General features: G+C 37.9%; 2 protein-coding genes and 1 long non-coding RNA gene across 3 annotated transcripts; 1 reads left to right on the forward strand and 2 right to left on the reverse strand.

The window, feature by feature from the left end:
• Window positions 1-16,025: 16,025 nt before the first annotated feature.
• TICAM2 (TIR domain containing adaptor molecule 2) lies at window positions 16,026-39,570 on the reverse strand. The gene is given in 2 exon segments (NM_001195501.2): window positions 16,026-18,695; window positions 39,177-39,570. A coding segment is annotated over 1 exon segment (708 nt). The 5' UTR covers window positions 18,637-18,695; window positions 39,177-39,570; the 3' UTR covers window positions 16,026-17,928.
• A 265-nt stretch (window positions 39,571-39,835) lies between these two features.
• On the forward strand, window positions 39,836-55,566 carry LOC106998900 (uncharacterized). The gene is made up of 4 exons (XR_001445480.3): window positions 39,836-40,007; window positions 40,123-40,228; window positions 46,469-46,547; window positions 55,209-55,566. It is a non-coding gene; the product is annotated as an uncharacterized LOC106998900 (long non-coding RNA).
• On the reverse strand, window positions 49,096-60,022 carry TMED7 (transmembrane p24 trafficking protein 7). The gene is given in 3 exon segments (NM_001204339.2): window positions 49,096-51,965; window positions 55,574-55,819; window positions 59,449-60,022. Coding segments are annotated over 3 exon segments (675 nt in total). The 5' UTR covers window positions 59,641-60,022; the 3' UTR covers window positions 49,096-51,728.
• Between the last annotated feature and the right edge of the window lie 926 nt (window positions 60,023-60,948).

The raw sequence follows: 60,948 nt of genomic DNA on the forward strand, positions 1-60,948 counted from the left end.
CCTTCATGAACAGTCATATTGCAAAAAAATGACTTTTTAAAAAAGTAAATATAACTAGGATTTGATTGCCAAAAGTTAATTGTAGAATGACTAAAACATAGGTAGAAATTATCTTTTATTTGTACCACGATGAAGAATATAACCAGTGTAAGACTATACCTTTTGAGGAAACATGTTTCTGCTCTTTTGTGGTATTCTCAGTCTAACTTCCTTGAATCATCCAAAGAGAACTATAGAACTTCCCCATTGAGGACCATTAATAGGAACAAAAAAATTTTATTTCCTTTATATTAAAGTACCATCACCTTATTGACTTTAAATCTGAATTTCGAACTAAGGCAATACATATAGAAAAGAAGATGTGCATTTTATATTGTTGTACTTTTCAGTGAAAGGAAAACAAAAATGACAGTCCTTGACATTCAGAATCTCACCTTACACTAGGCCATATTATTCTCCTATTAGGCATAAACCATCACATAGAATACTAACTGCAGACAAGATTACTCTAAGACCCTGATAAAACAAGACAAAATAAGGACTCTTCATAATTTTGTCTATGCACAGAAAAAAATACAAAGTCAGCATGCAACCCACAAAATATAAAATGTCTCCTCTCTTGGCCAGAATAATTGACTACTACTTATTAGCCAATTGCAACTTTATGATCATTCTAACCTCCTCTCCCTATAAATAAGATTTATTGATATACCCAACATACTATTGACCCTGCTTTCTTACACTCTAATCTAGAACAAACCCTCACCACTTCAGACCATTCCCTAAATTACCCTGCCAAAGTCCAACCCTATAATGGGTTCCTTCTCATACTCTTTTACTGAGGTGCTCCATGGTTTCCCATGGTGTATGTTCTCCCTCTCTGCAACAGGTAATAAACCCACCTTGTTCAGTTACAGATGTGCTTTCAGTGGTGAATTGTAAGCTATTTGAATTTTTTTTAATGAAAGTTTATTTCATGTAGATGCCTATAATCCTTTAATATACGTTATAAAACTTGAATAACTTGAGTGGATCTTCAAAGCTAATTAATGATTGATCCAGCAGCTCATCTAGTAGTTCAATGTTCTGTGCTAACTCACCTAGCTATTACTTGGCATTATGTTTAATCTCTTGAGAAGTCAAACAGCATCAACTATTTGATTTATATATTACTTATATGCTTAGATTTGGTAAATTTAGAAATGGTGATTGGTATAGTTTGAGTATTTGTCCCTGTGAAATCTCATGTTGAACTGTAATCCCCAGTGTTGGAGGTGGGACCTAATGGGAGGTGTGTGAGTCACGGGGGCAAATCCCTCATGGCTTGGTGCTATCCTTGTAATAGTGAGTGAGTACTTGTAAGGTCTGCTTTTTTAAGTGTGTGGCACCTTCCCCCAGCCCCTAGCTATTGCTTTCATCATGTGATGTGTCTACTCCTGCTTCATCTTCTGCCATGAGTAAAAGCTCCCTGGCCAGGCACAGTAGCTCATGCCTGTAATCACAGCACTTTGCGAGGCCAAGGCAGGCGGATCATGAGGTCAGGAGTTTGAGACCAGCCTGACCAACATGGTGGAACCCTGTATCTGCTAAAAATACAAAAATTAGCCAGGCATGGTGGTGTGTGCCTGTAGTCCCAGCTACTTAGGAAGCTAAGGCAGGAGAATCACTTGAACCCAGGAGGCAGAGGTTGCAGTGAGCTGAGATCACACCACTGCACTCCAGCCTGGCGACAAAGTGAGACTCCATCTCAAAAAAAAAAAAAAAAAAAAAAAAAAAAAAAAAAAAAAAAGCTCCCTGATGCCCTGATGCCTCCTTAGAAGCCAAGCAGATGCTGGCACCATGCTTGTACAGCCTGCAGAACCATGAGCCAGTTAAATATCTTTTCTTTATAAATTACTCAGTCTCAGGTATTTCTTTATAGCAATGCAAGAACAGCATAACAAAGGAAGTTGGTACCAGAAGGGGGGCATTACTATAAAAATACCTGAAAATGTGGAAGCGACTTTGGAACTGGGTAACAGGCAGCGGTTGGAAGAGTTTGGAGGGCTTAGAAGAAGACAGGAAGATAAGGAAGTTTGGAACTTCTTAGAGACTGGTTAAATGGTTGTGACCAAAATGGTGATAGTGATATGGACAGTGAAATCCAGGCTAATGAGGTCTCAGATAGAAATGAGGAACTTATTGGGAACTGGAGCAAAGGTTACTCTTACATCTTAGCAAAGAACTTGGCTATATTGTGTCCATGTCCTAGGGATCTGTGGAAGTTTGAACTTGAGAGCAATAACCTAGGGTATCTGGCAGAAGAAATTTCTAAGAAGCAAAGTATTTAAGATGTTCATGGCTGCTTCTAACAACGTATGCTCACATGCAGAAGGAAAGAAATAACTTTAAGTTGAAAGTTATATTTAAAGGAAAAGCAGAGTATAAAAGTCTGGAAAATTTGCAGCCTAGCCATGTGGCAGAGAAAGAAAAAGCTTTTTCAGGAGAGGAATTCAAACACACTATGGAGCAACCACTTGTTAGGGAGATTTGCATGATTAAAAAGGAGCCAAATGCTAATAACTGAGATAATGGGGAAAAGGCCTTGAAGGCACTTCAGAGATTGCAGAGGCAGCTCCTCCCATCTCAGGCCCTGAGGTCTAGAAGGACTGAATAGTTTCCTGGACGAGGGCCAGGGCCAGGGCCAGGGCCCTGGTATACTGTACAGCCTTGGAACACTGCTTCCCATATCCTTGCCACTCTGGGTCCAGCCTTGGTTCAAAGGACTCCAGATATAGTTCATGCTGCTGCTTCAGAGGGTGCCCGATATAAGCCTTGGCAGCTTCCATGTGTTAAGCCTGTGTGTACACAGAATGCAAGAGTGAAGGCTTGGCAGCCTCTGCCTAGATTTCAGAGGATGTATGGAAAAGCCTGGGTGTCTAGGCAGAAGCCTGATGTGGGGCAAAGCCCTCATGGAGAACCTCTAATAGGACAGTGCGGAGGTGAAAGGTGGGGTTGGAGCCCCCATACAAAGTCCTCACTGGGGCACTGCCTAGTGGAGCCATGGGAAGGGAGCCACTATTCCCTAGATCCCAGAATGATAGAGACACTGGCAGCTTGCACCCTGCACCTAGAAAAGTAGGCACTCAACAACCTGGGAGACCAGCTGTGGGGTCTGAATCCTGAAAAGCCACAGGGGCAGGGCTGCCTAAGGCATTGGGAGCCCATTTCTTCCACCAGTGTGCCTTGTATGTGGGACATGATATCAAAGGAGATTATTTTGGAGCTTTAAGATTTAATGACTGCCTTGCTGGGCTTCAGACTTCATGGAAACTGAAGCCCCTTTCTTTTGGCCTATTTCTCCCTTTTGGAATGGGGATGTTTACTCAATGCCTGTACTCTCATTCTATCTTGGAAATAAATAACTTGGTTTTGATTTTACAGGCTTATAGGTAGAAGGAACTTGCCTTGTCTCAGATGAGATTTTGGCTTTGGACTTTTGAGTTAATGCTGGAATGAGTTAAGTCTTTGGGGGACGACTGGGAAGGCATGATTATATTTTGCAATGTGAGAAGGACATGTGATTTTGGGGGCCAGGGGTGGAATGATATAGTTTGAATATATGTTCCTGCCAAATCTCATGCTGAATTGTAATCCCTAATGTCGAAGGTGGAGCCAAATGGGAGGTATTTGGGTCATGGGGGCAGATCCCTTTTAGCTTGGTGCTATCCTTGCAATTATTAGTAAATATTCACGAGATCTAGGTAAGTAAGTGACACCTTCCTGACTGCTCCTGCTCCTGCTTTACCTTCTGCCATGAGTAAAAGCTCCCTGAGGCTTCCCCAGAAGCTGAGCAGATGCTGGAGCCATGCTTGTACAACCTACAAAACTATTAGCAAATTAAACCTCTTTTCTTTACAAATTACCCAGTCTCAGTACAAGAGTCTTGCAATACAAGAATGCCTTACTAGTAATGATCAAAAGCTACAAAATAAACACCATGCTTAGAAGACTTTGACGAAGAATATTACAATAGCCTCTATTATTAAGCAGTTACTATATGCCAGTATTATACTTAGTGCTTTACGTAATTTAGCTCATCTAAAACTCAGTACATTTTATTTACCTATGAGTAACAGAATGTTCAATTAAAAGTGGTTTAAATACTGAAGAAAATTTGCTGTATCACATAATTCCATGATATTACTGGCTCAGTGATGTCAAAAAGGATTCCTTTACTTACATTTTTCTGCAGCTTATCCTCAGTGTGTTTGTGACATCTCATTTTAGATTGCAAGTTGGCTAGAGTAGTATCAGGTTTCACATGACCATATGTAATGAAAGTAGATTTCTAGCATCTTTTTTTATTAGAGAGGAAATGTTTCTCCTGATGATTTCTCCCTTCAGACCCCATTGACCAGGACTATGAAATGTTGTATTCAGGCCCTAACTGCAAGAGCAACTGGGATCATGAGAATCTGGAATTTTCAGCCACAGTAATTGGAGGTGAGCTCCATTGGCAAGGAGAAAGGAGGGCAGGAGGGGTAACTCTTAAGTAGGAAGCCAACAGCATCATGCATAGGTGCTACCATTGTCCTCATTTTACAAAAGAGAAAACTGAAGCTTAGAGAGGTTATGTAATTTACCACAATTACTCAGCTAGAACATGTGGTATTAGAATCCAAATTTAGCTCTGTAGAATTCCAATGCCCAAACTCTTTAAGGACTTAGACTCCAAGTCAGATGGACCCAGGTTTATATCTCGACTATGCCTCTTTTCATTGATGACCCTGATTTTTTATTTGTAAAAATAAATTATTGTATTATCTGTTTCATTGGAATATGGTGATGATTAAATTCATAATGTATATGTAGATATAAAGTCCTGGCCCTGATATTACTGCTGTCATCATCATCAATCAGCAGGAGCAACATTATTACCCCACTCCACTGGATGAAATTTCTAGGTCATCGTTCAGAGTCCAGTTGTTTTTTCCCATCTTTCATAACACGCGGTATATGGAATTTACTTTGTTACTATGGCCATACTCTTACTTGGATTTTTTCACTCATATAGCTCCTTGAAGGCAGGAACGATGTCTTATTTATTTTTATATCTTCAGCCTCTTATACAATGAATGATGCATAGTATGTGCTCAATAAAATATTTTGCATGAAGCTGTAGGTGAGGGTAGGAATAGCAATATAGTGCAACAACTGGGAGCTATACATTCTATTCTCAATATTAGAGAAATCATCACATTCCAGAAAAACATTTGATTACAAATATATTACACAGGAAGGTCTATAATGACAGACTTAGTATTTAAACAGCTATGTATTTTCTTTTTTTTTTTTTTTAGACAGAGTTTCCCTCTTGTCACCCAGGCTGGAGGGCAATGGCACGATCTTGGCTCACCGCAATCTCTGCCTCCTGGGTTCAAGCAATTCTCCTGCCTCAGCCTCCTGAGTAACTGGGATTATAGGCATACACCAGCACGCCCAGGTAATTTTTATTTTCAGTAGAGACAAGGTTACTCCATGTTGCTCAGGCTGGTCTCGAACTCCCGACCTCATATGATCCTCCTGCCTCGGCCTCCCAAAGTGCTGGGATTACAGGTATGAGCCACCACACCTGGCCAACAGCTATATATTTAAAAAAAAATTTTTTTTTTAAATAAAGTAAGGTGTCAACTTGAATTTTCAGTTCAAAGTAGTTCATTGTCCAAGTCTCCAGAAAAATCCATGTGTATTAAAAACCGAAATAGTTTAAAAATTCGGGAATAACATTTTAAAATTCAGCAATAAAATACTTCTTGGAATAAGAGGAAAATGTCTTCTAGAAAACTTTCAAATAAAACCAAACTTAAAGGAAATGTGCATTTCTTAAATTTGATTTCAAGTTCTCAAGTTTCCTTGTGTCTGAGGGTAGGAAACATAACTCCTCAGCACAGGATTAATAGCAGCTGGCTTATAATACTCACCCTGAGAGCAAATACATGCACTGTGGGAAGCAGATGCTGCTCTCGCTGAAATAGATATTTCAGTGGCAGTTAAAACAGGGCAGACATATTGATGTCCTCATCTGCTCATCATCCATATCACAATCATGGAATTAACTTTTCTTTTTGCTAATTTATAGGTGGTTAAAGATTTCTTTGACGGTAAAAGTACAATGGATGATTTCTCTTTTCTGTTACTTTGTTTTACAACAAGTGTATAGTCATGCTACTGGCAAATAATAAAACTGTCCAATAATTTCTTTCCAACTATGCACACTTAATTTTACTATCGTGCTTCTTTAAAAAAATTCTACAAGTCACTATTTTTAAAGTTATATATTTACATATCAGTCATTCATTAATGAATCTATAATTTCAATAAGAGTTTCTTTAGGAAGAGTAGCTGTATCATAAATAAAGTGAAGAAAACATCCAGCATTTGTAGGCTGCTCTGATTTGGGAAAATACTGTATTTTTAAACTACCAATATACCTCTTATGCCTGTCATTCAAACACAACCTTGTTATGCAGCTAACTTTTTAGGATTTCATTATTTAGATATAAAATAATACTGTTTCTTGTAGAAAGGTTGGAAAGTACAACAAAACAGAAGGGAAAAAAATAATTGCCCACAATCCAACCCTTGCAAATGGCTAATATTAACATTTTAGTTTACTACCTTCTTGTCTTTTTTCAAAGCATATGTAATATACACATTCAACTTTTTAAAATGAAGTCAAGTCATGTTAAATATATTTTTGGTTTCTTGTACTTTTACTTAACATTATAGGTGGAATTTTTTTTTTTTTTTTTGAGACGGAGTCTCGCGCTGTCGCCCAGGCTGGAGTGCAGTGGCCGGATCTCAGCTCACTGCAAGCTCCGCCTCCTGGGTTCACGCCATTCTCCTGCCTCAGCCTCCCGAGTAGCTGGGACTACAGGCGCCGCCACCTCGCCCGGCTAGTTTTTTGTATTTTTTAGTAGAGACGGGGTTTCACCGTTTTAGCCAGGATGACCTCGTGATCCGCCCGTCTCGGCCTCCCAAAGTGCTGGGATTACAGGCTTGAGCCACCGCGCCCGGCCAATAGTTGGAATTTTTTTGTCAATAAATATTTATAAAAAAACTTTTGAATCACTGAAAGGCATTTCAAGATAAAGATTACTGTAATTTAACCAAATCTTCACCTGTGGGCATTTACATCATTTCTAATTTTTGTTATTATGTTAAAAATAATATAAGCACATGTATACAATGCTTTCTTCATATCTCTAATTTTCTGGCTTTGGAAGGGAATTATTCAAATATATATTTTTAAGGTTCTTAATATTTTTAAATTAAAAATGTTTACTATTAACTTTAGAGACATAGCCACAATACAGTGTCAAAATGTTTTGCTGAAGTCATAAAGTAAAAACTATTGGTGCACTAGTGCAAGGCCTGCTTTAAACACTTGGCACACATAACATATACAAAAGCTTGGCATTTTTGTTAAAAGCACCCAGAGATGGCACATCTATGTTGCCCTTTGGCATAAGAGGTCCCTAGATAGAAAGACACAGCAACATAAAGATATAAAATCTCTTTAAGCTAAGCTATAAATGGAATGCAGCCCTAATAAAAGGATTTTTATTGCGATATAAGCATATTTATATTAATATATTAAAATTAATATTTCACATTCATGTGCAATAGTAAGCAAGCATAGAAATAGAAAATTTTGAAACTGAAGAACAATAAGGGTAAATAAGCTTTCTCAGATACTAAAGCATATTATAAAGCTTAGGAAAAAACTCAGATAAAAGAAAAACTGATAAATTCTGCTACTTACAAATAAAAAATATCTCCATGGGGAAAAAAACTAACATAAGCAACATTTAAACCTGCACTATGAAAAATATCTGCAAATCACAGACAAGGGCTAATTTATCCAACATATAAAGAGATCCTATTCTTAGGAGCACCTATTCATAAATAGTTATATAAAGACCAATAATCCAAAAGAAACTTAGGCAAAGGGTATATACAGATATTTCACAGAAAAGGGAATACCAGTGGCTCTTGAACATATGAAAAGATGTTCAACTTTGCATCTTAAAAAATGCTGTTTAAAACCCTGGTGAGACACTGTTTTTTACCTTTAGATTGGCAAAGTTTGGTGACACACTCTTCTAAGGCTCTGGGAAAACAGGCACTTTCATATAATGCTGCTGGGAATGTAAATTGATGCAACTTTTGTGGAGTATCTATAAAAATTTCATATACACATGCTCTTAACCCAGCATGTTTACTTCTAGGCTTTTATCTTACTGATATATTCATTTATACATGTGCAAAATTTCACACTTACAAGGTTACTTGTTACAGAGGCACTGTAGTATCAAAAGACTGGAAACAATATAAAGAGCCATCCATCAATGGATACCGGTTAAAATAAGTTATGATACATTGAAACAACTGAGTACCAGGCAGTCAATAAGAAGAACGAAATGAAGAAGCTCTTCATGCATTGGTATGGGATGACCTCTGAGATAGATGGGGATGGGTAGATTTGTATATATGTACATATGTTATTGATTGTATATGCATAAGGCATCTTGGCAGAACTCAAAAGGAGCTGGTAATAGTAAATGGCTTTGAGAATGGAAACAGGGTTGCTGCATTGTACTCTTTGAATTTTGAGGCATTTGAATATATTAACTATTTTAAAAAATTAAATAGAATTAAATTAAATGTTTTAAGTTGAATAGACCCTTACAACCACAAGAAATAGCTTGGGTCCTAATGGGGCAGTCCAGAGAAGAATAAAAGAAATATCTCAGCAAAAGGCTAATAAAATAACCAGGACCTATTGTTCCCCTAAGTCCTCAGTTGTTAGGTAGTCTGAATTCTCTACTTTCCATGCCAACCATGTAGCAGGGCACTAACCAGTGCCAGAATTTCCTTGGCAGTGAAAATCAGGCCTAGAGCTGTCCTCACCTCCCTCTTCTTGTTGCTAGCAACAGAGTAGCTACTACAGCACACACATAGAACTGACCAGTGAATGAATGGCTGGGAGCCTTCCAGTTCTGGGCAAATATAAAACTCAGGGAAACAAAGAAAGTATTGGAGTCGCTGGGTCAGTGATTACAGATCCTTATGTCACCCCCTTTAGAACACCAGCCCTGAGTTTTCTCTCAGCTGTGTACCAGTGACTGGATGCCTGACTGCATCAGCCACTGCGACGAGAAGGAGGCAATTAGATGAAGCCCACTATAAGATGGAGCTCATCCTTACAGAGATCTTTTCTTTATGTATTTTTTAAGTTAAAAGCAATAAATGTATTCTTAAGGGGTAGATGGATTGTTCTTTGGCTTTAGGCAAATGTATTAGAGGAAAGTAACACATATGGTCTTGAAGGGGAAAAATAGGGCAACTATCAAGATCTGGATCTAATTGCTTAACTAGTCTCTTAGCAGTCAGCCTTGAATAATAGGCAAGGTCAAGATGAAAGCAACTTCTAAGAATGCCTTACTCCTTCTGTCCTAAGTACTTTATCTCTATTAACTCACTTCCTTTCCAGAACAACTCTGAGGTAGTCATTTCTATGATTTCCACTTTACAAATCGAAAGCATAGAAAGATTAACTAAATTTGACCAAAGTTACCCAACAAATAAATGGTACAACTAAAATTGAACCCAAATAATGGTGCTGCACAGGCTGTACTCGCATCAAAACATATAGCATTCAATATCACAGTAGTTTTACATAAAATCTAAGCATGAAACATAATTTTTGCTAGATCTATTCCACTCTGAAACTCACAAATCACAGTGTATGTAAATGTCTGCATTCATTTCCTTTTTTTAATGCTTCCTATATTGCTGAACATCTTTGTTCTGAAACACAGAAAAGATGCACATGATTTTATGCATCCAGGAGCTAAGCAACACATTTTTCCTGAAATAAACACTAGTCCCACTTATTATGTCCCCCACTTTTCTTCTTCCCTCTAAATCAAAGCAGTGTTTCATTTAACATATGCATCATCTAGTATGAGCAAATACAGTACATAAAGCAAAACAAAACAAGGGTACTTGGCGACCCTCTAAATTATCATGCCAAACATAGTGGACTTCTTGTTCAGAGCTAAATGACACTGACATCCTCCTCTCACCCTAGACATAGGGTGTACTAAGAGAGCATCATTTCCATTTCCAAAGGTCATGGAGTTTGTGACAGAATAGTGCTTAGTGATGCTTGTTCAAAAGCTGAAGTGAAGAAAGTACAACAAAAGGAGGGAAGCATTTTAGAACTGGCAGAGACCTTAGTTCTCAGAGCTCAGAAAAAAATCATACAGCTAGAAAAATGTTAGAAATCAGCTACCGCAATACTTTGAATCTTCTGGAGGAAAGTGAAGATTAGAAAAGTTAGTTCCACAGCAGCACAGTGGAATTAGGACACATAGTTCCTGAGACTCTCTGTCATGAGTTGTGCATACTAGGCAAAGAAGACTAGAATTATGGCAACCTCACCATGTTGCTTCTTTCTCACTTAGAAATTGCTATGGTTTTCTCTTTGTGCTGCTGACCTCTCCTAATTTCTCCACCATGAGAAAAGCAGACAGGTACATTGAGAAGCACCATTATGAAGCCTAAGACCCACCAGGCTTTGGAGCCAGGCCACTGGATATTTCAATGACTCCATCATCTACCAGCCTGTATCTTGGGTGTATTACATTTCCAGCGTCTGTTTCTTGGCCCAATATTGGACACTGTACGACTAACCTTGTAGGAATCTTGGGAACACTGGAGATAATGTAAGTTAAGTGCCAAATACAGTAGATGATAAAAAATGAAACATATTATTACAAGCATATATTTCTCTACCCATTGACAGTCTTCATCTTTTTTTAATTCCTCAAATCATTGCATGTGCAGGAAATGCCTATAGCACTTAGCATGACTACAAGTGTATGCTAATTTAAAAAATAATTATGAACTTTTTCAAACATATAGGAGAGCATGGAAAATAATATACCATCACCAAAGTAAGTATCCATTAAAGATATGGAGCTGTCTTATATATTTTAAAACTTTATACAAATGTTATCAAATTGTCCATATTATTCTATAATTCAATTCTCCCCAGCATTACATCTTAGAAATTTACCCATATTCTTACATGCAGCTTTCTTAGTTATTTTCAATGCCCTATAGTATTGATGTCATGAACCTGCCATAATGTATTCCTGCGTCCTTCTACTGAAGGACATTTAGATTGTTTCCCGTTATTCACCTATTACAAAGAATGCTGCATAGGCATCCTTCTCACTCATGCTCCTTTGGGTATGGGTGAGGGAGTTTCTTTGGGATACAAATCCAGAGGTAGAATTCCTAGATTTATAAGATATGCCCATATTCAACATTACTAGTCATTGCTAAATCGTGTTTCCAAATCACTGTAGCATTTTGTTGCCAACTTTGCTTTAGAGTTTTTTAGGTTCTTTATTGAGATATATGTTACATATCGTAAAATTTACCCATTTCAAGTATACAACTCAATAGTTTTTAGTATATGTGCAGAGTTGTGCAACCAGCACTACAATCTAATTTTAGAACATTTTAATGTGATAGCGTTATTTATAAATAGACATAAAACATACAGAAATCTGTGAAGCTTGTTATGTGTCCTGTCCAGTATATACATGAAAAACCTCTGGAAGGAGCTAGTTTGTAGAGGTCCCCATAAATAATAGAGAAAAACAATGTTCTTGTTTCAAACCTGTAGTTTGAGTAGGTAGCTGGAAGGAACATTTCTAATTAGATTTGGAAACTGCTTAAAGGCAGGTTCCTGTTATTTGCTAATAAAAGCATTTCTAATTATTCACCTCAGAGTAAAATGACTCAGAATTCACTCTATCTGAAAAGAAATAGAAGTGGGTTAAACCAACTAAAGAAGTGATTTCCTCAGAACAGTTCTTGCTCACGCCAGAAAGGAAGGGAGCTGTGAAGGAGTATAGATGTTGGAGTAAACAGTTGTGAGAGGAGGTTCATTGGCAAAGGAGAAGAGAGAGCAACTGTCATTCTTTTTTTCCACAAGGTAATTCGTTGAGTTGCTTTTTTTTTTTTTTTTTTTTTTTTTTTTGTGTGTGAGACAGAGTCTCACTGTATTGCCCACGCTGGAATACAATGCAGTGGCCTGATCTCGGCTCACTGCAACCTCTGCCACCCGGGTTCAAGCAATTCTCCTGCCTTAGCCTCCTGAGTAGCTGGGATTACAAGCACCTGCCACCGCACCTAATTTTTGTATTTTTAGTAGAGACAGGGTTTCACCATCTTGGCCAGGCTGGTCTTGAACTACTGACCTCGTGATTCACCCACCTTGGCCTCCCAAAGGGCTGGGATTACAGGCATGAGCCACTGCACCTGGCCTCATTGAGCTTGTAATCAAATAATTTTCATGCTCTGAGTTATTAATTAATGGTACTTTCAAGTACTACTTACCTCAATCCAAACTTAATATGTTAATTGACAAGAGGATTGCCACATATGACACATATATACATATATATGAAAGTTGTCCTTATCCAGCTGTTAAGTGTTCAAAATCTAATAAATTTTTCTACTTGGAATCTCATAAGAAACATCAGGTCCATGGACACCACCACCACTTCTCTTGTTCATTCTTCCTAGTCATTGGCTTAAGCACATCAACTTCCAGATGCTGTGATTTCATTTCATCAAGTGCCTGACAGCTTTCTGAAATTTCCTCCTTGGCCTTCAGACCATCCACAGGTATGGAGGGTACAGTCGCTTTCTGTGACAGCTCAGCAGGTGACCTAAGACCAGGCGGTGTAAGACTGAGAAGAGGAGGAAAGTCACAGAGGCAGCGCAGATTGCTCAGGGCAAACACACAGAATCCCACCTTACCAGCAATGTAAGCATGGCAACAGCTTCTCACTAGCCCTGGGACCAGCCCCAGCACACTCACGTTATCAATGGACTTTCTCTACAGTTGGGAATAGCCTGACTCCACAGCATGACATGTGGTTTCTTTGCCTGCATTGAGGTTTTCTACCTGCAAAATGTACAGATAAAGGACCCAAGATCCTTTGCCTGCACTGAAATGATTCTCCTGAATTAGATACTAATATTGAGCCACTCTACACCCTTTGGACACTTGGGCCTCAACTCAGATTTCCTTTGCAACAAGACTGTGGAAACCACTTTGATCTCTTTCTTGTAGGGTCCTTTGCTGGGCAGACAGATAACTCAGTGAAATCTAGTCTACGTATTTGTTCCTGGAGAGGAAGTGATTAAGCTTTTCAGGCTGGAACAACATCCATCATCAGGAACTGGGATTGAGCCTTAGGAATGAGCTGTTGCAAATGAGAGGGCCCAGGGAAGTTATTTCTGTGACTAGTGATGTTATCTTCTATGCTGTGAGGTGGTTTTGCCAACCAATGCATTAGGATCTGCAAAATTGAAGGATGAGGGACTGAAGTGGAAAATATCACTGACTTGTGCTGGAAAGGGTTAACCCCAGCAAACAGCCTGTTGAATTCAAGGCGGAACTTAACAAAGAAAGGAGCAGAGCAGACTAGTGATACTCTTACTCCCTTCTCCACTGAACCCAAGGGGAACAGTGTAACTAAACTCATACAGCCTATTCCCAAATAAGGCAAAATTATCTGGGAGTTGCTAAGCCCCAGAAAAGAGCTACATTAAATGGATTACACCCCCTGCCCTCCAAAATTAAATGAATACAAAGCTGATCCAGCATTTTTGAGTGTAAGGAGCCACAAAACTCCACTGAAGGCATCCAGGTCTGAGCCATTCTTCCTCCTAACTGGCTTCAAAGCTAGCACTCCTAGACTCCATTTTCCTACTTTTCTAGTTTATGGCCCAACTTTACTTACTTGTTAGAATCATGGCACTGTGCTCTTGCATCCTTCATGCCATCGGCTTCCTCTGCACTCATTCTCATCATTAACAGTTCACACATCTCTTGCTGATCAAGGGGGCTCCTCTGCTTTTCAGTGGCCAACTAGGGGCTGTACTGCACATGGGAACAAGGCCTGGCATCTTCCTTTGTCTTTGTCTAAAATCTGTTCCCTAAAAGTTGCGAGGTTTCCAAGGATAGGATTGTGGGTATGTAAAAATGCATATGTCTCCTCCCCGCCAACCCGTGCTGCAGATTGAATGTGTGTAGGCGATAAAAAATAGTTCTAGTAGCATAGATATGGTAGCTATATGTGAGGCACTAGCTCATTAAATCCTCAAAATAACCTTTCAGGGAGGTATTTATGATCTTTATTTTTAGATGAGGACATTAAGACTCAAAAAAGTTAGATGTCTTGCTTAAGAACATCATTTATAGAGGAAAGAGGTGGAATTCAAATCCAGGTAGTCTGACTCAGAATTGGTGTTGGAAGATGTTGGGAGGCAGGGAGGCTGGGAGGTATCCACTTAGGGTAGAGGTAGGAAGAATTTTGAAATAATGGAACCAGCTGGGAGTCAGATGGCTCTTTATTATTATTGGGTATCAACAATTTTCAATAATGCAGTGAATTTTTTTTTCCACATGGTTGGACCACTCCCATCATCTTATTAGGCTGGACCCTGTCGTGTCTGTATACGGTGTCGGACACTGGAGCAGTCAGGCTACACCTTGGAAGGGAGCTCAACTGAAATACTGAGAATGGCAGAGCAAAAAGATGGAAAGAACCTGGGATTGTTTTTTCACCTTTTCTTTTTTTTTTAATTACAAGTTGAGCATCTCTAATCAGAAAATCCAAAATCCAAAACACTTCTGGTCTCAAGCATTTTGGATAAGGGATACTCAATTTGTCCATGGTAAAATATATATAACGGCCGGGCGCGGTGGCTGAAGCCTGTAATCCCAGCACTTTGGGAGGCCGAGATGGGCGGATCACGAGGTCAGGAGATCGAGACCATGCTGGCTAATCCGGTGAAACCCCGTCTCTACTAAAAAATAAAAAAAAAAAAAAAAACTAGCCGGGCGAGGTGGCGGGCGCCTGTAGTCCCAGCTGCTCGGGAGGCTGAGGCAGGAGAATAGCGTGAACCCGGGAGGCGGAGCTTGCAGTGAGCTGAGATCCAGCCACTGCACTCCAGCCTGGGCGACAGAGCAAGACGCTGTCTCAAAAAAAAAAAAAAAAAAAAAATATATATATATATATATGTAAAAAACATAAAATATCATTTTAGCCATATTTAAGTGTACAATTCAGTGGTATTAAGTACATTTCACAATGTTGTGTATCATCACCATTACCCATCACCACCTCCAACAGAAACTCTTGTACCCATTAAACAATTGCTCCCTATTCCTCCCTCCTCCCAGCCCCTAGTAACCTCTATTCTTTCTGTGTCTGTGAATCTACCTCATATAAGTGGAATCATATAATATTTGTCCTTTTGTATCTGGCTTATTTTACTTAGCATAATGTTTTCAAGGTTCACCCATGTTATAACATGTATCAGAATTTCATTCCTTTTTAGAACTCAGTAATATTTCAGTATATGACTGGGTTTTTAATGACATCTTTGAGCCCCTGTACCTTGGTGAACCTCTTGTTAACAAGAGGTTTTTCTTATGGTTTAGGCCATGTGGCATGGGGTTTTCCTAACTGATACATAAGACTCAACTCAGGTTCTTCCCTGTAAAGCTCCAGGGTGGGCAATAAGGCCCAAAGAGTACTCAAAATGAAAGCTCTTCAGCATGGTGCAAAATTTCCCAGATTTCCTGATATGTGTATGCACTTAGATATGTGTGTGTGCACATGCACATATGTACACAACACACAAACACATGACTAAGCCCACACCTTTACCTGTTTTCATCCTCAGTTTAGCTATTTTGTTACAATTGATAATTTCAACATATATAATAATTCAGCACTTAACATTTTTCTTCATCATAAAAAAATATGGAACTCCAAATTGGGTGAGACATTGTGTCTGGTACGCTATGAAGTACAAATCGATGCTTCATTTCAAAACACTCTTCCACAATCTTCATTGGAGTTGAAAATAAACAAGTTTAGTCAAGAGTAAATAAAAACATTTATTTTAAAAATACCATTTAGCATCAATTGCCCCAAGTTTGGCAGACATGAAGAGTGGGCAGTTCATGTTTTATTAGTATATAAAATTGGCTTTACAGGAAGCATTATGGCAAAAAAATGAATACTATTATGAAAACTGAAAAAGAGAAGTGAGTAGTCAGCTACTATCAGAACACTAAGGCTAAGAAAATGTCGCCATGCAATGAAAACAATCTCCTCCTCTAGTAAGTGCTAACAGAATAGGAGGCTTGACTTACTTGCATGCTCCCCATAGAACGCTTTGGTTCATGGCTATGAAGAGGTAACTGCAGAAAGATGTGTGCAGATCCCAGTACTGGTAGGGGATATACAAGTGGGGATAAGAAGAAAGAAATTAAGCAAAATGTCTTTACTCAAGGATCTCTATAAACATTTATTTTTAAGAAAACCTGAGTAAGCATGTATATTTTTTTCTGTGACTTTAAAAGTGTAATGACAGCACTAAAAATCAATTATGCTGTCAATATACAAAAAAGATATTTTCATTTTAAGCATATATAAAGCCTTCTGCAACTATTATATATCACTTTATCAAATCCGAACTTTTTTGCTTGTTCCCTTTTGTGGTTCCTAGTTTTTCACATCCTCATAGAGGACAAAGGCCTTCAGAGATCCATCAATTCAACTCTTTCATTTCACATATAAAGGAGGGTAAATAGCTTGCCCACAGTTACATTCATCCTCAGTGGCAGAGATTGGACTAGAACCAGGTCTCATGATCCTGAAGAGTGCTTTTCTCATTATATGACATGACTCATTCTCCACCCCATCCCTGATCGCAAGTGGACGATACTCCCTCAGTCTCAGATGGGCAGAAGGGCTGTGGTGAAAAGAAACAATCCTGTTTGGGGCCTCTCTGGCTTGTTAGAAGCATGGGGCTCTAGAACAGGAGGTAATAAAATACATCTCCTTCTATCCAAAGTCTTTACAAATAACCCATTACACACACACATGCACACAGTCAGGCTACTTTGAAGACCTAAATGAGAAATACTTCCTGAGAAGAGGATTGTGTGTGAGGGAAACTTCTTTAAAGCTTCCATAAGAGAGGTTATTGATTTTAAAAGTGAGTATCTGGCCACTCACACAATTATACGCCTTTTAGAAGCTCTGCAAATAAAGCCATAGTTACAGATGATGACTAATATGAAGAGCTTTAAGCCCCAGGGGATGTCCGAACACCACTCCATGAAGTCCCTGACTACCACACTATCAAATGGGCTGTGAATCGGTGGTGGGAAATGCCTCTGAATATGCAGATTTCAGCAGAAAATACATTTGACTGGGTTCTTTTAGAAAGTTCCACCATTCTCACATCTATTTCTGATTTCATATGCATCAACACTCAATATGCTAAATGTTCTATTCTGGCAATTCATATTTCTAGGTGACAGTACCCAAAAGCTTATTGCAACATCCTTGAGACGCGTCTCAGGAGGAAGTGTGATCAGATCTCCTGGGGCCATTTTTTTTCTGTGTCCTTTGATATCAAAATTCAGAGAATAAAAGTGTTGTCACATTTTTAAAAACGTCTGTCATACAAGTTCTTGTTCAAGGTTCAGTACGAGGAATATGGATTGAGAATTCCTTTTTCATATCCCTGAACTAGGAAAATTGTGAAAGAAAAGTCCTTGAAACTGACAATGTCAAGTTTACCGAAACATCAAAAAGTACCACAATTTTATAGATTGTCCTGCAGAAATTTATCTTTCTTGTGCTCCATAGGTTTCTTTAAGACTAAGACTCTCTTCTATTTAAACATTTCCTAGAAACTGCTTTCTCAAGTGAAGATTAATCATTTGGTTTACAAAACAGGACCCAGCCACATGTTATATGTTTCGTCTCAGGCAATAAATTGTCTTTGTACCATATTTCTTGTCTCTTTCCATATAGTTTGTTGTGTCTTATACACAGACTCCTGAAAAATTCTTTCTACTTGTGTAGGAAAGCCACGACTTTCTTCCTCTAAGGCATTGATGGTTTGGAGGGCAAAGGGAGTCCTCTCTCGGGGAAGGGGGTTGTTCAGGGGCCGCATGGGTATGACAGAGTTGTATTTATGCTGCCTGTTAACAGAGTTCATTAGGGATGTATAGAACTGGAAATTACACCAGGTATCTCTTAAAAAGTTTTCAGTCAGTAATAAGATTGTCCATGCAGACCCATTTACGGCATCATCTAAATTCTGTAAATGCTGTCTGCCACATGGCATCTCAGCAAAGATTATTCCGGGTTTGATACCAAAGTCATCTTGTAGCAGATTCTGGACTCTGAGGGCTTCATCCGTGTCATCTTCTGCATGCAATATCACAAATTTGAGGAACACCTCTTCTTCAGCTTCTTCTTCAAGCATCTCTTCCACGCTTTGAGCTCCCTCCTGCTTTCTTGTTGACCCCTCTGTTATATTGCTGTGCTCAGCAACATTACACAAGGATAGGTCTTCAGACTTCTTGGAATCTGACTCATGATATCCTGGACTTGTATCCACACTGTGCCTTTTACCCCAAGAGAGAGAAAGAGGGCAAGAATCTATTTTAGACTTCCCGATACCCATTATAAATATCCAAGGCAGAAGAGGAAAACTTTATGTATTTCTCAGCATTTCTTTTCAATCTAAAAGAAGTAACAAAACAGAAGAATATTATAAATTTAATCAAAACATTTAAAATGGAAAGTTTCATTCAACCTGAAAAGCTCAAAAAGATTATAATAGACAGATCCAACTACATAAATGACAGATAATTGGGAAGCTAAACTACTAGCCTTTTGTAAGCTTCACAAGGGCTCTCAGAGGCAGCTGAAGGGTATGTTAAATAAAGGGTCCAATTTAATAGGAGATATTTGGAAAATGTAAATGGCGTCACATTAGCACTACAAACCTCCAGATTGAAATAAATTACGCTGGTATTTTCGTGAGAGGTACCACTCTATCTTTTTATGCAGTTTAAATCTAATTTCTCCATTATCAAATTACCATGCAGACTAGAAACAGGAAAATCTAAAGAAACTGAATATTCAAATATTAAGCATAAATATATTTCGTATCAAGCACCAACAAAATAGAACACAAATATCCTAACAATGACTGGCAGCATCTCTACTGACTTAACATAAACGGAAAATCCGAAATGTCAAGTGAAATGATGTCCAGGATTCACTGGTTCAGAGCTTTTTTTTGTTTGTCAGGAGTCAGGCATTATGGTGATGGTGAACCTAATGGAGAATAAATTATAATAAGAGTGTGTGAAAAGTAAGAAATATCTTTTTCCAATAAATTCTGTAGCTACTGAAGAAAATATATTTATTCACCTAGGGAAAAATTAACATCTCAGTTTGGAAGTGAACTCTAGAAACAAAGACTTGAGACTTTCTCCAGTGAAATCAACAAAGAATGATTATAGTCTAGACTCAATTCTTGTTTTTTTTTTTGTTGTTGTTGTTGTTATTTATTTATTTATTTATTTTGAGACAAGGTCTGGCTCTGTTGCCCAGGATGGAGTGCAGTGGTGTGATCTCAACTTATTGCACTGCAACCTCTGCCTCTCAGGCTCAAGCCATACTCCCATCTCAGCTTCTGGAGTAGCTGCGACTACAGGTACACACCACCACACCTGGCTAATTTTGTTTTTTTGGAGGAGATGGGGTTTCATATGTTGCCCAGGTTGGTCTTGAACTTCTGGGCTCAAGCAATCCTTCCACCTCAGCCTCTCAAAGCTCTGGGATTACAGGTATGAGCTACTGCGCCTGGCCTAGACTCATTCTTTTATTAAAAAAAATTCTAAATTCAGAGTGGAAGAACCAGATCAACTGTGAAAGAAAAGTACACTATGTGAATCTAATTTAAATAACTCTTCAGAAAACGTTGGCAATATTCCTAATAAAACCCCCTAAACAGGCAGTTTCAAGGGGAATTCTTTTATCAAAAGACAACATTTAGAATATATAAATACAGGTTTCATATTTTCAAATATGAGCCACAGGCTATATTCCAGAGCATTTTTACTTATTCTTTATGGGCAAAGGCCAGACCTCAAGAAGAAATTATAACATTCATAACAACATAAGTAACATGGCTACATATGCCTAAATAATTCAGGTTTAGAAGAAACTGTTCAACAAAAGTGGTGAAAAGTGTCATGGGAACGAAAACCAAGGAAAAAAACATAGAGAATTTCATTCTAATGTATATGAGTAAAAATGTTTGCAGCTGCCTCTGACTAGTGAGGAAACTGCTGACCACTCCCTGTCATTCACTCTGTCTGTACTTTAGGTTCTTGCTCCATGGTATATTGTGCTAGTTACCGAGAGGTATTCTAAGGCATAATAACTCTAAAATGTGACATACATACATCCAAAATAATAAAACCAAATTAATTTAGACTCTCTTCACTGATTAGGATTCACTGCTGACTTTTGTTCCTGCATTATAAAAATTTTTGCTATGCAAAGTTGCAGAAAGAAGTTTCCCCTGAATGAGAAAACAATTGTTAAACCATCCAGAAGCATCTATTTTCTGTCAGTTAAAATGATCTACACTTATCATTGAATTCAACACCATTATCTTAGTCACTAGCTGGTACAGACAAGTGCTTTGAAGGAATATAACAGCCATTTATAAAGAATATGAAAAACTTCTAGGGTAAGATAGTGTGTCAAGGCAGATCACAAAATCTTTTAAAATAAAAACAAAGAATTACAACTTCGACTTATTTTTCTTAAATGCCAGTTAGCAAAAAAAGAGCAAAAGACTTCAGAAATCTATGATGCATTGTTCCAACTTCCAAGCAGTGTCACCCACCTAATCACACCTAGAGAAAAAAGCTAGTGGCAATGTCTATAAAACTTCACTATAACCTTCTAATCTGGAGGGAGGGAGTAAGGAGACTGCCAAGGGAACAAGCTGTGGAAAGCTGTGCTGTTCATAACATCACTGTGACTCAGACATGGAGAGATGGTCAGGATTCATTACTGCAGTGTGGTTCCCAGGGCTGGGAGGAAGTGAGAGGACGTGACTGTGCTTCACTGTGGGCTGATTAACTCCATCAATAAAAAGGGCTCTATTGGAACAAAGGAAAGGCATGGCATGCTGAAGGAAACCTGAAGTTGGCCAAAGGAATCCTGGAAAGCCTCCTTTAAAGTCCTCCTCCATCAGAACAATGAACACCAGGCTTAAAAAATTTAGGTTTCACCTCCTTACTTCAGCTAAATGGAAGGAGAGTGAGGGTGCCACTTGGGAGAAGCATGTGAGACCACTGTTCATAAAAATTAAAATGTGTATGTATATACATTTTCATTTACTTTTTTTTTAAAAAAGGTGGTGGTGTGTCTCCATCCATTCTGTTACTTATCCCCATGGTCTCCTGCTAGTGACCACTTTTATCAGTTTCTCCTGCATCTTTCCACTGTTTCTCTATGAACATATATTCTTATTTTTCTTTCCTTTTTTCAAAAATGTCCCAAAATTCAAAATAAGAATATTTTGAAAGAATATTCTTGTTATTCTTTTCAAAAAAAGTATCATTATTCATACGTATACATGGCATATAAATGCCAAACAGCAGTGGATAGATAAACATTAGTATACATTGCTTTTTCCCTTTATATCTGCAGGGCTTTCCATAACAGCGCATAGAGAACTTCCTCTTATTTCCAACTACATAATCATGCAGCATGTGGCTATCCCATAATCATTCCCTGTTCTTGGATATGTGAGTTGTTTCCAGTCTACTTCTAGAACAAACTATGCTGCAATGGATAATTCTGTACAAAAAGCATTTCATATGTGCGCAAGTTTGTCTATAGAACAATTCCCCCAATGGGATTTCCATTTGGAACAGTGATTCATTTGGTCAAATTGCTCTCCATAGGGCTAAGCTTTTTTTTTTTTTTTTTTTTTTAAACTTATAACTTGATAGAATGACACCCCAACTCTATCCCTTGCCCCAGAAAAGACATAAGACAAAAACTACCAATTACTATTCACCAAAGCCCAACAGAGTGAATCATATCCATCCCCTCAGGAAACAGGAATGTGAAGAAACATAAGCAATCCAAATGGTGCCCTTAAACTAAAGTTCTGAAGGGAAGATCTTATCTGAGATAAGAAGGAAGGAGAGTCCAGAATGTATCCACTTTATATTTATGCAAAAGAGGACCCCAGTAGAATTCTCTATATTAAACAGAAGAGGAATGAAAGAAAAAAAAAATGGCAAATATGCTATGGTAAATATGTAAAATATTACAGGAAATATAAAAGAATATAAAGAAGAATCATAGCATACAAAAACAGATTTAAAATTCCATTTCATGAAGACTATGCACTCTGGAATAAGACTGCCTGAGTGTAAATCCCCTTCCTGCTATAAAATAACTGTGATTTTGTATAAATTAATCAATATAGTTTTGCTTTGATTTCATTATCTGTAAAATAATTATAGTCCCTATCCTTAGGGGTTTATGAAGATCAAAATGGCTTAGAATAGTGCTGGGCACATAGTAAGTACTCAATAAATGTTAGCGGCTATTATTGCTATTAAATATGTAACAAAGAAGCTAAAAAATTTATACAACAAATGTTTACATTTTAGGATGGTGCTACTCAAAGTGTAGTCCACGAACAAGATGCCAGTCTCTGAACTGTTTCTTACCAATGAAGACATAAGCAGATTGTGCCAGGATGTAAATCAACTACATCACTAATTATGCTGTTTAGTTCAGCTGACATTTTTTTTCCTAGCAAGACACTCTCAAAGCAGGAAGCAGCATGGTTTACATTCTGGTGCATGCGTCTTAGATTATCATGGACAAGCACTTTGAGTACCCTTGCTCTAGGAGGTACTAAAAAGAATATGTAATCAATGAAACAAAAATAGCAAAGATGAGATAAATTAACAGAATTAGATAAAAAAGGGAGGCTAGAGACAAATCAAGGATCCAAACACTATTAGGAAAAAATAGAAACTGCAAAGGGGTGCCGTGGGGCTGGAGGGAGCCAAGGGTAGCCAAGAAGGAGATAAGCAAGAGGAGAAGCCAGGGGAGGATTTTGAGCAGAGGCGTGACATGATCTGACTAGTTTTCATAAGATCACTTTGGTTGCTGCATTGCGAATAGAAGGCAGGAAGGGAAGGGTGGAAGCAGGAACACTCGTTAGGAGTCTGTTGCAGAAACCCAATAGTAACATGATGATGACTTGAACCAGGATGGCAGTAGCAAAAGTTGTGAGAAGTGGCTAAATTTGGGGCATATTTTGAAAGTAGAACTGAGAAGATTTGCTAATGATGTTGACTAGGCATTGAATATACAGTCTGTAGTGTAGGAGAAAGGTCCAATGGGGAGATGCATATTTGACCTTTATCTTTGTATAGATAGTATTTGAAAAAGACAATATAAGATCATGAAAGACTACACAGGATTTTAAGGAGGTGAGTACAGATACAAAAAGAAAGGCTGAGCCCTATGGCACGCCAACATTATGAAGGTGGAGTTATTGTGGTCATTATTATTAAGATTAACTATTCCTGCAGTGATTTTTTATTTGTATCATGTTACAAATGATTTTTGGATAGTTGATGATCTGTCTTTATTTTATGATTTATGGCAATTTGTTAGTCACTTCTACCCATTACTGCTATGACAACATGCAATTCATAAACCATTAATAAAACCATTAATAAAAGTAGAGTGTTGGGAAAAAAACAGACAAACAAAATAGAACAGAATGAACCAGCAAAGGAGGCAGAAAAGAACTAGTCAGGAAGGTTGATGGGTTGATGGAAAACCAGAAGAGAGGGTACCCCAGCTGCTAAGGAAAGAAAACAATTCAAGAGAAAGACAGTACTTAATTGACTTCAAATGCTTATGATGGTCAAGTATGGTGACCGATGAATGTAGCAATATTAAAATTGTAACATATTTAAAGTAATTGCATCTGGTACTGAATCCTTCAGCCTTGGGGAGCCTTTTTCTTTCATATCTGAACAGCACCATCTTGTGGCAAATATTTGTAAAATCAAGATTCCTGTGTTCAATTAATAAGTTTTGTTAATGTTTTATTATTAATAAATATTTTGTTGGAAACTCACTCTGCAGCCAAACATGCTAGGTTTTAGAGATGTGAAGCCAGGACAATTAAATAAGACAATTAGGACCCACTGCACAGGTGCTTTATTCAGCGTATCAGGTGCCATGAAAGCACTCAGGAGGGCCATCTGCAGCAGGGGACACTTCACACTTGCAAGACAAAGACAGGTGGACATTTTCTAGGCAGTGTAAACAGCACTTGAAAAAACACTGAGGTACCAGAGGGCAAAGACTATATGTTAGAATCATTTTGCACCAGATATTTATGGCTCAAGTCCACGAAGGAGGAGGTAGAAGAGGAAGGGAAAGAAGTGAGAGCAGGGGAAAGGTAAACTAGATTAAAAGAGGTTCCTTATAAGGAACCTAAGGTATTTTGCTCAGGACTTTGGCTTTCATCATGCTGGCAGACAGATAGCCCCTGGTAGGTGTTAAATACGAGTGATCTGGTCTGACTTGATGCAGGTTAAAGTAGTCCTAAAATTGTTGATGATGAATATTACAGATGATATGGTGACCTATGGGACTTTGGGTTGTACCTGTTAGAGAGAAGGTGAGTGCACTTTTGTTTATATGAAAGAGAGTTGTATTCTATTGGAAGATGGCATACCATTATAGCTATTGCTGTTGTCTGGAAGTTTAGGTTTGCAAAGAAACTAGGCTACAGGACTGGAAGATGCTAGACTGGGAGAACAATTAGTTAAGAGGCTGCTACAATAGTATAGGTGAGAAAGCAGAGCCCCAAACAGATGAAGTGATAGTGGAGACAAAGATATGTAGGAGGTAATGGGGGTGGCAGAGAGGGAAGAGTCAGGGATGCCTTCCAAGCTTGTGCCTTGTGTAACTTGGTGGATGGTGGTGCCATTCACTGAGAAAAGCAATATAATCAGGATGAAGTGGGTTGGGGATGACCAAGTAATCCAGTCTGGGACCTATGGAGCTTGCGTGCCCATGGCCTCCAAGAGTTGTCCAGTAGGCACGTGGACATGTAGGTCTGGGGCATAAAAGAGCATTTTGGATTGGGGATACAAGTTAGGTGCTTGTTTAAATCATGTGAGTAACTGAGAATAGGTAGTGAAAAGAGAGGAGAGAGAGCTAAAGACAGAATCAATGACTGAAGAGCATATGCAGGGTGAGGGGCCCATAATGGAGCAGGAGTGGCCCAGGAGTAGCAGGAAAATCAGACACAGAATGGGATCTGAAAGCCAAGGGAGGAGAGGGCTTCAGCAGTGGTCAGCACCCATGGCTGCCAAGAAGTCAGCATCCACTGCATTTAGCACCTTGACATTCAGAGGAAAAGGTTGGCTGAGAGAGAAAAGAAAGGCCAATACTCACACAACTAAATGCAGGGCCAGGAGAGGCTTTCATTAAGAGAAGAAATACTTGGAATGCTTACAAACTGAAGGGAATTTGCTAGTAAAGAGAAAGAGGGTGAAATACATGTGTAGAAGCTTCTTAGAATTAAGGTCTTATCCTCTTGGGCACTGGGTAAGCTCTGTCTCTCCACCACTGCTCCTTTTCTGAAGAGGAATGGGACACTTAACTCTTGACTGTGCTGGGTCACAGGATAATGTCTGTGATGAATATTACAGATGATACAGTGACCTATGGGACTTCAGGTTGTACCTTTTAGAGAGAGGGTGAGTCCACTTCTGTTTATATGAAGGAGAGTTGCATCATATTGGGAGATAGCATACCATTACAGCTATTGCTGTTGTCTAGAAGTTTAGGTTTGAAAAGAAGGGTGTCCATGACGTTAATTAGCCAAAGGGGTGTTCTGTGGATCTGCTGCAGTATCTACTAGAGATTTGTTCATCCAAAATTTATTCCTGTCTCTTTTTACTGTATCTTCCTGTACTTTATGTACCACAAGTACTAAAAACTTTTATCTCCCAGACTCCCTCGATGCTAGGTTTCCTAAATGTAATTTAAGTTCACCAATCGGATGTACTTACATGTCTGAGTTAAATATGCCAGGAGGTAGAACATGAAGCACCTGTTTTGCTGGCTACGATTCTGGTAGAGTTGGTGTAATTAAGGAGCTAGCTGCTTCCTGATTTGGCAGGAGGCTTCTGAGTGTGCCAAAAGCCCCAGGCGAGTAGACAAATCTGTTATGTGGCTTTGAGAGGTGTTTCTAGAAACTCAACCTAGAGTGCAGTTCTTCAACTTTCCCAGTAATACTGTACATCTTGTAATATTTCATAATACATACCTTTCTACTTAAACTAGCTAGAGTAGATTCTGTTGTTCACAACTAAACTGTGATTGATACAACATCCAAAACACACTCTACCACCTGCTTCTGTAAATAAATTTTTATTGGAAGGCAGACATGTCCCTTCATTGATGTATGTGTCTGTGGCTTACTTCATATTACAAAGGCAGAGTTGAGTATTGCAACAGAAATCATATAGCCCATAAAGCCTACAATATTTACTCCCTGGCCCTTTACTAAAAGTTTGCTGATTCCTCAACTACAGCACGGGAGTGTGCCAAGCTCTGCCGAGCTGTCAGGACACAATAGAACAGATCTGTGCCAGCCAGATGAGAAACATGTAGACTATTCTTAGACTTCTTAGACACTGGAAATATTAAAAAATCGCATCTAGGGTAATAAGTATTTTCAGGAACAGAATGAGTAGAATTTGAGTCCATCTTGATCTTAGATTGAAATAACATTCTTGAGAATCAGCTGTCATTTGTTTTCTTTCTTTGGGGGATTGCAGAGAATCAATAAGGATGGCAAAGGCCCAGCCTAAATAAAAGGATTATCAAATATCAAATATTACCTATTGGCATTTATTTACAGTTAGAGTAAGCCAGTACCTATACTTTTCATTCTTAGCTATTAGAGCTTGCATTAGAAAGGTTAGAGTTACGGGATCTATCAAAGCCTAGCACTCTGTATCTTTCCTTCATGGCACTAATCAGAATTAATTATTTATGTGTATGGTTATCTGCTTAGTTTCTCATCTTTCCCTCTATACTGTAAACTCGATCAGAACAAGGATCAACTTGTCTTATTCGTCACTGTATTCCCAGAGCCTAGCATATAGTTAGCATTCAAGAAATGCTTTTTGAATGAATAAATTAATTAGACAGCTCCAAAGATATGACAGAATTCTGTTGCTTTAGAGAGACAGCCAAACAGATAGCTTTTGATCATCCCTATTATATAAATCATTGACTCAACCAGAATAGAAAGTAACCAATCAAAATATATTTTGTTGGATTTTCAAAATGATCAATTATGCTACATCTTTTAAAAAACTATGTGAATATAGGGTCTGGCGCAGTTGTTCATGCCTGTAATTCCAATACTTTGAGAAGTCGAGGTGGGAGGATCACTTATGGCCAGGAGTTTGAGACCAGCCTGGGCAACATAGCAAGACCCCATGACTACAAAAAACATTTAATAAATAAATTTAAAAAGCATGAAGATCGCTTGAGCACAGGTGTTTGGGGCTTCAGTGAGGCATGACTGCACCACTGCACTCCAGTCTAGGCAACAGAGCAAGGCACTGTCTCAAAAAAAAGAAAAAGTTATGTGAATATAAATATGACATATACATTATACATAATATGGAAAACGGAAAAGATTACAAAGTAGACAAAAGGACCATTATCTATCAAGAAATGAAATATGAAAACTTTCCATAGTGCTTCCCATACCTGGATTCAGAAATTTCTGTACAAGTTGGTTGTCTCATTGACAGAAAGCAATATTAATGTACATTTTCTAAATTGCTTTAGTTTGGTTTTTGTTTTAACGAGGGAAATCCTTTCAGGGGATACATTGTATTAAAAACTCAAGTTCACTTTCTTTATTACCCATCCATATCCTATCTATTAGCTACAGATGTATACAGATGTCTCAGCTGCTGACAATCAGTTTTCTTTAAGATATTTCAGGTTCTTCTGTTTTCACTTTTGCTCTCCTGCTTTTACTTGCATGTCGTACTTGTTTTATATCTTTCCCTTTAGAACCATCATCTTATCTTTCTCTTCCAAAGATATAGGCTACAATGGAAAGAGGAAAAAACTCCTATGAAAAGTTATCTAACTCTCTATTATGGCTTTAAAGTCACGAAAGGCATTTTCCAAGATCCATTTAACTATATCATCATGTCTCTGTCTCTCTCGCATCTCCTCCTTCTCAGTCTCCTTTACTAAATGCTCTTTCTTGGCCTGTTTCTCAAATATCAAAATGTGGCTATTGGAAGCTTCCACTTCTAGTACTGGTGGACTAGGTAATTTGGATCAATGCTACTGCTGAGGATAACTAGAGAAGCTAGACAAAACAGAAAAAAAAAAAAAAAAGAGGCTTGAAGCATCAGAGAACTACTGACATAGTGAAGAATTATGGAACACAAATCCAGAAGATAGAAACCCAGAGACAACTTTCCCCCTAGAGTATTTTTCAAGTCCAGAAGAAGAAAGCTGGTGCTGTGCTTTTTGACAGCCCCTCATGGCTAACGAGACAAAAGTGTGATTCCAGTCACGTGCTTTGGGTTGGGACCCTGAAGGCTACACCTAGGTGTAAGGGTGATCTAAAAGCAGACTGATCCTCCCAGGAATTGAAGCATTCTTTTTAATAACCCCCATCACTGAAATAAGATTAAAGTGATCACAGATTGTTACTGTTGCCAGGAACCTGGCAGAAGCAAAAATTAAATCCTCTCTGGAAGAAGACAAGAAAACCAGCAAACGCAGCTGACAACAGAAATAAATCTATGTAGATTTCAAACTTTTATTAATAACTATGATTGCAGAAGGGGAGGAAAGATTGAGAATTTTGTCAGATAACTACAAACTTAAAAAGGCATGGCAGGTAAGAAAAAAAATCTAAAACTGAAAAATATAGTCACTGAAATTAAGAATTGAATGGGTGGATTTATCGTTATATTAGGTCAGCAGAAGAAGGAACTCACGAACTAGAAAACAAGCTAGAAAAAACCCTTCGGAATAAGGCAGAGAAAAAAAAAAGAACGTAAAATACAAGAAAGCAGGTAAAAGCTATACAGGACAACTATACAATTAGAAGGTATAACAAATATGTAAATTGGAGTCCCAAATGAAAAGAGAGAGAATTAAACCAAAGCAGTAATTTAAGAGATAATGTGAAGACTCTGCAATATTAAAGAAAGACATCAAATCACACATTTTAAAAAGTCCTATGAAACTCAAGGAAAATAAAAAGAAAACCACATCTAGCTTCAACACAGTAAAACTGCTAAGAGCCAATAGCAAAGAAAAAAGTCTTAAAAATAGCAACAGAAAATAGATTACCTTAAAAGATGCAACAATAAGAATGCTTCTCAAGAGAAATGATAGCTTTAACGTGCTGAAAGAAAATAGCTGCTAATCTAGAGTCATATACACAGTGAAAGAAAGCACAAATAACCAATGTCAGAAATGAAAATGGGATCTCAGTGATGATCTTGCAGACCCTAAAATGTAATAAAAAGATTATGACCAAGCATATATAAACAAAAGTGAGAACTGAGATGAAATAAACACATTCCTAGAAATACACAACTTCTCAAAACAGACACAGAAGAAATAACCTGAATTCAATTATTCTTTTTCTTCAACTTTTAACTTCAGAGGTACATTTACAGGATATGCAGGATTACTACATACGTAAATGTGTACCATGATGGTTTGCTGCACAGATCATCACATCACCTAAGTATTAAGCCCAGCACCCACTAGCTATTCTTCCTAATCCTCTCTCTCAATTATTATTAAAGATATAAATTCATAATTGGAAATCTCCCCAAAAGAAAACTCCAGGTTCAAATGGTAGCCAGGGGAGTCTATCAAATATGTAAAGAAAAAAATAATAAAACTAGAAGATTAAAAAAGAGGAAAAATGCCCCAACTCATGTTTATGAGCCAGCATAATCATGACACCAAGGACTGATGTGAATATTACAAAAACGAAAATTATAGATCTAACTCATGATTTCTTCAAAAATCATAAACAAAATATTAGAAAAATGGATCCTTTTTATAAAAAGGAAAATACATCACAACCAAGTTGGGTTTATTTTAGGGATGCAAGGTTGATCTGACAGGTAAAAATTGATCAATGTGGCTGGGTGTGGTGGCTCATGCCTGTAATCCCAGCACTTTGGGAGGCCAAGGTGGGCAGATCATTTTAAGGCCAGGAGTTCAAGACCAACCTGACCAACATGGCAAAACTCCATCTTTACTAAAAATACAAAAATTAGCCAGGTGTGGTGCCACACACCTGTAATCCCAGCTACTCAGGTGGGTGAGGCAGGAGAATTGCTTGAACCCAGGAGGCGGAGGTTGCAGTGAACCGAGATCCTGTCACTGCACTCCAGCCTGGCTGACAGAATGAGATCCTGTCTCAAAAAAAAAAAAAAAAAAAAAAAAAAAAAAAAAATCAATGTAACTAATCACATTGACAATTAAAAATAAAAATCTTTTGATAAAATTTAACATCCATTCATTATACAAACTCTTAGCAAACTGGCAATAAGAGGGTCTTCTATCATCTGAAAATCTAAAAAATTACCAGAACTACTAAAAGATAAGCAAGTTTAGCAAGAACATGAATATAATAAGGTCAACATAAACAATTTGAATGTATTTTTGAATTCCAATAACAAACATAAAAGATACAATTACAAAAAATGTCATTTTTCAATAGATCAAAAAATATCAAATAGTTGGGCATACATCTAACCAAAAAAAGGGGCAAGATTTCCACGCAGAAATATTAGTGAGATAAAATATAAAAGGAAAATACTAAATAAATGCACATATATATCATGTTTATTATTTGAAATATTCAATATAGTAAAGATGCCAAGTCTCTCTAAATTGATATATAGACTCAATGCAATACCAATCGAAATCTCAACAAGACTTTTTTAAGTTGAGTTTTACAGGTTCAATTCCAGAATTTCTATGGAAATATAAAGGGTAAGAATAGTCAATACACTTGGAAGAATAAGTTGGGAGGACTTGCTCTATCGGGCATCAACACTTACTATAAAGTTACAATAATGAAGACAATGTAATACGGCAAAATGTTAAAGACAAATTGCTAATAGAATGGGATAAGGAGCTCTGAAACAGATTCACACATATATGGACACTTGATGTACAACAAAAGAGGTACTGCAGAGTAGCGGGGAAAAGAAAAAATCTTTGGGAAAAATGACTGTAGGTCAGAAAATGGTTACATGGGTGATTATTTATTTATTCAACTATATACTTTGCTCTATGCACTTTTGTGTTCTATGTTATTACTATATAAAAACATTTTTCAAAAATGTGAGTATCACGCTTGGTCCTTTTCTCTTCTGCCAGGATACTCAGCCTTCTCAGCTCTGTAACTTCATCCATGCCTGAAATGTGTTTCCTCTGACTAAAATGACCTTTGTAACATTATCTACTTATTTTTTTAAAAGTGATCAAATTAAAATATATTACAATACTTACAGTATGATCCCAATTCTGTGTTAAAATTACACTGAATATGTGCATCTTTGCATATGCTTGCTTAAAAGTGTGTGTATGTATACATACATATTCACATACACCCAAACACACATATGGTTGTGTGCTTTCCTATGCAATACCAATCCATGAGAGCACTGTTTGTCTTAGATGTCTTTTTATAATTTTAAATAAACAAATGTATGTAAGCATGTGTGTTTAAATACCAAATAGCAGAGTTATACATTTTTTGCTAGTAGATCAGTCAGCTTAGGAGACTAAGTTCTGTCACTGGCTCTTAGCCAAGAAATACAAAATTATTCAACTTACTAAGTTTTCGTCAGTCTGAATGGCAGCTTGACAAGGTGTTTATATTGTGTGCCAAAATGTTTTCTAGCAAACAGTTTTCATGCATAACGTCTACATAAAAGTGACAGTGGCTAGACCTGTTAGAAAAAAAATATAGATGTTTTGGCTAAAAGTACTTTCAGGAAATGACCACAGAAAAAAGAGGATACAAAAGCAGGCAATTAGGAATTGGTGAAATCTTTTGGCATTAAGAAGGTACCATAAATACCCTTGCAGCCTGGGAGGAGGAGGACTGACTCACAATTGGATAAACTGAAATAAATGATGGCTAAAGGCGTATCATGACTTTAGGAGATTTTTTTAGGAGACAAGCTCATCCCCATCTGAGATGACAGATACAGACTCAATTCAGTCTGTGACTTGTTTCCAAACAGCACTCCCTTTTCTAGGTTTGTAGCACCCCTGACTCTGCACACGGCTCTGACATGATTCCAAGGGAGACTGGGCCACAAGAACTAATATGAGTGATAGATATCAAACGGGGCTTGGTACAGTCATTCCCTCTGTTGACCAGAGTTTGCTTACTGGGTCAAGCTAATAGTACCTGGGCCATAATAGGCATTCAATAAGTATAGGGTAAATGGACACATGGACAGACAGCTGGATCAACCAATCAATCAGTCAATCAATCTTTCCTCTTCAATCTTCTCTGCCTCGGTCAATGATACTAATATCCTCTTTACCTATGAAGACAGAAACCTAGAAATTATTCTCATATTCTTTCACCCATTCAAACAAACCCTCCCCACAACTCCACCCACTAAACTTTAGGTCCTGCTAATAACTCTGTCTCCTAAACATATCTGTCTCTTTTCCCATTCTCTCCATTCCCTGCCTATGCTTTAGTTCAAGACCTATATTATTCCTCCTTAGAGGATTACAGATTCCCATAATATCCAACTAGTTTCATTGCCTCCAGTCTCTTTCCTCTTTACATCATTTCTAGATAGATCTTTCTGCAATGGAAAACTGATCCTGTTTTTCTCTTGCTTAAAGATCCCTTTGATAATACGCTAATGCCTTCAAGAAAAACTGTATGTTATGGGAATAACATTGTAGGCCCTCTATGATCCAATCTCTCCTTTTATCCATAACATTTGCTCCTACCATGTTACTCTTGAGACTTCTAATATCCACCTGTTTACAGTTTCCCCAAATGTCATGTCTTACCTCCATGTTCCATCTTAGAATATACCCTTCCCCAACCATCAACATGAATAGCTCCTTTTTATGATTCAAGATACTACTCAAGGATTGCATTTCCTTTTATCTCCAAGTTAAATTAAGTACTCATTCTCTGTATATCCATAATATCTGGTTCACATCCCTTATAATATGTATTGCACAGCACTCTTAATTTGTCTTACTTGCTGACCTGGAAGGTAGCTTGGACCTCATTTTCCCAGACTTCTCCATCATGGTAAATGGCATTATCATTTGTCCTGTTCTGACCCAAAACCTGGGGTATCCTTGACGCCTTCCTCTTACTCTCCTATTCCTACACTTCCAAGTGATCACCAAGTCCTGTGTATCTAACTCTAACAGACAATCTCAAATCGTTTCAAGTTTCCTCTCTACCACATTTTCATTCTAGATCAATGTCTCTACCCTGGTCTCTGCGTTGCCTCCTAATTGGTCCCCTACTCTCAGTCAGTCTAATCCATTCTCCACTCAACAGCAAGGATGATCTTTCAAAACATCTGATTTGACTTACTCCCATTTATAACCCTGCATTGGCTTCCTACTGTGCTTGATATAAAAATTTCTTGATATGACAAATAATACCCTGCATAGCCTGACTACTTCAGCTCCAACCCCATCTCATGCTTTTCTCCACTTTGTTCCTCCGGCTCCCTGCACATGGGTCTTCATGGGTCTGTGAGAGTTGTCAAAACCAAAATCGAGTCACTAGTGTTAAAAAACCAGACAATCAGAGCCAGGGAAGGCCATGAAGGAAAGGTTCTTATACATATATGCCTAGTAACCAGAATTATCAAAAAAAGTCTCCACAAAAACCAGAACCTTGCACAAATGCCATCACAGTCCTATACAAAAAGTACTTCTGCGAGAACATCTGCCCAGCAACTTCCTGTCCAACTTCAGACTGGTGCCACCCTTGTTATTTATCCACAAGCCAAAAATAATATCTCAAAACAATTATGTAAACCTCCTCATTTTTACTTTGAAAATTTTTGTCTGCCTTTACTTCCCTGAGTACACACAATTTACTATGGAACACATATTCCCACTGCAATGCCCATTTCTGAATAAATATTACTTTCTTTTAGAGAGCCTCTCTCTCTGTTATCTAGGTTGACAGACCTTTTCGTCAGTTTCTCAAACTGGCTTAGCTTTCTCCTGTCATGAAATCTATGGAGATATTTTCTTGCAAATTTGAAGTGTGAGTTAGATGACTATATTTTATTATCATAAGAGATCTTGTACATAGTGTCATAAGCTAGTTAAAATTCCACTGGAGGTAAAAATCAAAATATCCCCAAACTGGGGAATGACAATATTAACTATGTCACATTATTCATATGACTGAATCCTATTAAACCATTAAAAATGTTTAGAATGTTATAATTTTAATGACATGAGAAAATGCTTCTCATGACACGAAAATGAAATGTAATTAAAGCAAAAAGAACTGACTATAAGATAGTACACAGAATACGATTTCAGCTTTGTTAAACAAAATGCAGTACAGTCATCTCTTGGTATGCTTAAGGTTAGAGAAGACTGATTCTAGGAGTTCCAGGACCCCTGAATATACCAAAATCCAAGAATACTCAAGTCTCACAGTCAGCCTGCACAGCCTGCCTATACGAAAAGTAACTTCTACATATGTGTGGCTTTTGAATCCTGGAATACTGCATTTTTGATCCATGTTTTGTTCGAGAAAATCTACATATGAGGGGACCCACATAATACAAACCCGTGTTGTTCATGGGCCAAGTGAATACCAAAAAAGTAACATTGATACTCTGTGAATGGTATAAGCATAAGAATATATAAATGTGTGTGTATATATGTATTCTTTCATGTATGTATATGTGAAGAACTCACATATGTTCTTCACATGTACATATATAGACACATACATGTTCACTTTTTCAAACGATGATCAATCTGAAAAAATAGTTTTTTAGTAAATAAAAATTCATTTTCTAGGCTTTATATTTTTATAAATATCAATTATGTCAGTAATTGTCAACAATTATGTCAATTATGTCGATCTGATTTCCATCTGAATAGTAACTTCCTTATACATATATATCTTTTCCAACGCCTTTGGTAAGTGTCTTCCTTACAAGCTCTATCTGTACATTCCAAATGAGTTTAGCCTATCTCCAGGTGTAGCTCTATTTCATCTGTTTTTTATTCATATGCAAATATTCCAAGAGCTTGGGTTTGCTAACTCTAAACCAAATAGGGCTTCTCCAATACTCTTCTTAAGTACCAGAAGACAGAACATTCATCTTCATAGTATCTAAAACAGGTCCTTGAGCAAGTCAATGTTTAAAAAATGCTTCTATCTGATCTTTACCTGGGCACTGCTTTTTCATCTTGTGGACCCTATCTCTTCACTCAGTTGCTAGGAAGCTCCAGATTAATGAGCGCTCTGGCCAATAGACAGAAGCTTATGGCAGGTGTTTTGATGCTATTAGTAACTTCACTCCTAGCTTCCGCTTAACCCTCCTACTCTTCTCTTTGTTCCATATTCCAAATCTACTTATTTTATTTAATCTCATATTGGAAATATTTATTTAAGTATCTTAAATCCTAATTCTAAAATGAGAAGGAATTTTCTTCTTTTCCTTTAAAAGAAGGGGCAATAGTACCTGTGCTACTGATAACAGAACCAGTTCCTAGGGATTAAAATGAGAAATAAGGATTATAAATTAAACAATCTTTTAGTTGCTACACCTCTTCATAAAGATGAAAATATTGTTTTTCATTTCTACATAGTCCTCAAGGGAGAACTGGAGCCAGGTGCAGTGGTATGTGCCTCTAGTCCCAGCTATTTGGAAGGTTGAGGTGGGAAGATTGCTTGAGCCCATGAGTTTAAGGCCTGCCTGGGCAACACAGCAAGACCTTGTCTCAAAAAAAAAAAAAAAAAAAAAAAGTTGAATGTATATAATATCTTATAAAATCTTGACAACTGATATTGGCTTAGTCACTGCAGAACTTAGAAACTTGTATATTCTTCTCTGAACAAGAGTCTTTATTTTTCTTCTTCCCATAAACTACCTGTTGCTGGTACCATTCAAAGAGTCTCCAAATGTTAGATTATTGCTTCCTATTTCCCATTGCCCCTATTGGTGGGGGTGAGGGGGTAACTGGCCCCCACCAAATATCCCTTTTAGTGAACTGGATATTTTTCTTCCATTTTCTGTATCTAAAAATGAAAACTGATGTTAAAGGGCAAATCTCCAAATCGGGAAGAGATTTTATAAAAACACAGAATTTAAAGGCAAACTGTCTATCTTATCAAAATTAGGCTAAAAAGAAAAATAGTTGTGCATTTTTAATATTAGAGAACTCAAGCAACCAACAATGTTTTAAAGGTGCCATAAGCTTCATGGAATACTAGAGAGTAGCATTCAGTATTTAATAACAACCTACCGCACAAGTCCAGCAGCAAAACAGATCTTGCTGCAATAGCACAGTAACCTTTGAGGCAGCATGCTAACAGAGAAGTGAGGGAGTACAGTGTGCAATGGTCTAGCAGAGACCTGCTGCAGGCAAAGGCAACAGCAGCACAATCAGTGTTACTACAGTGGAGTGGGTGAGAGGGAAATCAGAAGATAAGTTCAGAGAAGTGGTCAGGGACTAGATCATACAGGGCTTTAAAGCCATTGTAAGTCTGTGTGTGTGTGTGTGTGTGTGTGTGTGTGTGTGTGTTTTGTTTGTTTTTTGTTGTTGTTGTTTTTTGTGATTCTGATGAGAAGGTTTTGAAGGGAAATGAAAGTTCTGAGTATGTATGACAAAAATCACTGCTGTTTGGAAAAGACTATAGAGGAGGAAGGGCAGAGGCAGAGACTTCTCAATCATGTAGGTAGGACTGTGGCTTAGCTTACAGAGAGACGGAGAGGTGGGCAGATTTGGATCTTTTGTTTCAAGATAGAATGAACAGAATTTGCTGGATGCTTGGATGCGGGGTCTGACCTAAAAAGAGAAGTCAAGAGTAATTTCCTAGAATTCCGGCCTACTTGAATGGCAGTAACTGAGGCTGTTTATTGAGATAAGGGGAGGGAGCTGAGGGGAGACAGAGGGAGAACTTGGTGAGTGTGGCATCAGTAGTTCTGTCTGTCCATACTAAATTTAAATGCCTATCAGACTTCCAAATGGAAATGCTGAGTAACCAGCTGGACATACACATCTGGAGCTCAGAAGAACAGTAAAGCTAGAAATAAAATTTTGGAAGTCATTAGCTGATAGATGTTATTTATAGCCAAGGAATATGCCTTGGGATAGAAATTGTCCTGGGAGAAAGTATGGCTAGAAAAATATGGCCAAGAAATGAATTTTGTGGCATACTAAGATTTACTGGTGGGGAAGCCTGGAGACACAAAGAAGCAGAATGAAATGCAGGAGAATGTGGTGACCTGGAAGCCAAGTGAAGAAAAAAGAATATTAGTGCAGAACATTAGTGAAGAAGAAAGACTATTAAGGAGGAGGGAGTGATCAAATGCTACTGAGGGGTCAGGAAAGATAAGAACTGTGCACAGATACGGGATTTCACAAGACAGCCATTGGCAATGTCAGGTCCATGTAGGGGGTAATGGGGACAAAAAGCCTCAGATGAGAGGGGGTAGGAAGAAACAGGGGAAATGAAAATGGAGACTTAGAGGTAAATCTTTCAAAGACGATTTTTGTTTGTTTGTTATAAAAAGAAGCAAAGTAGTGGAGTGGGACCTAGAATGGGATGTGTGGTCTAGGGGGATTAAAGACAAAAGATTTAACAGCAGATATTTGTTAAATGAATACATTTTAAGAATATCATAAGGAACAAATGACTCAACAGATAGATAGGTGTGCATGATTCAACAGTGTAAACATGGTTTGTACTTCAAGTTCCATACAGTAAGATGTACATGTCACATTTACTTTGCTTCAAATGCAGGTGTCAGTATCCTATATCTGCTTATCTATTTTCTGACTTGAATGAAATATAAATGGAGTGGCTTAACTCCATTGATAACCAACCTACTACTTCAAAATATTAAAATGTAAGGATTGATGGGCTAATAGGTGCAGCAAACCACCATGGCACACGTTTATCTATGTAACAAACCTGCACAAGTATCTCAGAACATAAAATGAAATTAAATAATAAAAAAATAGAAATACAGATTCTGGAAATCAAGCTTACCAAATTAAACTTTCAGAGGTAGGGGGGATGCATTTTAAACAAAAGTCCCAAATGCGTCTTCCCATCAGGCTTGTTTGAAAAACACTAATCTAAGGAATACTAAACACTTGGAGAAGGACAAGTTCTTCTCCTTTGTAGACGTGCAATGCGGGTTCAGGGGATAACACTTCAACTCTATACAGTGGTGTATTTTTACCTCCAGATCATATAGCCTTTCTCACCCTTGCTTTCCAAAATTAAAAGGATAAATTAAAAAAATAATGTGAGAATATTTTAAAAGACTTTCTTTTTTTAAAAAAAGTTTACTACCATGGAAAGCTGGTGAGGTCCTAATATACTGAAAAATAGCTCACAACTGCCAGTCAAACTATTTTTATCCAAATTAGCTTTGGACAAAAAGCCAAGTAGGAAAAACCCACGCCAAAACCTCCAGCACTGGTTCAGTGTGCCTGGCAGGGGCTCATCCAGAGCCTTTAGAGCATTTAAGACTCTGGGCTATTTGCTTATGGTTCTGAGGTGTATTTTCGAAAATGGGTTTTCTAGTCAAAATGAAACAAAAAGGCAGACAGCAGTGCGGATTTTCCCTTCAGAGTAACCCAGGAGACGGAAAGGCCTGCCTGCTCGCCCGCCCCCACTGGGGACAGCAGCGCCAGCACCCGCGCCGTCCGGTAGGGTGGGCTGGGGAGGTAGCGCAGGCGGCCTGGCCCCCAGTCCACCCCGCGCCCCTGGCGGCCTGGCCCCCAGCCCACCCCGCGCCCTCGGCAGCGGCCCCCGCCAGCGTGCCCGGTACTTGCCTGCAGGCGAGCGCCGCCACGGTTAGCCCGTGGCTTTTCTGTCTTCCTTTCTGGCCCAGAGAGCGCCCCAGGCGGTGGGCGTCTTGTCCCAGGCGTCGAGAGGCTGGGGCCGCCCCCTACACTGCGGGCCGCAACCCAGTCCTCCAGACCACAGCAGCCTGCTCCCCGCTGCGCTTGCGGAGTCGGGACGCGTGTGGGTCGCGGGCAGCAGAGACCCCACGCCTTTGGAGACGCGCTGCCTCAGCCCTTGGAGGTCGCCTCTCGCCAGGCCTGACTGCTGTTGACGCCCGCCCTGCTGCTCCCGAAGGGCCACTCCCGGCCGGCCGGGCTGCTGCGTTGCCGGGATGTGGCGCTCCGGGCCGGGGCGGTCCAGCTGCGAGTCAGGGGTTAATGTGGCGGGATAACGCTCGGCAGAAGGAAGGAGCTCGCAAAGAAGGGTGGAGGAGGGGAAACCACAATGGGGAACTGTCACCGAGGCTAGTGGACTCTCCCTGCCCTTTCTTTTTTGGCATGTACCGCAAAAACCAGACTTCGAGGCCCAGAAAAATCTAGAAAGGAATTCCACCATGTTTGCTCCTTACAGACCAAACCCTAGACCCTTCAGAGGTACAGGGACTCTCCTGGTTCCCTAAGATAGTCTCGACATTTCCTGTCCCTTTGCGGCTGTCTCACCCCCCTGCAGCCAACCATACCCCTGACTAGGGTGTGCAGCACAACCGCCCCTGCCCCCAAAAACTACCCTGAGAAAGATTCCTTTTCTCAGGTTCGTTCTCCACAACGGAACAGATTGGAACTCCACTGAATATCAGGAGAGAAAAAAAAAGCAATTAGGTAAATGAAGCATAAGAAGCCTTATAAAGCTCTCCATTGCTTCCTCAGGCACCCAATCCTAGTCATAACCTAAGAGCTCCAGTTCAGAAATCTCCCCTCCCCTTTTAATTCTCAGGCAATACCTACTCTGCCAAAGGAGAACCCAGTTACTGAACATCGGATGAGAACATGGATAGCAAATTGGGAGTGAAGGTTCATACCTGGGTCTCAGCACAGTACAGGTAAAGCTAAGAGTTATTTCCTCCTTCTCTTTCCCCATCCAACAACAGGATGGCTTACTGAAGGTAGGCACTTCAGGTAGTAATTACTTGGTGAAATGCCACAATGTAGTCAGAAATACCGTATTATGTACCGTGTCAACACAATTCATTATTCATGCAGTTGATTCTCCAACCACTGCACCTCCCAACAATTCTACCTAAACTCTGGGTAAGCAGTGGCCTCCTAAATCCATTGATCTTTTGTTGCCCTCATTTTTCCTGGGAGTCTCTCTTTGGCGATTGACAGAGTTGACCATTGTCTCCCAATACTGTTTCCTTGATGTTGACAACCCCACTTTGCCTTTATGCTCATCCTGCTTGTTAAAATTCTTCTTTCAGTTTCCTCTGCCTGTTCCTCTTTCTCTGGCAACCCTTCAAAATCAGAGCTTTTCAAATCTTTCCACTGAAATACCACCAATGAGATTCCATAAACGCATACTTACCTATTCATCACTTAGGTTGCATACATAAAAGAGCCTGAAGTCACTAGTATCATGGGCAAATTTACTTGAACTGTTTCATCTTTTTAAATTGCTCCAAATTTTGCATTGTTCTTCATAATACAGTCACATGTACTAAAAAAAAACTTAAACTGGTTACAAGTTTAATTGCTTAACATTTTCTCTCCAAATGTTCAAGAAAATGCATCAATCACTCTTGCCACATATGGTTAGAGTACATTCTATGTGCTAGGCATTAGGGATATTGTGTGAACAGGAGACACAGTCCTAGTTCTCATGGAGATTTTATAGTCTAATCTGGGAGACGGACAGGTATGTAAAGAAGTGAGACAATTTCAGATCTATGGTAATGGGGACAGGGAATCTTCCTAGTGGGCAAATGCTAGCTACACACCTGGTTATTCACATTCAAAAAAGGCGGGGACGACATGACAAACTGATAAATATACTGACTTATAGGCAGTGTCTAATGGATCATCCAGCTTTTAGGTTATTAGAAAGAACAAAATGGAAAATTTGTAAAAGATCTGTCAGTGAGGCTTACAGATAACCCTCTTGGAGTGGTGAGGGCATGTGAAGATATTCATGTCCCACATAAGTGCCTAATAGGATACATCAGGTGGAGAAGATTTTCAGTAATAAGGGGAACAAGATGAATTGTCTGGTAGATGTCAGTCTTTCTCCAGCCAATCCAGGGCTTGGTTAATGGGCCCACGTACCAAGCGGCCATCAAAGCAATGATGGAGGTTCAATAGTATGGTCTTCTCCTCACCTACACTATTTGGCTACTATCATTGCTGAGTGTCCAACCTGGCAACAATGTGGAGTGTGACTATATTTCCAAGGCTGGGTTCCTAATATGGCATTATTCTCAATGAGACTTGCTGGCAACCCGGTAACATGATGGTTACACTGGGCAATTTCCATAAGAAATAGGTAGCACTTTGTCTTCACACAAAGATAATTCACATTCAAGGTATGAATTTGCATTCTCTGCCTGCAGTGTTTCCACTGGCACTAATATTCTTCACATTTCTGAGGGTTTTATCCATTGCATAGGAATCCCAAAAACATTTCTTCCAACCAGGTACGCAGTTAATGGCAATGGAAGTGAATTCAATGGTTTTAACACATGATTTATCTCCTAGAAGTAGCTAGCTTGATAGAATGGTTGAGTGGCAAAATAAGAGCTCAGTTACAGAGGTATCTGGGAGGCAACATCATGAAAAGGTAGGGTGCTATCCCATAGAATGTGGTATATTAATTTAATATGCAGTCAGTATATGGAGTGGTCTCCCCACTACCAGGATGCACAGGTCTCAGAGCCAAAGGGTAGAAGGAGTGTTTCTGTTCAATAGCATACCTAAGAATCTACATGAATAATTTTTGCTTCCCATTCCCAAAATGTTGGGCTTGGTGGGTTTAGAAATTCTAGAGTCTAAGAGTAGAACACTTCCTTCAGGAAAAAGAATCACGTTTTGATGATTTAGGAGCTGAGACTGGCCCTGGTCTTTTGAGGTTCCTCATGCCATTAAACTAACAGAAAAGCAGCTCAATGGACTGGCCAGCATAGCTAATTCCAGTTATCAGAGGAAAACTGTGTTTCTGTTATACAATGGAAACAAGAAGGCTATATCTGGAAACTAGGAAATTCACCGGAATGCCCCTTAGTGCTAACAGTCCTAGTCAGTGGAAAACTGCAACAAGACAGGCCTATCAACGGCTCCATTCTGTAGAAATGAAGGTTTAGGTCACTTCATTAGACAAAGAATCCCATCTAGTCAAAATCCTGGAGGAAGGTAAGAAAAAGGATTACTAAGCTTGATTATGGTACTTTATTCCCCCAGAAATAAAACCAAAAGATGGTTTACTAAGATTTCAAAATCAATAAACTTCTAGCCAGGTAAGTCAAGAAAAAAGAGACCAGATGCAAATTACCAATATTAGAAATTAGAGAGGTAACACGACATACCAGTTATTAAAAGGTTACTAAGGAAAGATTATGAACAACTTTATGCCAGCAACTTCAACAATTTAGATGAAATGGAAAAAATCCTTAAAAGACAAACTCAGTCAAGATAAAACATTTTATTTTAAAAGCCCTACATCTATCAAAGAAATTAAAGGTATAGTGAAAAATGTTCCCACAAAGAAAACTTCATGTCCAGGTGATTTCAATGGTAAAGTGAGCTCTACCAAAACATTTAAGGAAGAAATAATACCAATCCTACACATACTCTTCAAAAAAATTCAAGAGGAAGGAATACTTGTGAAATCATTCCATTAAGCCAGCATTAGTATCATACTAATCAGACAAAAGACATTACAAAAACAGAAAACCACAGATCAACATCTCTCATGAATACAGATGTAAGATTCTAAACAAAATTTGAACAAATCAATGATGGTTGAGAATTTTCCAGAACTGACGTATCAACCCACAGATCCAAGATGCCAAACAAAGCCCAAGTGGGAAAATACAATAAAATCCCCTTATATACAACATAATGAAACTCCAAAAAAAAAAAAAAATAAATAATAATAATAATTACAAAGAGAAAATCCTGAAAGCAACCAGAGGAAAAAAAATGGATTAGTCTCAATGGAGCAATAGACTGACAGGTGACTTCTTCCCAGTAACAATGGAAGTCAGAATACAACAGAAAGTTATCTTTACCTGTCCAGATAACCATCCATTTAGAATTCTGTCAAGTGGGGGGCAGGGGGAAGTCCTTCAAAAAGAAGGCAAAATAACGACATTTCAAAAAACAAGAACAAAGTAAATGTGCCACCAGGTGAACTGCACTAAAGTAAATTCTAAACGTATACTCAGGCAAAAGAAAAATTACTCCAGATGAAAGCTCAAAGACACAGCAAGGAATGGAGAGTAAGAAAGGTGGTAAATTTGTGGGTAAATCTAAGTCAATATTAGCTATATAAAACAAAGTAATGACTTACATTTAAAGAGATACAACATATGTGACAACCACAGTATATAAGCTGGGAGGACAGTAAATGGAGTTAACGTGTTCTAAGGCTACTGTACTGCCCAGAAGTCTGGGCAAGTTTAGGCTTTGGTAAGTCAGAGATGCATAATGAAATTTCTAGAATAACCATGAACAGAAATATACACAACTTCCGATCTAATAGCTAGAGGAAAAAAAGGAGTAACAACAACAACAACAACAATCAAAAAAAAAGTAGAGAAAAAGAAACACAGGACAGATAGGACACATAGTAATAGTAACAGCAATATGATATAAATAAGAGGCACCTCTAAAAAATAAATATATATAAAGGCTGAAAGTAAAACTGTGGAAAATGATATACTACACAAGTGATAGTCAAACGAAAGCTCGTATAGCTACATTAATATCAAATAAAATTAATTTTAAGGCAAAATTTATTAGTGGAAATAAAGATAATTTTGTAATGATAAAGCTTCTTTCAATTAACCTGGAAAATACAATTGTACATTTGTATCCCAGTATGTCCCCAAAATAGAAAAAGAGAGAAACTGAAAGAATCACACAGACACATCTAAAATCATGCTAGCTAGATTTTAACACAATTATCTTAGTAATCGAGAGACATATACCAAAAACAAAAAAATCACCACTAAGGATACTGAAGACTTGAAAAATGATTAATGAACACGACTAAAATGATTAATGAACATAAATAACTATAGAACCTTCTTTTCAAGCACCCTAAAATTTATAAAAACCAGCCACTTACGCCATAAAGCAACCATTAACACATTTCAAAGAATTTAAATCATATAGAGAATATATCCTCTGATCACAATTCAATTATGTTAAAAAATCAACAATAAAGGAAAACTTAAATATTCATGTTTGGAAATTATAGTTCCAAATAATATCTATGGATCAAAGAGTAGTAGTGATAATGAAAAAAAAAACTTTGCAGTTAATGAATAACTAAAATGCTAGATATTAAGACTTGTAGAATGGAGTTAGTAGTAGGCAAGGTTGCTGAATAGAAAAATCAATTTAAAAAGTATTCCCACAAACCAACAAAAAATTAAAAACTTAAAAGATATCATTTATGATGACAGCATCAAAAACATAAAGATACAAGAAAGTAAGATTAACAAAATATATGTATACAGTATATCTATGAAGAAAATTATAAGACTTTATTCAAAGATACAATGGAAAGACAACATTAACTCACCAAAAAATGTACTAAAGAATTTGTTCACAGATAAAATACAATCCCAATCAAAATCCTAACAATTTTGTTTTGTTGAAATTCTAAAATTTGTATAAAAGTGCAAAGAAATGATCACAACCAAAATCTTGAAGAACAAGGTATAAAAAGACTTATTTTACCAAATATCAAGACTTTTAAAAGCTTTAGTAATTAAGACAGTGTGTTACTGATATATGGGCAAATTGATCAATGGAATAAAAGAGAGCCCAGAAATAGATTCAGGTAAATATGAACATTTCATAGATGACAGAAATGGCATGTTCAACCAATTGAGAAAGATGACTTTTCGGCCGGGCGCGGTGGCTCAAGCCTGTAATCCCAGCACTTTGGGAGGCCGAGACGGGTGGATCACGAGGTCAGGAGATCGAGACCATCCTGGTGAACATGGTGAAACCCCGTCTCTACTAAAAAATACAAAAAAAAAAACTAGCCGGGCGAGGTGGCGGCGCCTGTAGTCCCAGCTACTCGGGAGGCTGAGGCAGGAGAATGGTGTGAACCCGGGAGGCGGAGCTTGCAGTGAGCTGAGATCCGGCCACTGCACTCCAGCCTGGGCGACAGAGCCAGACTCAGTCTCAGAAAAAAAAAAAAAAAGAGAAAGATGACTTTTCAAGAAGCAAGGGGAAAAAAAAGAACCTGGATACCTACCCTCACCCACAAAACAAAATTCAGTTTGAGTGGAAGACAAAACTACACATATTTTAGAACACAGTACAGAAGATATTCATGACCTAAGGAGAGGGAAGTATTTTTTAAATAAGACACAAAAACACCAAAAATAGAGAAGAAGATGGATACATTTTACTAGGAGCAGAAAGTAAATAACTGTGAGAAGATATTGGAAATAGTTATAACCAAATGATTAAGTAGTCTCAGTATATGAAGGAATTTTATTAACCAAAAAAAGTCAATAAAACTGTTAAAAATGGGCAAATGATTTAAACAGCAATTTTGCAAAAGGGGAAATCCAAATGTTAGATAAATTTGTAGAAAAAAATAACCTCATGGAAATGCAAATTAAGCAACAATGAGGTACCATTACAAGCCTAGATTTTCCAAAGTTTTAGTCTAACAATACCAAATGCGGAACCTTTTAATACTGCTGGTGAAAGCACTGATGGACATAATTACTTTGGAAAAGTTAGGTATTACCTAGTAAATTTGAAGATACACATATCCTATGACCCACCAATTCCACTGCTGGATGTATTCTCAAGAGATCATACACATGTACAACCTGACATATATACAAGGATGTTCATAGTGGCTTTGTTCAAAATAGCAAAAAAAGGTGGAATGCTCCAAATGCCTTCACGGAAGAAATACACAAGAGTAGTAATATTAATAATAAACACAGTAACAAAAACTATAGTCATATGCATCATCATGGATGGTACTAAATGTTCAGCAAGTCACAAAAAAGTGACATTTCTATTTATTAAATAGAATTTAATACTTTATTAAATTTTATTAATGTTTACTTCTACCTGTTTCGACTATTTTTAAGGAATGCAGACATCAGTACTACTCAAAGTGTGGTCCCATATTGATCCCATACTGATCAACTGTCATTGGCTGATGGAGAGGTAAGCATATAAAGTGAGTAAACATTCATAAACATTTAGAAATGCTGATAGTAATCTGACAGTGCCAATACATTCAAGTACATGATTTTGTATTTATGAAAGTATCAGTTTATGATGGTTTAGAAATTATGTTTTAAAAAGCGTGAGAACTAGTATACTTAACTGGTAAAAATACAAAGAAAAGATTATTTGCATTACAAGCAGAATATTGGTTCTCTCTCTTGGGGTGATTCAGGAAACTGACCAGGAAAGGATACATAGGAGCTTTTCTAAGGTATTGGCAATGTTACATTTCTTAACCTGAGCATTGGATATATGAGTATCTGTTTTATAACTTTATTTCTCATTAGATTGTACACGCTAAATGCTCTCTTCTATATGATAGATTTCACAAATGTAAAAGTGTAAAAATTTGTTATAGAAAGTACAATACCAATTTCTTTAAACAATAAATTTTTTTTTGTATCTATAAAAATAACTGAAATACACCAAAAAGAATGATGAAATTCTGGGTAGACTTTGTTCTTTGAACAATTATTAATCAAATTCTTATGCTGTTGCCTTTTCAAGATAGTAGTGATCATTAGGAATCATCCAGCACTAAAAAGCGTATGCCAGACCAGTGTCACTTTTGTACCTACATTTCAGGAAGGAAGCTGATTCTTAATGATAAAAATAGGATAACATCCTTGTATTTTCCTCCAGAATTTGGAAACTCCTGAGATGGAGAAGTTACTCAGGAGATCAAACATCACCTTTATTGTTAACAAAATTAAAGAATATGTCTTTTAATCTGTAGCAAGAGGGACTGGTTAATACCCATATCCCTAAACTGGAGATTAAACCACTCAATTACTGGCATAGTCACATAACCAGGGCTTCCACTGTGGGGAGATGATGTAAAACTCCTTAAGAAATAAGTCTTTTGACCTATATATTCTCTTCTTCCTCTAGCACCCTGTAAATACCTTAGACCCTTAGAGTCCACTCTGCTTCACTACCTGTGTAACATTAGTTGCTCATACAGTTATCCTATCTACACCATCTAGGTTATGTTCCTGGAGATCAGACTATCTTATTCATTTTTTTTTTTTTTTTTTTTTTTGAGACCAAGTCCCGCTCTGTTGCCCAGGCTGGACTGCAGTGGTGCAATCTTGGCTCACTGCAACCTCTGCCTCCCAGGTTCAAGTGATTCTCCTGCCTCAGCCTCCCGAGTAGCTGGAATTACAGGCATGCACCACCATGCCCCACTACTTTTTGTATTTTTAGTACAGACAGGGTTTCACCATGTTGGCCAGGCTGGTCTTGAACGCCTGACCTCAGGTGATCCGCCCACCTGGACCTCCAACAGTGCTGGGATTACAGGCATGAGCCACTGTGCCCAGTCGGTCTTATTCATTTTTGAAACTTCTAGCAGACCATCATGTGCATGACAGGCATTCAAACACTGTATTTGTGTCATGTATTGTTCATGTAAGAGTCACATGAATAGAAGCCATAGTAAGGACTTTAGGAACTAAAGAAAGATCAAGAGACCAGAATTAGACTAATGATAAAAAATATAATTACTAAATGCTTGTATATGCTAGGCACTGATCCTCAGTGTTTAATAAACATCTCATTTCATTCTCATTATACCAGATGGCATCACCTTAGCAGCAGATGGAAAACAGAAATATATAGTTAATAAAATCCAAAGTCACACAACCATGACTAGAACTTGGCTGTGACTTCAAAGCCAAAGCACTGAACTGCTACTGAGCTGTAGTGAATTCAAGATAGCTAAGCCTTCAGAGAACTATCCTTAATTGGTTTTTTGTAAGGCAATATTGCATAGTGCTTGAGAAAGAGGGCTCTGGGGCCAGACTGCTATGGTTCATATTCAAACTGTGCCAATTACTGTGTGATATGAGATTTCTTAACCCCTCTATGCCTCAGTTTCGTCATCTGTAAAATGGAAATAATACATTTCATGGAAACATTGCAAAGATTAAATGTGTCAATACAAATACTCAGCACAGCACCTAGCACAAGGTAGGCATTCAATAAATGTTAACCTATATTTACAGTTATTTCCCTGTTGTTTTTGGAGAATTGTGCCCAGGAACCAGACTGTCCCCTCTGACTACATTATTAAGAAAAACATTGATACAACTGGGTATTATACAACCTAAAGTTAATTCACTTAAAAACTAAGACCTCTTTAGAGCAATTGATGATTTAACTGCTTTTCACCTACACAAACTTTCAGTAAGGAATGCAAAGAGAAGGTTACCAATTAGGCAGTACAGATGTGGTATTTCTCTTTCACCTTCTTTCTTGGACAGTCCCTCAGATATTTTAATAAAATACCAAATAAATAATCACTCTCATTACAGAACTGTACTCCAGGCTTTAAGTTTATAAGGAGCTATAGAAAGATTTAAATCCTGACAGAAACAAGTGAAGTCAGTTTGTTGAAAGATTTTTTTTTTATTCTACAAGAAACTGATAGGTGCAATCCTGTTAAAGAAGTTTCTTTTCAAAAGTAAATGAAAAACCCCTCTGAATTATTTATATATTAATTTAATTTTTTGAAAACAATAGTCATAGGGCCTGCTTTGTCCTATTTAACTACAAATGTTACACATTTACAAACTGAAACAAAAATGCATAGTACAGAGATTTAAATGAAATTTTTGAAAGAATAAATTTGCTTTTCAGTCCACTGTATTTTCAAAGTTGATTATCACCAAGCTTGGATGAAAGCTGTGAACCACAAACCGTTTCTTTAATAGAAAAAAGAATGTGTAGATTATTAGCAAAGTAATACCTTAAAATGTATCTTCACACAGTTGAAATTTTAGTATAAACTTGTATATCAAGTTGCTTTCCATTATTTATTCTACTTTAAAAATATATACAACTATGATGTTCAAATATGTATTCTGAGCCATTATGTCCAAACATAAATATTTGGGAAGTTCAAACTGCTGCAACAAGTTAGGAAAGGATTAAGGAAAGATGATGAGCTACAAATTATGTAGTTGGAGGAAGAAAAAAAGGTTACTTAACATTTATGTCTGGATAGGTATGTATTTTCTAATTTACATATACATATCCAGTTGAGTATAGACAACCATCAAAATGTAACCAGTTACACAGAGACTAGACTAAGCCCACACTATTTTCTATAACAGGTAACAGCAGTGATTTCAAAAATTTTAATATCTCAATAGTTTCACCAAAAATTATTTGTGGTAATATTCTAATATTCTGAAGTTTTGAGAGGCACAGATTAAATGAGTGCACTATCTATGCCAAACTCAGCAAGATCTATACCTTACTGTTTAATTATGGTATAAGTATCTGAACACAATAGCACAGAGAGGCAACCAGAAAAGGACATTTTACATATGCCCATGCTGATCAATCACATTAACATCAGTGCTTAAAACTTTCAAATTTAAATATAAAGGGACACTCATAAAGCCGCAAGACAACCTCAATACAAAAACCCAAATTGATAAATCTGCAAAATCTTAAACTTCTTAATCCATTGATAAATATTAAGGAGTAGTTAGCTGGTCTTCAAATATCTTAAAAAATTAAAGGGTTGAAAACATGTTCACCCTTTGCTATACTGCGGCATCTGAAATTACCAAGTATGACAACTTGAATTTGTTTTGCTCTTCCATGCAAGAAGTATATATATGTATTTTAAGATAGCTTAGAATTAAGAGTTAACTTCTAGTCAGTATTGGTAAGTGACTAGGATGGCTATCCAATCAGTATTCCATGGTATCACATGTCAAAGTCTCTACAATATGACAGTCTTGTCTTGTTCAGAACTCATCACTTTTGGGTAGGGAAGAGAGGCATGGCAGAAAAGCAGTTGCAATTAAAAAAAAAAAACAGCAGAAAAGCTTTAAATATCTATATAATTTTGAATCATCTTGTATTCTATCAGATAATACTTGGAACAAAATCTTATTTCAATCAGCTCAATCTATACAAGTTATGAGGTGCAAACACAATGTAAACCCTATAGTCTATAGAATATGCAGTATTTAATACTCATTAAATAAAGAACAGTCGATGAAGATTACCAAATAGGAAACACATAGCATTCTAAATTTTTTAATCACTTTAGGGTAGCTAACCAGAAACTACAGAAATAAAATATGCAAGACAAAAAAAAAAAAAAGAAAAAAAGAAAAAAGAAAAAAGGAAAGCAACTAACTTTTCAGTGCATCACACCCATGAGGATAAAATGTACGGCACTTATGTGATACTAACAATTGTTAATTTAAGCTGGGAATGACTCACAAAGACATTAAAGTCATGTAAGGGCAAGAGTCAGCCAATTAAAATGTTAAAATTAAACATATCACCTTTTTTCTTTGTAAAAGCACTGAAAATGTAATGAGTACAGGTAACTCACTAAAAATTTTCCTATTTCATTTGCCCCCATTGTAGTGTCTGAAATTATTCTGTAATATTTCTACCTGTTACAAACAGTCTGATATTTAAGGCCTGTATAAACTCTTTTATGCTACTGAAACATATGTTTTGTGTGTGCTACAAATGCCTTTATGAAAAAATAGCATAGCTGGTTATAAATCATAAACCCCAAAAACAAAAGTCTGACATTTTCTAAGCTAGTGAGAAATAAATTTTACCATGATGTATCAATATTAACTAACATTCCTATGGTAGACTTTTTTTTCCTCCATAAAATTGAACAGTGCAGAATAGGGCTTGGGCTACAGTTCATCACATTTGGTTTTCTTATTAACAATTAAAAGGCAATTTTCTTCCTCTTTAACATATGTAGACATTAAATCTAAGGTTTTTAAAATATCAACTACCTATAAGAAAGTAGTTTTAAATGGTTAAAAGGAATCAAAATACCAAGGTTTAGTGTGCGAAGAGTAGATAGAAACAACCCAGAACAGAGTAGATCATTGGTGTTGAATATTTAACATGAATAGCCCAAAATGAGTTCCAAAGTTTTTCCACCTTTACAAATAAAAAAAGGTGTCCTTTCCACAGTTTGGGGATATGCATTGTACATCCCTCCCAACAAGTGTATGAGTAAGGTTTTAAAAATGTTGCCAATATTAAGTTCTTCAGTACCTAAAATTAATTAGAGGACAGCAATATTACAGTGGCAATGGTGCATCAATTCTCAAAACGTAGTTATGATCCAACACGAGTTGTGGTGGTTCTTTTATCTGAGAAAAAACTTTTCAAAAGAAATACCTGCCCTATGCTAACCACCAGAAGAATGAGGGCTTCTCCTACTGACCAATAGGCCACTCTTGTATTTAGATCCTCTGCTCGGCTTCGGCCTTGAGCTTCTCTTAATCGGAAATGAGTCTGATAATCGATGACAGACTTCAGAGCTTCGTGAATTGAAACACAGGCAGATTCCATCTGCAGAGAAATATTTTCAGTCAGTATGTGTGATACTTTCTGTAGACTTCATCTATCATATTCAGCTTTTCTTTCAATTTGATCTCAATTCCTCTTTTGACTAACGTGCTACTAACCTGGCATTCATTCATACATTTATGCCAGTTGTCCTTGCAATGAAACCCCCCTGCTCATTTTCACTAGGACAACTGTTAAGGCCAGAGATCTCATGAAGCAGCTGTTTTCCCGAACTGAGATATCACAGCCATGGCATCAGTAAGGGGGCAGATGGAACACTAAGCTAACAATAGCAGAAATACTTATCAGCTAAGGTTGGTGACTACAGAATTTCTAGCCCAAGTTCTTTAAACAAGAATTAGGAGGAAGACAATGGCAGTGAGCTCATCAATAATGAGAATATAAATCAAAGCCCAAATATCTATAAAAATAAAGCACAGTACAAAAAAAAAAAGGCCGAATTAGTCAGTTATTTCAACTATATTTAAAACAGCTACATCAAAATTGTTAGGTAACTTTTAAATCTGAAAGGGATATGTAAGAATAGGAATGGCTTTTTTTTTTTTTTTTTACATTTATCTATTTGTTAAATCAGCCTTTTCCCTCATGCCAGTCAACTAAACCAATGTATGTTCCCAACAGGATGCAAGTTTCAGTTTCACTGTGTAATCACTTTGTGAGCCTTTAGCTGATAACAGCTTGCCTTTTTATACATTTATTATACCGTCTGTTTTGAGAAAGGTTAAGCGACTAGTTTTTTTGTATACCATGGTTTAATATTTTTCTACTGCTGCAAACTTAATCCTAGTGGTAAAATATATGTTTTATTATTATTTTATGCAACAAACCTGTATTTAAAAACAAATCTAAGTTTAATTTTAGTTAAGGAATATAGACATTAGAAAATAACGTTTAATAAAGTTCTGCCAAAGTAAGTATGAAAGGAATAATTATTAAAATATTCTATTAAAAGTGCTTTTAAAAAAATGTAAGAAATTATGAGGCCAACAAACTGCATTGGCCTATTAGAAGAGTCAAATGTTTTGTTGTCCTTGCTTTGGGCCCCTAGGAATGAAAAATTTGCTTGGCTCACTGCAACTTCCACCTCCCAGGTTCAAGCAATTCTCCTGCCTCAGCCTCCTGAGTAGCTGGGATTAGAGGCACACTCCACCACACCCAACTAATTTTTGTATTTTTATTACAAACAGGGTTTCACCATGTTGGTCAGGCTGGTCTCGAACTACTGACTTCATGATCTGCCCACCTCGGCCTCCCAAAGTGCTGGGATTACAGGCGTGAGCCACCGCGCCTGGCCTGAGATGTGATTTTTAAAAAACTTTTACAGTGAAAACTTCCATACATATTCAAAAGTATTGAGAAAAGTATAATGAACCTCCATGATGTCAATAAAGATTAACATATGGCTAATCTTGCTTCATCTACATTCCCCACGTATTTTCCCCGATTATTTTTAAAGCAAATCTCAGATATTTTATCACTTTAGCTACAAATACTTTTATACTTTATTTCTAAAAGGTAACACTTTTTAAAAACATAACCCCAATAGTATTGTAACACATGAAATAATTTAAAACAGTTCCTTAAAGTCAGGAAATAGTGTTCAAATTTCCCCTACTGTTTCAAAACTGGTTTTCAAATGAGAATCCAAGTAAGGTTAACACAATCATTTGGCTGATACAAGTCTTCGTTAATCTTTAGGCTTTTGTCCTTGTTTTTTTCTTTTTTCCTTGCCATCTACCCCTATCCTGTGGCATTTCCCACTTACTGGATTTTGCTGATTGCATTCCCATGCTATTCCTTTATCCTCTGTATTTCTTGTAAACTGGCATTTAGAGCTAGAGACTTGATGGGATTCAGGTGCAATGTTCTGGGTGGGAACGCCTAGTAGTCAGTGTTGTGTACTTCTTACTGCAAATTATTCATAAGGCACATAATGTCTAGTTGTCTCTCCATTTGTGAAAGATCATTCACTCTGATCCACTCAGTATTAAGTTCCCCACCAGCCTTTTACTTAATGGTTTTGGTAGTGACTGGTGATCATTGCCTACTCTAAATCTATCATTTTATCAATGGGCAAAAAATGGTGAGAGTAAAACTCATCATTTATTCTGCATTCCTAGCTGGTAATTTTCCATTTTAAAGTATGAAAAGTTGCTTTATAACTATCCCTATTATATGAGACATTATCTTTTTGAAAGTAGAAAAATAAGACTAAGAAAAATTAAAAATGTAGCATGAATAAAGAAGGGTATGATACCAACTGCTTTATTACCATTCATTTCTTGTATTTACCCACTTAGGTTTTTAGAACAAGCCACCTTATACAAGTTAAAATTCATGAAGCAATGGACACAGGTTAAGGTAATGGCCCCAAAGAAATATCATTTTACAAAGCAAAGTGTCTTTCCCACAGGACCTTAAAATAAAGAGAACATTTCTAAAATTAAGAGTATTTGAATTTATCTTGCTAATTCTTACAACAGGTTTATGAATTAAGGCTTTTACACATTCTTAAAGCTGTCTCTTTCACCATGACTTTGGCCAAGAGACTAAATAGAAATTGGGAATGCTAAAATATCGGTTTAAGATTTTTAACAAATAAGTGGTAAATAATTCTTTTTCATGCCTAATTGAGCAACTTTTAGATATGATCTAAGCCCATACAGGTTGAGTATCCCTTATCCAAAATGTTTGGGACCAGAATTGTTTGGAACTTCAGATTTTGGAATATCTACGTACACATAATGAGATATCTTTGTGATGGAACCCAGGTCTAGACATGAAATTCATTTATGTTTCATATACGCCTTATACATGTAGCCTTAAGGCAACTGTATATGATATGTTCAATGATGTGTCATGAGATCAGATGTACAATATTCCACTTGTGGCATCAGGTTGGAGCTAAAAAAAAAAAAGCTTTGGATTTTGAAGCATTTTGGATTTTGCTGTATTTGAACTAGAAATAGAGAGCAGTCCTCATCACCTAAGCAATAGCTGTTCACTGGGTTTGAATTTTTTACGCTTTCTCTATTTCTCCAAAATAAATCCGTATTTAGCTTTTGTAACTATTTTTGTGAGATGACTTACCATTAATCTTCAATATTTCACCTAAAGTTACAGCACAAGTTACTGTTACAGCAGCTTGAGTAACACTAAGTAATGGTATAAAGGCTATCATATGGTATTATTTCTCTACTAATGTAGGCATCATTTTGCTTCCAGTTATACCAGCCTGAGTATGACAGCAACATTCCTTTAGGGATTAAAGAAAATGCTTCAGAAGATTGGAACACTGCTCAGCCTTCCCAAACTTCTTTTACCACTGATGTTTCTACCTTAGTGATCTTCCTCCCATTTTGATGCTTCTTTCTCTTTACACTTAAAAGTTCATAAAATCTTTCAACATTATTTTTCACTATAAAAGTTTGAAGTTCTCTGTGAAATGCCTACTATGTAAGAATTAAGATAGATTTTAAAGATCGTTAGTCTCGAAACTCCATGCTCATCAGTTAGTGCATGATATTAAATTATGCTTTTTTCCTCCTTTTAAATATACCAACATTATATTGCTGATTTTTTTTATTTACCTGGGTAAGAGCACTGACTCGGTTCTCACTAGGAAACAAAGGTGGGTCTTCTCCAACTTGAAAATCAAAATATACAGTTTTATGTGTGAAAGTAGAAAATTCATTGCTGAAGCAAAATTTGTATGTCCCATTTTTGGAGGCTGTGAAGGTGAAACTATCATACTGTTTCTTCATCTCTTTGTACAACACTTTACCATCAGGATCTTCTAATCGACAATCTACATCATAGTGACCACCAGTAATCACCTGTAAGACATTAAAAAAAAAAATTACTGTGAAAAGTTTGAAAAATTAATCAGATTTAATCAGATTTCCTAACAAAATGGCAATAAGGTAATGGGCAAAGGACTTTTACTATCACAGACAATTTTACATTTTTAAATTTTCACCAGTGGATGGAAGTTGGGAGGAGATTTTACTTCAACTAAACTTTACAGAAACTGAACAAGTTTCCTCCAACTTTTATTCACTTTGAACTAGCCAGACAACTGTGCTAATTAATGTAGATCTATTAGATCACTTAATTCTCCCAGCAACCCTACAAGACTTTTTTCCTTCCATTTGACAGACTGAAAAACTGATGTTAAATATGCGACCCATTTAAGAGTATTCATCCAGTTAAGTGGGAAAGGCAGAACTTGAACTCCAAAGTCATATTCTTAACCTCTAAGCTTACTGTCTGCAATATTTTCCTTCTGAAAATTTTCTCACCCACTTTCCTATTAGCATCATCCAAGCACACACACAGTGAAGTAATAAGGTAGGCCAGTCCTTAGGATTACACCCCATTCATACTTCTATCATAGAACTTAAGTTCATTTTACTGCCAAATTACAAGTGGATTGTGTTTATTAAGTTCTTTTATAGTCAGTTATATGGAATTTGATATATATTTTGTTTTGAACTACACAAGTTGAGTAATGGAGTGGGCTATTCTAAAAGTATATAATCATTTACAACCTTGTTTTCAGGAGACACATAACTGATTAAACAAAATATTGCTGAAACACTTGTCATTAAAGCAAAAATGAGTAACATAAAGGACAACAAGTCTGTTTATTTAGAAAGCCAGTACTTAAGGGCAAACATACTGAATGGAAGGCTGGAGGTAGTTCTGAACAGAACTGCAGAACTACTTTCAAGGGCTTATGCTTAATCAGTTACACTTCCAGCCATTTGGGTTGTACGAACAGAGGAGGGAGAGATTTTTCCTGCGGTAACTGGATAAGTATTTTAAGAGACAAAAGGGGGAAAGGATTAAAGAGAAAGGCTTCCTTACATGAGAAAGAACTGAGTAGGAAGAAAGAGGGAGTGGAGAGAGGTGAAGAAACAGAGGAAACGTATACACTTGTGAAAGAGATGATTAGGAAGAGACATTGGGTTGAATGAAGGGTTCCCAAACCACCATGTGATTGGGTAGCACAAGACTGTTATTTTCAACCTTGAACCCTCTTGGTTAGCATACTGACATTCTAGGTCAGTAGAACAGAGTTCAAACTGTGGATTTAAAAGAAGGATCTGTGACGTGTGACCTTTCCTCACTTAAGAGAGAAGATACTAACTGAACTATGTTACAGATCATTTTGATAATCAAATGAAAATAATTATGCACTTAGGAAACTGTAAAAATATGTAAATGTTAATATACAGATAAAATGTTTTGATATAAAAATGTCTTATCAATTGGAGATTTACCAATCCCCATCCTCACCAAAAAGTAACTTTTTCTCCAAGTGAAAATAATAACTTCATTTTGCTATACTGAATTATCCATACCTGACCATTGTATTTTGAATAATCAAACACATACATACAAACTGAATAGGACCAGAACTTATCATCACCCCACTTCTCTTCCATCAAACTTAAAACAAGTAATCTTGTTAAGTATCCCTTTAAACCTGTCCAATCACCTACTATTGAAACTGAGGATCATCCCAAACCAAGTGTCCCTATCTATCCATACGATCACACAAATCTCTCAATCTTTTTGCCCCTCTCAAATTCATCGCATTCCTAAACCACAATCCAGACAGGACTATTGCCACAACTTCCTGAAAGGTCTTCCCACTACCCAATATCTTCTCCCTCTAACTCAGGGTTTCTCAACCTTGGCATTATTCCCATTTTGAGCTGAATAATTCTGTGTTGTAGGACCCTGTACTGTCCTGTGCACTACAGCACGTTAAGCAGCATACCTGGTCTCTACCTACTAGATGCAGGTAGCTGCCCTTCTAACATGATGGCAAATGTCTCCTGGGAAGGAGGGGTGCCAATCTCCTCATCCTTCCTCATTCCCCACTGAGCAATCACTTAAAAACTTTTTGATAATTACCTGTGGCCTGCAGAAAAATCGAAACCTGTTAACAATGGTATACTATTCACTGTTCTTCCTCCCAGGTAGCTTCAGAACCTCTTTTATTCACAGCCTTACTCATTCTATGTTCCCAAAATGCCACACTACCAGAAATTCTCTGAACAAGTCTTTGCTTTACATCTGCACTGACGGTGCAGTTCAACAGGGTTTGCTAAAGAAGAATCACAGGGCTCAAAATGACAGTGTTTGCAAATCTACAGTTTAATACTGTATGTTATAATGTCATAAATCTACAGTTTATATTATATGACTATATATGTCTATGTAAGCTCTCTGAGGTCAGAGTCAGTCTCTGGGAGGTAGTATAATAAAGTGGTTAAGAATTTAACTTGGGACTGAAAAGAGTCCCAAAAGGAAAAGAATATAAAACATCACAGCCAAAGGCTGTCTCACAGCAAGAGGTCTGAAAAGGTCAGGTGTGGGCTCCTTTGTCTTCCCTCTGTTAGGTCTGTGGCCAGACACATACTCGCTCAGATCTGGAACCACCCAAGTGTGCAAACAAAACACCCTGGAACCAAGGAACACAAAATGGAGTCTTGACCACATTTTAAAATATTTCGCTGGTCACATAGGCATATTCCTGCTATGAAGCTAGTCTCAACAACAGAGCTCTGTGTTGGGGGTGTGGTCTCACCAAGACCAGGAGCAAATCATCAATCTCACTGTTACCAATAAATAATGTTGACAAACTGGTACAAACTGCCCCCAAAGCCCTTGGACTCACAGTCACAAAGCTATTATAATAGCTTTACATTAAAGCTAATAATATATAGTTTTGTGACAATATATGTAACTATAGTCACAAAACTATTATTATTCAGTGTATTTCACTGTCATGCACAAATGTTAGCAATATAGCTCAGGCTAATTTCAGGCCTGCTGGAACTGTCATGAACATATCTGCCTAGGGCCCCTTCTTCTCTCCTCTGCTGCCTTGTCGAACAACGGCTACTTACCTTGCAGACTCAGCTCTAATATCAGCTCCTCAGCTAAATTTCCCAATGATCCTTCTGTCTTCTGCCAGCACTATACCTAGTGTGTACCTTTATTGTTGCATTTAACATTTTATGACTATATATGTCTATACAAGCTCTCTGAGGTCAAACTCAGTCTCTGGAAGGTAGTATAATAAAATACTTCAAATTCAATTAAATTGGAAGTGTGGATTAGAGAGTTGACACTGGGTACTATAGAATATAAATGATTTTCTTTAAGGGAATATTTTAAGGAAGGAAGTTCAATAGGCCTTAAATATGAGAATGGAAAGAAATGCTAGAGGGAGCATTTCTGGAATTCATACATTTTAACATCCGGTCTTAACATCTCTCACTCCAGGTTTATTAGAGGAAAGTCAAATGCTGGGCATCAGCTACCTGGAAGCGATTTTTGAATTAGCCTAAGAACGGGTTAACACGGACAGGAAAGTGCCATCCCTCAACTTACACCCCCAGCCCTGGAGCCGCGAGTTGGGGCCCAGGGACTGCTAGGCCCCTGATACCTGGAACTCCAGGGTGCACTTGGTGCCCTGAGCGATGTCCTCGTAGAAGCACTGCTTGGCGTTGTCAGGAAGCTCGAAGGTGATCTCAGAGGCGCCTCCGGGTCCAGGCACCAGCAGCAGCAGTGCGAGCAGCCCGCAGCCCCAACGGCCCGCGGCGGCCGCCCAGCGCTGCGCGGACCCCGGCCGCGGCATCCCGAGAAGTCGGCGGCCTCAACCGAGCTGCAAGACGCAGGGTCAGTTCTGCGCGGACTCACCGCGCGCGGCAGGCCTCAGCGCAGGCCGCCCCGCAAAGATACACGGCAGAGCAGGTTCGCGCCTGTGGGAGATTCGGGATCAGATCTACCCTCCGGGTTCCTATGAGGGGCGCAGAGGGGCGCACCAGGGGAGGTGAAAGAGAAGCGGAAAAGGACTATGAGGGTCGGAAGTGGGGATTAGCCCTTGGGGGGGAAGGGGCGGAGCCTGAGACACCGGCTCCCGTGACCCGGATGTGTTCTCCTCCGGGGACAGGCGTTAGAGTGCGTACGTGGAAGCCCGCGAGGCGTTGGCTCTTCTTCCGTCGCAGCCTGGGACGAGGGGCGGGGCCAGAGTCGTGGGTGGAGAGGGGCGAGGCCAGGAAAAGGGGAGTGGCGGCCGCGGTGGTTACAGGCTATTGGCGAGGGTAATTACGCTCCACTCACTCGCTTTTTTTTTTTTTTTTTTTGAGACAAGAGTCTCGCCCTGTCACCCAGGCTGGAGTGCAGTGGCGCCATCTGGGTTCACTGCAACCTCCGCTGGGAACTTAGCGCTGGGGAGCATCGAGGGAGTGGTAAAGGGCTCATTTTGCCCTAGGGTGCTAATCTTTGGTGGTAGAGCCCTCTGCAATTTGCAGAGTTTTCTCATAAGTAATAATAAATATTTGGACAGGAGCTGGACAAGGAGTGCGAATTCTAAGAGCAGACTGCAGGTGTTTTGCCATGTACTGGCTGTGACGTCCGGCCACTTGCTTAAACTCTCTGCCTCAGTCTGTCTGTAGAATGGAGATAATAACACCTACCATAGAGAATTATTACAAAGTTTCAATATTTGGAAAAACTACTTAGAAGTGGTTGGTACATAGCAAGCACTAGATGAATTTTTGTTACATAAATTAAACGTCTTCGAGCACGCCTTATCATCAAGCACTGTGCTGAGCACATTACATATATTATGTCATTCCATCCTTCAAACAACCTCATAAGGTATTATTACGCCTTTTCACTGATGAGAAAATTGAGTATCAAAAACATTGAGTAACTGCCTATGATCACACCACTGATTTGTGTTGAAGTGCTTAAAAATAATAGTATTAATAAGTAATAATAATAACAGCTAACAGGTGATGATTCTTATAGTGCATTATACATTTTCTCATACATTATACACACGAAGTAGATATTATTCCTTTTCAAATGATTAGATGAGGGTCTAGTCAGCAGAAGATGAGTAGAGGGTTTTATGAAAAGGAAATAGAGGCAGATAGAA

The sequence above is a fragment of the Macaca mulatta genome, chromosome 6, assembly GCF_049350105.2.
Source record: "Macaca mulatta isolate MMU2019108-1 chromosome 6, T2T-MMU8v2.0, whole genome shotgun sequence".
Classification (NCBI taxonomy): domain Eukaryota; kingdom Metazoa; phylum Chordata; class Mammalia; order Primates; family Cercopithecidae; genus Macaca; species Macaca mulatta.